This window comes from Phasianus colchicus, chromosome 1 (genome assembly GCF_987193195.1).
Source record: "Phasianus colchicus chromosome 1, bPhaCol1.hap1.1, whole genome shotgun sequence".
NCBI classification, from domain to species: Eukaryota; Metazoa; Chordata; class Aves; order Galliformes; family Phasianidae; genus Phasianus; species Phasianus colchicus.
The window spans coordinates 90163194-90235282 of record NC_143436.1 but is presented as its reverse complement, the minus strand read 5'-3'; the positions used below and the strand labels follow the sequence as shown (position 1 = coordinate 90235282).

The 72089-nt window shown below is 35.5% G+C and overlaps 2 long non-coding RNA genes across 3 annotated transcripts; one reads left to right on the top strand and one right to left on the bottom strand.

The window, feature by feature from the left end:
• The first annotated feature begins 20964 nt into the window (after window positions 1-20964).
• LOC149919840 (uncharacterized) lies at window positions 20965-44728 on the top strand. 2 transcript variants are annotated; one of them, XR_016463713.1, is made up of 5 exons: window positions 20965-21218; window positions 21599-21706; window positions 28525-28585; window positions 34881-34942; window positions 44525-44728. It is a non-coding gene; the product is annotated as an uncharacterized LOC149919840 (long non-coding RNA). The 2 variants fall into 2 exon arrangements; XR_016463712.1 differs by lacking the exon at window positions 44525-44728 and adding an exon at window positions 40817-41831.
• A 10559-nt stretch (window positions 44729-55287) lies between these two features.
• On the bottom strand, window positions 55288-57568 carry LOC149919839 (uncharacterized). The gene is made up of 3 exons (XR_016463711.1): window positions 57488-57568; window positions 55877-55977; window positions 55288-55722 (listed from the first exon to the last, which is right to left on the bottom strand). It is a non-coding gene; the product is annotated as an uncharacterized LOC149919839 (long non-coding RNA).
• Between the last annotated feature and the right edge of the window lie 14521 nt (window positions 57569-72089).

The following is a 72089-nucleotide window of genomic DNA, read 5'->3' as shown; positions in this document are numbered from 1 at the left end:
TTCTATCTGTTGTCTGATGTTCTGAGAAATACCATTCATGTGAAGCATTTAAGCAGCTGCCTTTGCCAGTTTATAGGCTAGGTTGCAAAATTGTCAGTGCATTTCAGAAGCAGGTTAGCAACTGTTATGCTATCTTGCTACTGAGCATTAATGTTGGACCTGTGTCTTGATTTAGTCTGACAATTTTAATAGCAACATAGATTTTATCTTGTCATGCCTCTTGGTGGGAATATAATACTGGCTTACAGAAAGTAATTCTCAAAGAAGGTGGCTAATGATATAAGAACAGCACCAATTAATGTCTTCATGTTTCTATCCTAGTATACTACTGAGCTTGTTGTGTATGTGTTAATGAGATGCTGACTGACAAAATCCCAGCTTAAAAATGTTACATGGTTAAACAAGAAAACTCTTTCCTAACTGGCAAATACAAAGCTCTTATAAGCAAAAGACACCACTTCACAACTACAGGAACAGGTTTTTAGATTAAAGAAATGAGAAATCATACAGAGTCTAATATAAAACAAGTGCAGCTAGAACAGCCTGGGGAATAATTCATGCATGTTCACCTCTCTATTTCTGAAAGTTCTAGGTGATTACTTTCAAGTCATCTTTGCAATCTACAATCACAAACTCTTTTGTAACGTAGCAGTGACTGATTTTCCTCTCTGCAGAACTTTCTGTGAATAGTTTCAAAACTCAAGTTAGTGTGCAATTTTTTTTTTTAAATTTTGTTTATGAATGAGAAAGTACTAGAATTTTAAGGAAGCCTTGAGACTATTGCAGCTATTGTTTTCAAGTTGCAATGACATTTTTACTGGAGAAAATACATTAAAAGATAACTCATATTACTCTAACAAAGATTGCACTTAGAATAAACCAGAGAATATAAAAGCACATTGTCATGAACAAGCATTATAATAAAAGGGAAAAATACACCATATAATGTACAATGCATAATTTTTCATTGTATTGTGTTTCAATCAGCTGTCTCTATTTAATTTCCATGGAGAAAAAAAAAAAAAGAGGGAACACATCAATCCTTTAAATCAAAAAATAATTATCCTGTGGTAAAAACAAGTCTTTGGCATTTGCAGCATAATGTATTAGAAAATGAATTGAAGATTTTGGAAGTTGTTTTTTTTTTTTTTTTTTTTTTTTTAATACTTCAATCAGGAACTCTTGGAAGAAGAATCACATCCATGGAGGGAGGGAAAATCCAACCTGATTTTTTCTTTTTTTTAATGAAGTTTGTGAAAGGCTCAGAATTGCTATGTTTTGCACTCACTTATTGAACAAGAAAAGAATGCACTATTCAGGTAAAGCTAAGTATTACATCCAGGCTTAAAGAAAGTTATGTAAATACAGTGGTATACTAAAAGGCTGCTACTGTCAGCATCATGTAGGAGCAGGTGATACTAACCTCAGCATGAAATGAGGAAAAGATGTATCATTAACAATATATCTGCTCAACAGATAAATGAGGAAAGAGATTCAGTTTGATGAAGATTCACCAAGAGAAGCCAAGTATCCACCTCCTGTACCGCAATCACTTGTCCCAGACTTTATGCCCCATAATGCACAACAAAATGAGTACAGCAGATAAAAATATATAGTGCATACATTTAGTATCTCTACAAGGAAATAAAGGACACTTAGAAATTATAGAATTGTCCATGGCAAGGAAGTTGCTGAAGTGCTTTCCTTCTCAATGTTGTTCATTGATAAACAAGTAAAAGAAAAACAGCTACGATCTTTGTTCTCACCTTGTATTTTTATGGTTTTTGTGTTCAGTTATGACTACTGTTAGAAAATGAATACTAGCTTGTATGGATCCTTCATACTGAATTACTGAAGAACCCACGATTGTTTCTTATGCCCTCTTCACTTATCTGTGTTGACTCAGCTCTGACGGATTCTGTAGAGACTTTACACACATCTTTGTGAAAGCTGTGTACCTCTTCACATAGGTTCACCTATGTTATTGGAAAGATTAAAGACAATGTCTTCAATGTTTTAGACTTGAGTGTATATGTAAAATTTATGTAGGGATTCACATTTCACTGTTTATCCTGTATCATGTCCTTGAGTAGCTTTGTTTAGACTTGGATTTCTCTATGATTACCATTTTTATTCTTGTCTGAAGAAACAGATCTGCTGAATAGAGATTATCTGTGAGACGTGGAGACCACAGTAAGTTTTCTATGGTACGTGATTTTTCTTAGGCACACTCCTAAGTGTGACCAGTGTGACATTTAGCTGTATGTAAAATCTGGGATGTAAGCCTCTAAATATGGCTTCAGTTTTGTTTTTTTCCTATGAAGATTTTTGTACAAGCTGACATTGCTTCAAGTGGAAGAATTTCTGGATTGGTGGGCGAATGGATAGCAATGTGCCAACTAATGTGGACCAGGCATTTTTAATCTTCATCGTGAGAAAGCTTGCAGCAGGCAACCTTATATCCATGCAACAGAATAAGAGTGCAAAATATCCTTGTGTCTGACTGGACATAAATAATACCCAGAAACAAAAAATTCATTAACTTGCATGTGTTTTTCCAAAGAAAACTTGATTTAAGAATTCACTCTTGAACAGCAAAAAAATTACTGATTTGAGAAGTATATGTAAAAACAAAGGCTTTTCAAAAGTAGATTTCAAATATGAGTTGTAGTCAATTCGTAAGGTAGCTGAAAGATAGTTAGGTTTCCCCTCTTGTTCAGTTACGTAGGATAAGCATCACTTCTTGTTATGTTTGGCACTAGAATGACTTTTTTGGGGCAGCAAGGGTAACGATACTACAGTCTTCCCAGCCTATGGACATTACAGCAGGGGGAAGCCAACTTCCTTCTCCCATAGGTGCAACACATTTTCTCAGGAATGACATCTTACAAACATTTATCAAAAAGGCATTATATCATCACATCTATTGGAGCTCCTGGAGTGAACATGGGTATAACTCGTCTAGTCACCCAGTCCTTGTGCTGCTCAGAGCACAATTTCAGCCTGTGACATGAAAGAAGATGATGCTCCTTGGGTAGCTGCCAGGGTTATATTCTCTGAGAGATGGGTTTTCATGGCACTGCAGATTTCCTCGCTAAGAGCCAGCTGTAACAGCAAGGTGCTGATGTCCATTTACTGTTCTGGGGGAGTGTCTCAGAACAGCTTGCTAATGCACCAGCTCTACAGGATGGTTTAAGTAATTTTTCTCAGAGACAGTTTCAAACTCCCGGTGCTTTTGTTTGCAGTCAGTCCCCAAGATGTTTGCTACAGGTCTGATGTTTTCAGCTTGTGATGGGAAATATTCTTTTAGTTGCACAGTTCCTTCTTCTCTCTGAATCTGGACAGGATCAAGATTTAAATTATTTATTTTCAAACACTGTCCATATGAAGTGTCTCTACTGGAAGGTATTATCAAGAAATATATATGCAAGTAAGGCTGTTTTTTCCCTGTGTAAGACTGTTGCTGACAAGTTCCTGAAGCAAATATCAAGAATTAGAAATAGGGATGGAAAATTTATTCTGTAAGTTATTCTTATACTGAAGATTGTTTGTTGAAACTTGAAGAGGTGGATCCTTTATGTAACGCATCACATTTTTTCTAAGCAGTAGAATGAACAGGAAAAAATAATCAGCTCTGCTGCCACTTGATGTGAGTCCTTTGATAAGAGGTGTTCTTAGCTGGCTGCTCAGACTTGTTCCCAAGTGGCAAGACCACAGATCAAAAATATTATGCAGAAAATGAATTAGGAAGCCCTTAGGACCAGAGTAAATACTGTCTCACTAGAAAGTGAATACTAATAGGTCCCTATCAGCTTTAATTACTTTGAGTTTAACACTGTTATCCATATAACAAGCTTCCCTGGCATTTCTTAGGAACAGATATATTTAATAAATAAATAATATAGTAAAAACTATTTCCTAATTATACCTATTAGAAAATTTAAGCTACAAAAAAGCATAAAAGCTTTGGCTGTATCTCACATATACAGTAATTTATGAACAGTTCTGATAAGTATGAATTAGCAAGCACCCTTTTCTTTCTTGAATATGATAGCTCAGATGTTTTTTTCATTGAGGGAAAATGTCTTTTACACAGAGCATATTCTCATGTTAGTTCTCAGTCTGCCATTTGAAATTCATGTGGCCGCTAATTAAAGATAATATGTCAGAAAAACAGATATGAAAATGAACATATTGAAATCATACATGTACCAAAAGAGAGGCAAAAGACAAGGTACAGAAATACTAGTTTGTATTAATTATTTGGTAAACTCCACAAATGAAATAGTTCAAAAACTCACTTGCTATCACACCACTTGCTACACTGATAGGTGTGTGGTAAAAATAAAGTATTTTTTTCTGCTTTTTTGCATCTTCTTAATCATCATTCTGATCTGAGTTTTTGTAAATGCAATTGTAATCTCTATTGAAGATGGCACATTGAGGGAATGTTTCTGTTGGATGTAAAAGCAGTAAAGACTTCAATATTTTTATTTTATTTATTTACTTAAATTCTGTCTTCTTCAAAAATGGTCAGGATGCTGTACCAATCAAAAGTTAAGATAGGCAGGATTTTAGTGCTAAAATATATTTGAAGTGCTGTCATTAGATGCCAAAAGTGATTTTATTTGTAATCAAATATTGGCTACACAAATAAAAACTCTTAACAAATTAAACACTCTACATTGTAAACATAAAGTTAAGTACTTGAGCTGATCAAAGGTGCCTTAAGTAAACTGTGGAGACAATCTAGTGCTAAGCATCATTTGAACCAATTACATGTGTTTTGTTTCAAACCTAAGAGTAAATAAAGCCTCACTTTTTGGTTTGATAACCTTTCTCTTTCTCAACAAAAGGTCATTTAAGGTTGCTGCTTTCCTCCAGTTTGGTCCCACTTGGAGGCAGAACAGACTTCAACTCTCATTTTTGGAGGTTATCTGAGACTGATGCAGGAAAGGGATGAAAAGGTCATTCTAACCTTTTCATCCCTCTGCATTGCCTTGAAGAGTGATATTTTGTCACTGTGCTCTGTAATTAGGACCTCCCTCACTTCATTAGTTCTGAGGCACCCTGATGGGATAACAACAAACTGGACTATGTTTCCAAGGAAAGCTTTCTCTCTGGTGGGTAATGTCTTAATTAAAAAATGAAGTCATTCCGGATCTTAAAACTTGGACACTTTTGATTTTGAATACAAAGAAGGATTCAAAAATAATTCCTTTCTTTTGTAGGAAAAGTCCCCACAGACACTGGGAAAGTGTATTAATCTATCTCTCTGAAGGAAGGCCCTTGAACGCTGAAAGATCTAGTTTGTTTAAGAACTACTGTACATCTTCAACAGGTATTGTAGTAACTCTGAAAAATGGTGAAAAGTAGTGCTCTGCTTCTACAATTGCATTCTTGGAAACTACTAATTACAAGACATTAGAGAACAAAGGGGGCAATCGGCTTTAATCAAGGTGCTTGGTGTCAGATATGGCCCTTTCTGGGTCATTAATGAACGATTTTCTAGAGGAATGGGAATAACAGTTTCCTGTTCTTTACCAAAGCACATGTCAGAGTAAACTGTTCATGAGCATTACTGCTAATCAGTGCTTAAAGGCATTTTTCTGGTTATATGGTCAACAAAATGCAAACCTTGTGCCACAAAACCTGAAAACATTCTTTGGGAGTTCTTTAGGAAGCATTATGGCTTCTATTGTTTGCTTCACCCTTCGGGATGGAATTTGTCCTTCAGGTCACATTATGCCAAGGATACTCATAAGGAAAGCAGATACAATAGTTACAGTCAGCTAGAGACTTACAAAGGCTTATATGCTTATTTTTTAGCGTAGTCTGAGTTCCATGGATGTAAAATAACATAATATTCAGTAGAAAAGCATAATGTAAATAGAAGAAAATATCCAGTTGGAGGGATACTTTGCCAAAGCATTATACTCCAATCTCCAAAAAGGTTGGAGGGTTCTATGCAGAGTGAAGTAAAAGTTTATGTACTATATTTCTTAACCTATATCTGCTGCTTGAAATAATACTATAATGTACTTAAACTAGTTATGTACAAGTGTTCTAAAACATATACTGTATTAAGTTACAAGTCTGTGCTAAAGAACAAAAAAGCATCTGTCTAGATCCTGGTCTACTTTTAGACAGGACCCGATGTGGAAGAACCTGCTGACATGCTCATTTTCAGTGGTAGTTGATGGATATTTACAGCTTGTGTCCTTGGCATGCGTGCATAGTTTGTGCTCTCCATGAGTAGCAAGTAAGCTGTCATAGGCATTGGGTCTACTCTACAGTTTTTGGTCCTACCAGCACCTGCAAATTTGCAAGGGTGAGCTCAAAATTAATAATACATCATGTGGGACAGTGGAAGCAAGAGTAATTATCTAAATTAATTGTGGCAAGAATAGCACAGAAATAATAAAAAAAGATAGTCTGCGCCAAACACCTGCAGTTTGGGAAATTGCTACTCAGTGGAGAAAAGGTCATGGAGATTTTGAAACAAATACTGCTGCAATCCAAGTTTAGCTTGCCCCAGAAGATAAACATGATTTTTCAGCTGTGGAAATACAGCATTTACAGTTCTAGAAATTGATCCTGTGTTAACCTAAACGTGATTGATGTTTGGATGAATATTTCTTTCTTTTCTTAACTGTTCATCATCATTCAGCAGCTAGATTTTAGAACTTATTCTCTCATGATTTAATAGTATTTGTATTATTTTTTAATGCGATGTATTCTTTCTAAACAGGTAAGAGAAGGTAGAGGAGATAAAGGCATGTCAGTTGCAGTCATCTGAATAAGTGTATCAGCTGAAATGGCTTAAGCTCCTCTGACACAATACACACAAAAGGACTGAAATTTGGTGTCATCAGTATGACAGAATTCAAGTCTTGAAATATGTTTCTATATTTTAGGTAAAAATAGCAGAAACAGAATGGTTTAGTAAGATATATCACGTCTTTGTGACTAGGATGTTTTAAGTACTAGTACTGATTCAGTTTCTGATTATGACAAGAATTAAATTATTTTCCATCATTTTTCTCAGTACAAATGAACAAGATACATGCAAGTATGTACCATATGTATAAAAGTAATTGCATCTCAGAAAAATACTTGCTAGAATATCAGTATCAACATAACTGAGTTGGTTAGCCCTCATGTTTAATGCATCTCCCATCTAAACACAAGAAGATGGAAGGTAAAATAAAACAAGCAAAACTTGGGAAAGGGTGGAAACAAGTTTAGAAAGGCAGATTATAGAATTAACTTTTGTATCTACTGATTGTGCACATGGAGGCTGCTTCTGGATCTCCTGAAATTATTTAAGAAATTAGATATGATCAGAGAGTCAAGGGGTCATATATCAGGAAAGTGTTTAAATTTACCCAGTTACAGTTATCACAGCTCAGTTTAAAAGTTAATGGATCCTCTTTAGGTCTTCATGAATGTATTAAAATGTATGAATTAGACTGCTGCGATATGAGGCAGTAGTTGCACTGATAACTGTGCTACTCATTATGGTTCTATTTTTGGTTGAACTTTTTGTAAGCTGCCAATGTTCTGTTTCACAGACAGATATATTAAACAATCACACAAGGGCTCTTATTAAGATGGAAGGAAAGAATATGGGTAGATCTGGGCACTGAGGAGCTCTTATAGTATTTAAATGGGGGAATGAAGGATCTCATTATGAACTTTGTTTTACCACTGGTTTACCTGAAAATGTGGTGTGCTGAAATAAAGCGTAAATGGAATGGCAGAAGGTTATATTGTTTCTGCTGTGGGTTTTAAATGACTCAGGCAGTTGGCCTTATTGCTGAGGTTCAAAGGCTGTGAACCCAAGAGCTTATATATCTTATGTGAAAATACTGGAGGAGAAAAGCTCCCTTTAGTCACAATAGTGAGGCAGAGTGACAGGTGCTCATTCCCCCAGATCCTTCCTGAAATGAATGCCTGATTCAGTTTCCTACCAATGGGATTTTCAGAAGGGGAGCTGGGAGTCTCTGACAAAGCCTTATCACTAAGATAACAAAAGACAGTCCTCAGATGTGTTGAAATTGTTGCAAATACTAAACGTGGAAATAAGCTTTCTTGGTTTAAAAACCATGTCTCCATATGAGACATATCAACCCCTAGGCTTTCAAAATCCGTTTGAATTCAGTAAAAGAAGCTCTCACTGCCTCCAGAAATTGACTCTCAGCTGAAGATTTCCAAGTTCTCACAGCAAAAGCCGTGTTAGTATTTAATGAGGGTCCCTTGTAGACCCACCAAGCCAACTGCGCAAGCAAACTCTACATTTGTGGGCTTTTTACTCAGGTACTCTAGGGAAGAGACCGCATTTGATCAGTAAGTGATAAATAGCTGCAGAAACTGGTTCAGTCTAGGGAAACTGAAAAATATATTCTAGTTGGGACTGTTGTGACATCTACTATAAAGACGTGCTACTAAACTACCTTTGAGCATCTGGCTTTTCCCACAGTACAATTTGTTTGGGAATGTGATCTCTACAAACTGTTTCTTATTTCATGGCTGAAGAGCAGTAACTGAACATGTTCAGGCAAATTTACCATGAAAGTATTGTATCCCTTTTATCTTTGGACAGAGGAAATTCTTCAGGCAAAGTTTCTTTTGATCAGTAAATGCCAACCCAGCAGCGCGCTGCTGGCAGTGATGAAGCTGTAGGTATCTGTCTGTTCTGAGTTGACAGAATGGCCTGAAACAAAAACAAAAACAAAAAAAAATCAAAAAAAAAAAAAAAAAAAAAGCATGAAATTCATTCTCCAAATTCCTTGACAATGCCAGCCAGGGAGAAAACGGTGGTGACAGTGAAACTAATTGTAGCAATAGGGTCCTCCTCCTACACTTCAGGAAAGGTGGGAGGAGTGCTCATAGCATACAGGCTGTGGTATAGCCAAGGAACTGTGGCAAGAATCCTGTTAACAAGAGGAAGAAAACTTTCTGCCACAGGGTACAGCTCACTTGCTTTTATCTGTTTTCTGAAAGGGCTTCAAGAGTAACAGCATTTCTGCCACACAGCTAAGATTGTTGCTGTCAGAATAAAAGTAACATAAAGCATATGTAAAAGTATAAATGGTAAATGTTCATTCACCTCTTTGTATACGGCAGTAACAGGAATACAGAATTCATAGTCTCGGTTCAAGGAAATTTAGTTCCTCTTCTCCAAGCTCCACTCCAAAGAGTGAATCTATCTGTGGCAAACTCTTTATCTTTCATGTATGATTATCCAAGGTAAATGACTTAATCTGGCTGCACAAATTCTTAATTATTTCTGTGCTTATGCTAAAGGAAAGGCATTAACAAGGTGGGATAACCTACTGATGGGTAGGGAAAATACTACATTAGTGTATCTGGGTAATTCATATGCTAAAACAGACTGGTTATTGTTTTCTCTGGTGCCAAGCAATTGCCAATACTGCTCAGACAATCTGACTGAGAATTTTATCCCTCTGAGTCTTCAAAATGAGAACTTAGTCACAGTTCTTAGTTTACAGTCTCTGTAAATTTAAAATGTTTGAAAATGTAAGGAAAAGGAGAAGAACAAGATATATACATATCATGCACTGTTAAATCATAGAATCATAGAATTAAAGAATCATAGAATCATAGAGTGGCCTGGGTTGAAAAGGACCACAATGATCATCTAGTTTCAACCCCCCAGCTATGCGCATGGTCGCCAACCACCAGACCAGGCTGCCCAGAGCCACATCCAGCCTGGCCTTGAATGCCTCCAGGAATGGCGCATCCACAGCCTCCTTGGGCAACCTGTTCCAGTGTCTCACCATGCTCTGAGTGAAAAACTTCCTCCTATAGGAAATCTCCCATCTTCGTTTAAAACCATTCCCCCTTGTCCTATCATGATCCACCCATGTAAGCAGTTGTTAACCTATATTAATTTTTAACCTATATTTAACCTATATAAATAAAGGGTGTATAGTATATGCTGAATTTTGCTGGTAACATTTTGAATTTGAGAAATAATTTCTAATAAAGAAGAAAAATCATAATGGTCTTCTGAACAACATTTTCCAGGAATAAAACAGAAAAATGCTGCCGAACCTTATAGAATCTAGATGATATTTTCCATCTGGAGGAGTAGAACTGACAATATCACTAGAAAACAGATCTTTCAGAGGACTGGTGGCTGAGCTGGGTAGAAAAGTCTTTTCTTGAACACAAAATTGCATTAAGTGAATAACTGTTCATCTGCTTTTTTTCAGTATCATATACCTGTTTCTTGTGTATCCGTAGCTAAAGCTGAAGTGAAGTATGAAAATCCTAGACATAAAAAACGGCAAGAATCAACTGTACAACAAACTGATTTTGCAGATAAAAATCTGAGTTCTGAACAGATGGTGTAATGTCCTGTTATCCATATTAACATTGGCTGTCAGAAATGTATCAAAATCTGGTACCCAAAAAAATGGAATAAGCAATGGGCATACTGCCATTCAACTGCTAAGAGATGGCATGGATATTAATTATACTGCAGAAAAAGCAGACCACTTAATAGCAAAAAGACACTAGCTCTTTTCAGGATGAGCCACAGAACCACCTCAGACGTGTTCTGACTTAGAATTGCATGTGAAATACTGTTCTTCTGTCCTGGAGCTAGTGAAAACATTCTTTGCAGCATGCAATGGAAAGGACTCTGTTCCTCCAGTGGATGCACTTGAAACTTGCAGCAGAATTGAGTACTGGACAACACATGTGCTCAATCATTATCTCACACTGTCTGGGCATTTTAAAATATGATTTGTGCTGCTGGGTTTTTGTTTTTTTTTCCCCTCAGTTTTCCTTCATTTTTATTTCTGTACCATATAATATCTGATAAATATTTTAGTTTGATCAATAGAACACCATATGCACGTTATTTTAGGATTTAAAGACCATCTCAGATAGGAAATCACATCAGATAACAGAGTTGTCACAGTTCAGACGCCTTTGTGAAACTAGAGAAAGTTTCCTTTGGTTAAGATCCTGTGTGCTATAAATATAAAACCTGAAAAACTGAATTTATCTGACTGTGAACAGAGACTAATAAAGAGCTTTATATTAATCTGGACTTCTCTTTCAGGTTTTAGGAACGTGGCCTATTTTCATGGACCTTGGCAAAGCCTGCTTTTTTGTTGCTGAGATATCTATAGCAGACAAATAGTACATGGCACTTTCATTTGTGATTCTATTTCCATTTCAAAATCGCATAGAGAGCACTTGATCACTACTTTCATGATTTTCTTGTACTGTCATAGCCTGAAATCATACTTAATGTCTATAATGCTAGATATTACACATTCCTCTTACCTCATGAAGATGCCCTATATGCACATAACTACGTGTTACAGACCCTCTCTTACTTCAACTAGCTAAATATATCATCTTTAATAGCAGAAAAATAGAGGGTGACACATCCTGTGTTCACTAGATGGCTCTTGAATATTGATGATGAAAACACAGGTGGAAATGAAAGTTCCATCAAGTTATTGTAGGCATAAGACAGAAATGATTTTTCATAGTAACATACTTGAAAGTTCTTTCTGAAATCTGTGATAGTCATTCAATTTAGTAATTTCCAGCAGCCAAGAATGCAAAACTGGAGAGATACACACTGGCTCACAGATTTCCAAAAAGGAATTTCAGCTCAAGCTCAAAAATTGAAAGAATGAGCCCTTGTCAGTAAATTCATGAAAATGTACTTGTCTGCAGTAGGACTATAGGTTTTGAATTTTGTGATTTTAAACATGATACTTCAATGCAGAGGGGACATTGAATGAAGCACCCAGGCAATAACTTCACTCAGAGTTTCCAATAGCATCATGAAGCTGTGTCCCACGTCCGTGGCAGAGAATAGATTAAGGATTTCATAGTAGACAAATTTATTGTTGATTGCTTACAGCAGAGGTGTTTGTGCAGGCTCAGATGAGATAGAATAAAGCAGTGCACTGAGTTTATTTGCCAAACAACCACTTTGTTGGAATTTAATACTATAGCTTTTGATCAAAACAGTTAATATAATCACTGAACTTGATCACTGAATTACGGATAATTTCTTAGAACAATGAAATAAATATAATTATTCCTTAAGCACCAGTTTGGAGGCTGAGAGGCAGAACTGAAATGAGCAGCCTGAAATTACATTACTTTAATGCTACCATAGGGAAAATGTCTTTACATGATATGCATCCTTGGCAAAAGAGTAGAAGCAAGTTTCTACATTTAAGAAATCACAACATAAATTTATGAAGAATCATTGCACCTTGAAATAAAGAGCTGGTTAATCCAAAGAAAACTGAAAGAGAGTTGTTAAAACGTAATTTCCAAAAAATGTTTCTGTGATTGAATGTCTATCTACAGATTTGATGAATCAGAAAGCAAGAAAGAAAAAGGAGTCAACTGCTGTGTCTTCATTTGCACCTTTTGTGTTTATGCTCCAAGTTCTGTGACTGCCTGGATTGTGCCAAATTGTGAATGATTTCTGTCTGAGGATGATGCATTACAAAAGGTTGGACTACTGCAAGAATATAAATTTCTGCTGGCATTGACAAACACAGGACACAAAAGGAAAAGAATACATTAACTAGAGCGCAGTTGGAATGCGCTAAACGGGAATGGAGCTGTGCATGATTGTTCTATCAGGAGGAACCTCCTTGTGATTATAAGATAACTTTAAGGATAACCTCACACACTGTGCTGTCAAGTCTGAAGGAAACATAAGAACACATTTTTCTATTTGATGGACCATGGTGGGAATGAGGAATGAAAATGAAGAGTGAAATTAGATTCAATCATCAGTACTTTGGAGATAACGAAGTAAATATTGAAAGGGTGCTAGCTCTCCTTTGAAAAGAGGTGTCTTCAGTAATTCAGACCATCATTTGTATTACATGAAGTATCTCCACTTAGGTGATTCTACCTTTTTCTCTGACATGCTCATTCATGCTTATAGTACTTTGAGATGCAAACTCTCTTTGTAGTTTACAGGTCCTTGCAAACATAACAGCAGCAAAATAATAAAGTAACAATTCAACAACAGATAATATACAGGAAAAGCAAGTCACATTTTTGAAAAATGAAAAGATGATACAATTATCAATTTTGTGAAAGTGACAATGCTTTTACTGATATGTAATGGCAAATTAGAATAGCATCAATATGTGACTTCAAATAAATATTCTGAACAGCTGCTCAGTGAAATCTTTTTGTTTGTTTGTTTGTGGTTTTGTTGTTCTTGTGTTCCTTTATTTTTTTAGTCATTAGAAAGTTTGCTGTAAATATCCTGTCTGAAATGAAAATAATCTACATTCCTGTGCAGTTTAATTGAAGATGATCTCTTCACCATTGCCCAAATCTATAGGAAGTAAACATTTGCTTTACTGTATTTGTATTGTTGCACTGAGGATCCTTCTCTCCAGTTAAGGCCCTATTTTAGCACTGACAAGCACCATGACAAAAAAAAAAAAAAGTTTACGAGAATTAATATGTCCATGAATTCTGTTATTTTGTATATTGTCTGCAGTTTTGTGTTTGTACTTGGAACATTAGATAATGGATGGCTGCTGGAAACTGGTTAAGACTTGGAAAGGATAACTGAGGAGTACTTTGTTTTCAATAGATCAGATCAGTTTTTTGTTGTTCAAAGCTGAGAAATAGGAAGTGGTAACCTGTTTTTCTGCATTTACTCTCTGCTTTGTCAGTAAAAGTTGCTTCTGAGAAAGACTGAACAAATCACAACCATCTTGTTGGACAGCATTCCAAAATACGTGGGTATCCATCCTCCCTCAGGTCTTACATGGTTTAAGTGATAACTTCAGTCAAACTATTTCAGTAGACGACCTATTTAAATGAATATATAGCTGAGAGTAGGAAAAGGAAAATGAAAACTGTTAACCCTAAGTGTGCACATCTGAAGATTGGTTTCTTTAATCTTTATCATACCCCAGAGCTTACCTTGTATTCCAGTGGTTTCGTATTCATATCTGCTAGACTTCCTGACTGCTTCTCATCAACTGCAAAAGCAATTACAAGTAAAATAACTGAGCTTTGACATGGGAAACAACAACCTTGAATTTGGAAACTGAACAAGGAGAGACTGAACTGACAGCAGAAACCAAGCAAGAAGTTTACTTCATTGTGGACAATAAAATGGTCAATTGGCTGTGTCCATTTCTTAACTGGTGAATGCTCTATGTGGCTATTTAGGCTTTACCCTGGCTCCTGGAGGAAGGATTAGGAATTAAAACAGAATTCATTTCAGTGCTAGTAGCAGCTGGAACAGAGCTTAGGGGAAACTGTTCGGTACTTTTAGTTCTGTTTACATACATTTTATTTTCACACCAGAAGTTAATCAAGTACCTCCACTTTTAAGCTTGCCTAAGTATGATGCTACTCTTGGTTAAAGTCTCCAAATTCACTGAGATATTCAGATTATAATGAAAGCGAGTAGCTCAGCTTTTGGCAAGCAACTCGACAGTGTGTACCAAAACTGGAAGAAAAGTAGCAAAAGCCTTTTGCATTTTAGGGTATAATAATGCTCATGTGAAATGCAATGTTAAATGAAATTTATCTTTCATTTCTAAAACACTAGACTCCAACAAATTTGTTTTGCAAAGAATAGATACTTCAAGGTTCAATGAGGAATATCTACCATTAGAATCTACTTCGAACTTATTGCCTTATAATGATATTCATGAGACTACCAAAGTCTAATCTTTTTCTATGCAGTGCTGTGTCTATCAAGAAATTCATTAAGTTACAAAATTCTATTTCACTGCATAGTACCATACTTACAGCTAGTAGCAGCCAATAGCTAAAATTTTATTTTTATTTATTTATAAGAAAAAGGAGGATTTACTGTGCAATCTAGTAATTACTGTACTTATCTAGTACTACCTGGACTATCTAAGTTCTGTAACTGAGGAAAATGTGTTATTAGTATCTCAGAAATGAAATTTCCTGAGCAATTTTTGCAAAGACCTTGACTACCATCTAGCTCTCTAAAAATGGGAGCAGATAAAAAAATCTTGCAGGAACAAATATTAATTTTTTTTTATGTGAACCAATGGTGAATTCATTTTTAATGCTTTTTATGGTAGAGTACACTTAAGCAAAAAAGAGAAAAGCTGTAACAAGCAATTTTTAAGATCTCAATTATGAGTGTTACAGAAAACTGCTTTAAATATAGAGATATTTAAATCAAGGTTCAGTTATTTTGAAGAATGTAGTAATTGAAGAACACCACTTAAGACAACCTACACAAATATTTGTTGTTCAGGTGGGTTTTTTTTTGTTGTTTTTTATTTTTTTGTAGCTTTTGGGCTCTGATTCAATTACAAATTGTGATGAAAAGAATAATGTCAGTCCTTTGTCACCTTTGCATAAATCTCTCCATAAACTACAAACTTCTAGATTTAAATGATTTTATAAAAAGACATTACTATGTTGCCAGTGTAGACAACAGTATGGCAAGCTTCCCCTTGCAGTTGCAGAAGATCACTTTTCATAACTAGGATGTTTCTAAAACAGCACACCTAGTCAGTTCTCAGGTCCTTCATGCTGGAGGGAACACAAGGATAATAGTTACTCAAGAACACTTCTTAGTTTATATTAATCCCAGAGTCGAAGTTTGGCCAGTCTTGCTTGCTTCGAGCATGGGCTATAAGCAGAAGAAAAGTAATTACTAGATTGCACAGTAAATCCTCCTTTTTCTTATAAATAAATATAAATAAAATTTTAGCTATTGGCTACTACTAGCTGTAAGTATGGTACTATGCAGTGAAATAGAATTTCATAACTTAATGAAATGTTTGTGATTCCTTTTCAGCTTGAGGGTATGTCGTCTGAAGCAGCCCTTCCTATCTGTTCTAGAATCAGAAAGGAAATCCACCTGGAAAGCAAATGGAAAGAAAAATAGTTAATTTTCAGGATTGCTGCAAATCATGAGGTGAGATCCTAAGACAGCAAAAAGCTACAGAACTAGTGAAACAAGGCATATCGCACAGGGGGAACCTCAGTCTCCTTCCTAGCCCAGTTCAGATCTTGTAGACAAGTCATCTCACTTTAATCTCTGATCAACTTTAAAAAAGGAAGGAGTCTGTTTACATCATTAAGGATGATCTCTCTCAGTTGGAACTAGGAATGTATTAATAGTCCTTTAGCCCAGGACTGTTCAGACAAATGGACGCAGTTTTAGTAAGATGGCTCCTGTATGTGCAAGCCATAATCACATAAATACATCAGTGGGCAAGGGAAAAGCCGTTGATGTCACCTATCTGGACTTCGGTACAGTCGTTGACACTGTCAAACATAACATCCTTCTCTCCAAATTGGAAAGATAGGAATTTGATGGCTTCACCATTTGAGGAACAGCCTGCAAGATTCCACCCATCTCCTAGTGATCAAAGACTCAACGCCTAGATGGAGATCAGTGACGGGTAGTGTCTGTGATCTGTACCAGTGCCAATGCTCTTCAACATCTTCATCAATGACATCAACAGTGGAATCGAGTGCAACCTCAGCAAGACTGTGGATGACACCAAGCCACATGGTGCAGTTGACATGCCTGAGGGGTCAGATTGCCATCCAGAAAGACCTAGACAAGTTCAAGAAGTGTGCCTAGGAGAACCTCATGAGGTTCAACAAAACCAAATGCAAGATCGTTCACCTGGGTCACAGGTTAATACAAGCTGGGGCAGGAAAGGAATATGCACAGTCCTGCCAAAAGGACTTGGAAATACTAGTGGATGGCAAACAGGACATGAGTCAGCAGTTTGCCTCACGGACCAGAAAGTCAACCATATTCTGGGCTGCATCAAGAGCAGTGTGGCCAGCAGGTCAAGGGAACAGATCCTGCTCTTCTACTCTTCCCTGGTGAGACCTCACCTGGAGTATTGTGTCCAAACGTGGAGTCCTCTGTAGAGAAGAGACATAGGCCTGTTGGTGTGTGTCCAGAAGACGACCAAAAAAAGTGATCCAAGGGATGGAACACTTCCCCTATGAGAACAGGCTGAGAGAGTTGGGGCTGTTCAGGTGCAAGAGGGCTCTAGGGAAACCTGACAGCAAAATTTAAATATGTAAAGGGAGGCTATAACATAGAAGTGTGAGTACTCTTTATCAGGGTCTGCTGAGATAGGAAAAGGGGAAATGATTTCACACTAAAAGAGAAAAAAATTAGATTGGATAGAAGAAAAAAGACTGTGAAGCACTGGAAGAGAGGTGATAGATGCCCCATTCCTGGATACGTTTCAGGTCAGGCTGAAACAGGCTCTGAGCAACCTGATCTATCTGTAGATGTCCCTGCTCATTGCAGAGGAGTTGGACTAGACAGTCCATTCCAACTCAAATGAATCCACGATTCTAAGTCCCTTGAATAGGGATAAGAAAGTGGGCACTCAATAACAATGTAAACAATAAAAATAAGTAAATTTCTATTGTTGTGAGATAATAACATAATGAACAAACAAATAGGAATAAAAAATACAAGCTAAGGCAGAAAAGAAAATGATCTTACTTTGGATTGCTGTGTTTTTTTCTTTTACTCATAGAAAAGCAGTAACTTTTGAAGAAGGAAAAAACTTCAGCTGCTGCTGACATTTCAAAGTTATTTGTCAGTAAGAAGGTACTTGGAGGCTGATCTTTAACTATTCTGTAAGTAGCAAGTAATTTCCATTTGTAATATTTCAGCTTACTGAGTGTGCATTGATCTCATTTTTTATGACATGCTGCAAAATGATTAACCTCTACCTCACAGATACAAATATATAATGATATGTAAAATGCCTAAAGGCAACACAGTTAAGGGGATATGTCCTGGAAATCTTAAACTGTGGCCTTTTCTAGGTAAGAAAGCCTACTATTCAACACATACCTTTTGCCTCACTAATACAATAAACTTAAAATTTCTTAAACATATAACTCCCTTATGGAAAACTATGGATAATAAACATCCACTGAAAACACTATGCTGACTAAGCAAACACAATGATAACAATAAACATATTGCAATCAAAACCTAAATATTTCTTAGCAAAATCTTCTATAAACCCAGGTACCATAAATATCCATAGAAGGTTTATCAAGTGACAATTAATTAACAGGTGAACTTGGCAAATGTAAACAACAGGGATTACAGCCTGTTAGGCTGAGCTTCTCTAGTTGCTACTAGTAGATATGATTGATCTGCTGTACTTATGGTCTCCCTACTTTGCAGTAAAACAAAACATGTTTACAATGGGTGAAATAGTTTAATCCTGCTCTCTTTCAAATAAAATAACAAGAATTGCTAATTTGCCCATATCATTACATCTCTCCTGCATCTTTGAATTGACACAGTTCACTGAATGTGCTGCATTTTGTCTACATTGCAGGTGTTTTCAACTCCACAATATGATGGGCAAGTTATTCTACTCTCTTTAGAGATAGTTCAGCACAGATAGCACAATCAAGTTGCCTACTACTGTCTCGGAATTTGTGAGAAAATTATAGAAGTGTTTGATCTTTGACTTAAAAAATTGTTATTTCAGTGTACTATTTCATTTCTAATGAAAGGGAAGGAAAATTATGAACTCAATCATGTTATCTTATTAATCTATATGCATGCAAAAAATAATAGGTATAAAAATTACTTATTAAATGAACAGTTTGTATCTTTAGGTAAAAGTTTCAGACTACAGGATAATAAAGCTTTTTTTCAGCCATTTGCTCTGCCATGCTGTGTTTGAGCTACACTGAAGAAATGACTCATATGTTTTGACATGATTCAGTCAGATTTTTTATTTTCAAATTTTTTGTTTAAGAACTGAATCAGTTTAATTCTGCTAAAATATTAATGGCTTTATGAGACCTGGATAATCTCTGTTCACAATATAACTGAGGAATGAATGACTAGATAAACCTTGACATCTGAAAACCTTAAAATCTCAAGAAACATTCAGGGAAGGAAAACTGTAATTTCATTGAATAAGCAGAAACATCAGATGTAGTTTCAACAATAATTTTAGAGCTAATCCTGAAGAAACTTTGTTCATTTATTGCATATAAAGAGCTAGATAGACTGTGCTTATGTAACTGTGTTCTTTGAACTGGGTCAGTTTACTACCTTGATCAAATTACTGTACTTTTTAACTCATAAATTAGAAAAAGAAACATACTACTGGTATTAAAAGGAGTTATTGAGAAACACTTCAAACTTCCTTATTCTTAAAAAAATCTTCTAAATCTGATACTTACAGCTACTATCGTGTTTAAATTGTTGTGCAGACTGTCCTACTATCTGCATTTGATAGCTCCTATCACAGTAGGTAGACCATACTGCCTAGAAAAAGCATTTATAGCTTATGATTTGAGACCTTTTAGATATCATGCATGAAATTTAATCTACATTTTGTCATTGAAATTTCACAGCCACGGAGAGTTTAAAGAGACAGAATGAATGGGAGAGGAACAAATCTGGACCCAAGCAAAACACAGTCCACAGATGAGGCATGAAAGATGTGTATTTTTAGTTGGAACTATGGGGTGAAGTTTTACCATTTTGTACACTTAATATTATGTAAAGTAATTAAATTGCAGCAGAAAACCTATCTGTAAGTAACAAATGCTGATAAAAGGCACTTACTTCATGAACTTCTGTTGACATTGGTACACATGGTGGTATGAGACCACCAGCATCTAGGTCTGTAGGATTCTGATAAAGCTCCTAGTAAACAATTATCACCCAAGAGACTAAAATTAAAGGTCAGTGAAGACTGCAGGTACAAGTCTAGACTACTATGGCAGAGACAGCTTTCAAAGACTTGCTTCTTATTGATACTTTTGATTTGTCTGGCAGAAGCATCACTTTCTCTCTCATTTTGATGGCAGTGGGGAGTTTTGGCAACAAGGACTGAAAACGAGGGACCAGGTGAGAGCGCACAAGTACTGGGTGTGAGTTTACATCCAAAAACTCAGGGACTACAGAGGTAGTTAGATCTGTTCTATCCCTTCTCAGGACCTCACACTTCCCTCTCATTGTGGCTTATTATAGATATCACAAATTACAGTCACTAAATTGTAATCAGTACTATTTCTGTAGCTTGAAAATCTATAAATGAAAATGAATTTTAGGCTAATTTATTAATAGATTTTGTCTTTTTGATTTCCACTATTTTTACAAGATTTTTCTCTATATATAGTAAGAGTGAACAAAAGGAGGAAAGCTGGGATTAATACATAATACATATAGAAACAGTGGTGATTTACTTTCGAGTAAAACCAGGTAGAAAAAAAATCTGCATCCTTACATAGCACTATAATAGGTGAGCTACTGAGAACATGTGTGTTTGAACTGTGGGATATTCCTCTACTCCCAGTGCTTTACTAACTCCTTTAATGCTATTTTAACTGTGAATACTTTAATAACTGTGTCAAGTGCACTGATAGACTTAATTGCCCTGGCAAGCCTCATCTGGGATTACCATTCCACTCTGCTGACCCAAGAGCACCATTTCAGCTCTGGTTTAGTAATCATATGGTGGTTTGAGGTGGGCTGGGATTGTTAGTGCTTTGGCACAGTGCAGAGATAGGCCTCTTTCCGTGGTGGAAATACCCATGTTGCTGATGGCCTATTGTGCTATGGCTCTGGGCTCACCTGAAGAGGAGAGGCATGTGGCTGTGCTCACTGTTACACACTGTCTGTGTCTGGCTGATGTCTTGTGAATTAGGCCATGGGAAAGACTAAAATACCATTTTCTCTTGAGACAAAGCAAGTCTTAGACTATCTGGACTTCCTGGACTGGATGCTTAGCTTGCTGTGTCCTTAGCCTGCTATGTTTGTTGTTACTGTCTCTGTTGGAAAAGGCTTTCTGAAATACCTCCACAAGCAGCTTTAAAAATATGTTCACCTTCAAGTTGTTTCTTCTGCAGTTGAACCGTGATGTAACAACCTCAAAACACAATCTTCGCATTCACAAGAAGGTAGATCTGTTTGCCAAAGGGTCCTCCAGAATTGCTAGGCCACAGCCTGAGCCAATGGTTGAGCACCAGGTGAGAAGGCATGGTTAACTCAGGGAGCTCAGGTGCAAGCAATGAAGCTAAGTGACCAGAAGGGTCAGAGCCTTGATCCACCCCTGCTCACCCTCTGTTAAGGTTTGGCAGCAAAGAGGGCAGCATCTCTCTGGATGGAGATTGTACTCCTCTTGAATTATCACTGAATGTTGAAAAGGGTGAGTTAATTTTTCTTCTTTGTTATTTACTATTGCTTTGTAGTCTGCTAGGAGGCACAGTTGTCATCTCCTTTCATTTTTACTTGTGAGGAAGTGATTATGAGACATTTGTTTCTTAGCCATTTGTAAGGTTACTGAAGGGGAATGAGTATTTACATCTTAGTCTGACTGTTTTTGTCCTGTGGCCCCTTCTAGGAAAGTCACCTGTTCAGCAGGATTTCTAATAATGGCCTTAAGGAAGACTTCAGCCCAATTCTGTATTCCTTTCTGAGGAAATCTCTGGGAAGAGTACTACTACTTGATTTCCCTTCTAGAAACCTTTATTTTAAACACTAAGAAATCTCTTCATTTGTCTGTTTTTTTTTTTCTTTTTCTTATAGGTTGTTACAAAGCTGAGCTGCAAATATAGAAATGGAATACTTGTGAGTACAATGTATTTTAATACTTAGAGCCTCAGTCACAAAACTAGATCCACAGAGTTCTTTCAGGTATGTGATTTAGAGTACTAGCAGAAGTTCAGCTGCTTTTAGATCTGTAGGGAGCTTTTGTGAACATACGGCTTCTTCGGGCTGAATATGCTGCCTAATCATGTGTTGCATAACAGCATTGATCTGCAAAGATTTGAAGTGAGCTTTTACTTACTTGCGTGATGGCTTGAAAAAAGAAAAAAAAAAAATTGGATGATCGTTATAAGGGATATTTGAAGTAATTCCAAAGGCTCTCTAGAAGAAAGGAAAGAAAGGATGGCTCATCAACCTTCTGCTGTTTGAAATCAATCTAAAAACGTATTTATCTAAATATAGGTGACTAATATGAACTGTAGCATGAAGAACAAGTTGTGAGAGCCAGTGCCCATAAGATGAGAAGTCTTTTACTTATATAAACCCAGGGTGTTACCTCTTAAATTATTCTTTGCCTTTGAAATTACATAATTTCTGCTTAATTAGCATATTAATCCAACTTCCAAAAAAAGGTTGTGATGCCTGCATGCTGATTTGAACATCTGATTAAAAATAAAAAATTACAAGTATGCTAAAACCTATTGAATCTTCAAATTAAGTGATGTTCATGTATTTCCATATTATAGGAAGAAACGTTAGGAGAATGTTTAAGGAAATGGAAAAGCAATACACTTAATTTTGTATTTAAATAAGCTAAAATATCTAGGAGAGCTACATAAATAAGTTGGTGAAAGTTATATGGTGTATGTATTTTGCAGTTCTTTACATAGGACATTGAATTTTTAGGTCTTATAACCCTTCGGTACGTAAAATCACAGAGGGCTGAAAATCCTTTTCCATTCTGCATACTGTAGGCATGCATGAGTGTTTAAAATAGCTGCTTCAAGCCTGTGGGAAAGTATATGCCATTCAAGAAATATTTCAGTTGCATATAACACTATGAAAATAACTTTTTTAGCTTCTCTTCAGTCGTGAGTATTCTTATTAATTTAAGATATTACTTACTGATTGGTATTTTTCTGAGCAGCATGTTTTTCCATAAGTCTTTGTTTCTTGTATGGCAAAAAAAAAAAAAAAGCAGTCAGTTCATAGTGATCTTATCCTGTGGTATTCTCTACTAACTGCCTTAATACACAACAGTCATTATTCTATCTATAGACCATTTATAGATTTATATTAGATAGAAATTAGTGATACGGTAATTTCAAACTGTTCTTTTTCATTTGTTAAGCTGAAAAAAGCTTTCTATTTAATGCTTGTTAAGGTCAAAGTATGTTCCAAACCTTTACATGATAGCACTTATTGATATATTCAAACTCACAGGAATATCAATGCAAATGATGAGATGAACATCTGGAACCAATACAGTAGTTGTAAAATATGTCTACTTCATGAAAGTAAAAGCAGCCATGTGAAAAAATTATTGAGGGTTAATAACATCTAACAGTTGCCTGTTTCTAAAACTTTGTTTTAGAAAATTTAAACACCTTCTGATTACAAGCAGATATGTTTATTTATCAGTGTTGGAGGTAACTGCTAAATAACTTATCTAGGAGGTAAAACCCATGGCAGCTTCACCTCTATTTAGGTCCATCTGTGACTTCCTAGGCTGTGAGCAAATGAATAATTATGTCATTTCAATCCTTATAATATTTTTTTCTCAACCAAATTACTCAATGCGAATATCTCCTCTCTCCTTATTTGTGCCCCTCCCTCCCAATTCCACCCACTTTAGGTTTCTGTATACCAGAACTTTCCCTGCCTACTATAAGAGAAATTCTAAATACTGCTACTACTAGTTCTACAGCTATTTTTATGGGTTCCCTGTAAGCAGTGATTGTGAAGAATAAGATCATTAACGTGCAACTGGCTGCACAATTGTTAATGATTGCAGGCTGCAAAATCACTTGCCTGTAATTTTCTTAAGTGTTCTCTAAGAATGTCAGAAAAGTAGTGTATTTTCTAAATCTGAATTTGATCAGTTATACTCACAACAGAAATACAGTCTTTGAGAATTCATGTTCATGGGGAAAATTAGAATGCAGCTGAAAGCTTCTGCTAGTGTAGTACTGACCTGTGAATACTGAGAGAGGCATTCGAGTGTGCTATGAAAGGAACAAACAAATAGAAAATTTTCTTTGAAATGCCAGCAGAGAGTGTATCTTCACTCCAAGTGAACCTGTTTCTCCATGCTATTTTGCTTCTTAAAACTTGAATTTTCCTTTTGTTTTTGGAGCCTCTGTATCAAAATTTTAAACAGTAATACTTACTGCTAAAGCTTACAGATAATTGTAACCACCTAATGCCAAGTGACAAAACAAAGATAATCATGTGACAGAGATGTCTAACAGATTCATTTCTAAATGTTTACATGAAGATTGTTGTAGGAATATTAGACCTTTCCCTACCATTTGGTACTGATAGCCAGCATGGTATCTGAGGTTGTCAGCACGTTTGTTTAATGGTTTTGGTAGCAGGTGGGAGAGAAGATTATTGAGGGCTGAATCAGCTAGAATTGTCTGTGATGTTCTCCCATAGAATCCATTATTAGCAGTATGGAGTACACAACAATTCATAAGTCTTTTTTAGTCAAAATTCTCAACTAGTTGGCTTTCAGGTGCTCTCTCAGATTGTAGATGAATTTTGTTTGCATAGAAGTAGTAGGTCATAAGAGGTTGATGCATCCATGCATCATAGTAGAAGGAAATGCCCAAAGATTGGTTGCTCCAACAGATTCAGTATGATTAGAGGAGATGTGCAGGAACTTCTAATGTAGACTAACTTTCTTTGTGCATAGTTTATTACTTGGCTTCAGTGACAATGGATTTCTCTGTGAGGGTTTTTCCTTATGACCAGTTAATGTGTGCCACTGATCTAATAGCATTATATTACAAAAGAGAAGAAAAAGTGGTGGTATTGAGCTTTCAGTATTAGAAAATCTGCTCTCCCTCTGATATCCTAACATAAAATTGCACCGAGATTCTATGCAAACTTTGATAAATATGCAATATTTATGATGCATTATGATGATATAAGTGCATTGCATAGACACCTTACCTCATAAGTAATCTAATACAGACTAAAAGTTTTACCTAGTGGTGATCCTTAAGTAGGTCTATTTCCTATCAAGAGTAGCTGCTATAGACAAAATTCAATAGTCAAGCAGTGTAAGAAGCAGGAAGTTGAATTCAGATGTGCAGGTACCAAGGTGATGACACACTGGGTCCTTTTGTTTTGTGGCTTTCTGTTTTCCATGTTAAATGTTTACCTAACAGTGAAGCTTTGAGTTACCATCCATTATTTTAATTTTTTGTTACTTAATTCCTTGATACACACCCTAAGCACGTACTCGTGGCCCAGAATTTATTACCATCATATGAATTCAATGCGCTGAAGGCTACTTGGATAATTTCCAGCTTGCATGTGCACACTGTGTGGCATTCTTCTGAAAAGAACAGACAACATGTGATATGTGTAGAATGAATGTAGTTTTTGAGAAGAGAAACTGAAAGCTTGACACACAATCTTGCTACTTCAGGTGAATTTTCAAACCTTCTATCCTTCTAGGTGAACTGCTGAAGATAGTAGCTTCCTATATTTGTCCAGTATAGTGGTGTTTGTATTTGTGTTAGATCCTATAAACAAAGTGGGAAAGCACTGTAACAATGTTTTAGATCTACCTGGTGCTGTTTCAGTTCATTGGGTGGACTTTGTGCCTCCAATAGAAAGAACTGGCTCAGCCTGCCTTGAGTTTTCATGATAACCAGATAAACAGCATGGTATTCTGAAATCCCATCCTGGGCTGGATGTTTGGAATGAACTAACTCTTGTCTGACAGAATTGTTGTAACAAACTAAGCTATTCTGGTTGAAAGCCAGAAATCCAGCTGCCTATCAAGGGCTAAGTCTGCAGTTGCTGTCTTGTTTGATGTTTTATGCGAACGCAAAATCTTATCAATTCAGTAAATGTTTTTTAATAGATTTTTGTCTAATAGCTTTTGACATTGTTTCCTTTTTTTTCCCCCACATAACCAATTAAAATAATTGTATGCTCATTCATTTGATTTTTTTTTTTGTCAAGATGTTGATAATAGGATTAGTGTGCGTTACTGCTGGGTTTTAGTGAGCTACCATAATTTTCTTCAGTTCAGTGTAGCCTGTAGCTTACACATCTAGCGACTAATTAGAGCAGTACATTGTTTGTAGCTGTAGTTTGTGGGGTATGAAGCTGGACATGCTTGCCATGAACAGACCAGTTATAGGAAAAATTCTAGATTGTAATATAATGCTGGAAAATGAACTTGTACTATACTTCATGCTAGCTTCTATTAACATGAATGAGTTTTTTCTTTCTTGAGCTCTTGAAACACAATTAACTTATTCCTATATAATTTCTTTAGGACAGAATAATCTGGAACAGCTGGGAGGGAATACATGGGACCACTGGGTGACTTTTTACCAAGTGGACAGGACCAGATGGTACCATAGTATGACACTGTAAAATCTGCATAGTAAGCAGTATCATGCATAAATATTTTTTATTCCAGATAAAAAAAAAAAATTAAGAAACATGTTTTTTCTGAATGTATTCCAGATCAAAATAACTATGGAATTGAGGCTGATCTGTGGATGGGACTAAGAATGAAAGAATAAAGAAAATGAATAGATGTGGATATACACAATATATGTATATCCACATATACATAGGGGGAGTTCTGTAAAGAAAGCTCATCCTCTGATAGAGGGATTCTCTGAAGAACTTGAATTGTGTTGTCATATCATGACTTATCAAATGTGGTGGAGGGGTTCAAGGTCAGCTGGAGAGTGCTCTGAAGAGAAAGGAGTAGGCCAAAGGAAGCAGTTGGAATTAAACATGCAGAAATGGATTCATTTCTGTTTTGAGAAGTCTTGGTTGTTACCATGTGTTCCTCAGGAATGTGAGTACCTTCTTAGTAAGAAAAGAAACAGAGTATTAGAACTGATAGGAAGTGGATAAAGTTGTTTACTACTTAAGTTGCTGAGCATATTATTTGTCTATGTCTTAGAAACTGTATAGTTTGAGCCTTCACTCCTCCCTCTTCCCAAATAATACAGATCTTGAAAAGGTACAAAGAAAAGTGGCTATCACGGTATGAAGTGGAAGCCAAAAATGTAATCAATTTAAAATATTGTTCATTTCCCTCATGGAGTTTATGTCCATAGCTGTAGGCAGATGCTTTAGATATACCTTTACCCAGGCTTGGAAGTAGAAATGATTCCACCAGAACTCCTTCTTTGTACCTGTGTGTTTCCCATGTGTGTGCACTCTACAAATAATCTTTTGGGCTTTTTATTTTGCTTAATAATTTGTTGATAGTTGCTGTTGACGAGATACTTAATTTGACTCAATACAAAAGTTGCTAGGGCTTACAATGAGCAAGTGGGCTGCAGCTCATTTACTTGATTTAGATGAGTAAACAGTGCTTGAATTTTCACAAAAGATATTTTTATTCTTTGTGCCAGCTGTCTGATAGCAATGTGGAAACTCTTCAAATACTAACTTCTTGTTAATCTGGGCTTGACTAATGAGAAGGAAGCAGAGCAACTTTCACATTGCTGTAATTTGAATGAGTCACTGTAGTTTATTTGTTTGGTGCAGCCTATACACAGGAGTCTTGCACTGGAAATGCAGACGCTGATGTTAAACGTCTTTGCTCTTGGATGGTTTCACAGTCAGATAACACTGAATCTTGGTTTGACAGTTAAATTGTTGCTTTTTTTTTTACCCATGTCTTAGGCAGTACAGTCTGTAGCTAATCAAGACTATTGCAAATTGCTGAGAACTAAAAGGTGTCAGGAACTCTGATTTTTAGTTGTAAAAGCACAATTTGTAGATATTTGTATGTTAAGTTTTCCTTTTCTTTCCTTTTACTAATTAAATAAAAACTGATATATGGAAATGCATTTATTTTACAGAATGTTGGCTCATAATGCTGGAATTCTAAATCTTGTGTGCATGATAGCTAGTATAATTGATACAGGGCATGGAAGTTCTGTACTGTGATGCACTGTCTGAATTTATTCAGAGAGCAAATTGTAACTATAGTATTTGAAAACGGTTTCTAGCTGGTAAGAGTTACATGAAATGTAAAATGGAGATTGAGCCCACGCTTGTTCCAGATGATTATAACAACTTGAAAGTTAACCTAGCCTTATACTCATGAATGTCCCTTTTATAGTTTTTTAAAACATGAAATAGTTCCATGCAGTAGGGGACTGACTGGAATGATACTTGTGAGCTAATAATGCGCAGCCTGGCATTTGTCTTGTAATGCTGTCGTGTTTTGTTGCTATGTGAGAGAAAGTAACAACTTGCTAATTTAAGTCTAATATTCAGATACCATTCTTCTTTTGTTCTTAACATAGGTCCTTGACTAATCAGGCACAGTCAGATCATTTGACTTGGCTGAAATTTCCTTTAATTTACTTGCTGCTTATTATAGTTCTGTAATAGTATATATTACCAACACTTGCCTTACAAACGTCTAGTCTATTGTAATTCATAATTAATATATTTGATCAAAATATGCGAAATCTTTTTCAACTTTCCACTGAAGGGAATGTAAGAAGCAAAAACACATCCGGGGGTAGAAAAAGATGTTATATTCAAGACCGTCATTCTGCTTGCTGTTGGAGTTACATAGCACTTATGGATTAATATAATCAATGGTGTCAATATTGAGCCAAAGCTTTGAAAGTGACTTTTTAATAGTAACTGGTCTGTTTCTGTATTCAGCTCATTTGGTTGTATGTTGCTATTTGAATTGAGTGTGGTATGACATGGGTGTGTTCATTCCTGTTGTCTAGGTTCCTATCTGTGCTCATTCATGATGAGTGAGGAAATAAACACCAGATATCTGATGGCCAGGTAACTTCTTGTTTGGAGGATCTCACACCTCAATTGGCTATAATTAAGTAATTCCAAGTTTGCTTATGAAACTAAATATTGTCCCTCAACTTGATCACCTTCTGATTAGTCTGTATGTGAAAGAACACCTTACCAGTAATTGTAATGGCAATTAGAATAAAGCAGTTAACTGTATGGTTCTAATTTCTCATCCGGACCAAGCTGTATAGAGTTGTGTTTGTACCTTGAAAAATTTATAATCAAATAATAAACAGATATACTTTTCTGGTGTAAGTCATTAGAAGACAAAGCATACAAGTGAATTCACTTGTATATACTTACCTACTTGCCTTGCGAAGGCAATTTATATTTTAACTACTGTAATCAGGAATAGTATTTACATACATGGAAAGGAGGAGTGAGAAGCTTTCAGTGCTGTTGCAGGTAACTAGAAGCCAAGCTACAAAGTAATGAGCAGTTTTTGAGTTTGTATGGACAGTGCAGCCCCATGTCCTCTTACCATTGATGTAAGTATACATGCATTCTCCTGAGTTGTGAACAGCTGAATTGAATTTGTCCCACGTTTCTCCCCTCAATTGGGCATAATTTATATAATATTCAATAGACATCTAGGTTTTTAAAAGTTGATATATCCCTAAGAGTGGTCAGGAATTTTAATCCTATCCTCTTTTTAAATAGTAGAATAATCTAACAGCACTTAAAGCTTGCAGGAAGCTTACAGTCTCCCTCCCTTGTCCCATTCCCTGCCAGTTACTAGACCTCAGCCTATCGTTCTTTGGTCAGGAAGATCAATGTGGTAAATAGAGAAATAATCTGGGTTGGTCTTGTGATTTATTTTTCTCCTTGTGACCATGTTTGTGTGGAAGTTGTAATTCTATGTGAATAACTTTAAGTTCAATTTGCTGCAGTGCTGTGAAGTCAGCTGCATTAATACAGGGGAAGCAGCAATGGTATGGGGATGAGTGACTGGGAACAGAAAGGGAAAGAGCCCATTCAAAAGGTCATTTTCATTTATGACCCTAAATATTTGTACTGCCCACACAGTGTTTAGCTTTGTTTCCATGTCCTGTGACAGTAGTGGTTAGTTTCATGCTGTCTCACCTTCACTACAGTCTATCAATCAACAATGATTTGAATAGAGTATTTCATATTCTATGATCAGATGATTCCAATATAGGTTAACAACTGCTTCTCTTCCTGCAGACCTTTCAACTAGGATACAATTGTGTTTGCTTTACACAGATGTCAGTCTGAGGCTGTCATTATGGTTATGTTACTACTACTGTGTAAAAAAAAAAAAAAAAAAAGTTGCAGTGAGGTACCAGTGTATGTGAAGTGACAGCACATATATGCAAATAAGTGTGTAGTAATGTGTGTATGTTTTCTGTTAAGGATGATGCTTACAACAGACAAATAGGTGCTTTAGTGACAGAAATGGTACAAAGTATCTTGAAACCAGATAGGGAGATTGAAACAGCTGTCAAGCTATTTCTTAAAATGCAGCCTTACCACTATGGAAGAAATGCAAGACACATGGTGGGACTGCAGCCACTATTTATACACAGTCTCTCAATCCCAAGAGAAATTTTCATTTATGAATATTGAAGCTTTAAAAATAAGCCAACATATTTTACAAGTTACATCTGTGTATTCTGTTGCAAATGCATACTATCATTGTGCAGTAGATGTTAATTCTAGATTTTTGAAACTTGATTTCCTTCTCAGGCTGGAAACATTTTATTCACATCTGGAGATTACTAGAAAGGGGCATTGAAAGTTGTTTGGCAACTTGTAAACATAATTATTTCAGTACTGGAAGCGTGTGCCCCTTCTACGAGAGTCTCATTAAAAGTACAGAACATGAGTCTTTGTGGAAATATCTTTTAAATCTTGTTTTGGTGCAGAAGCTTGCAGTGAGTATGAATAGTATAGTTGATGTTGTTTCTAAGCATGTAAAGTAATATAAAATTGCTCTGCACTGGAATAAAATGAAGCTTTAACTTGTCCAAGTTAAGACAAAGTGGTCAGAACATTAGTTAGATACATTTTCCTGAAATAATAGACTGCTTTAGGTATGTTTGTTAAATACTGTCTCCTTAAAAGATGAAGGTATCTCAGATATAGCAAGACCATTCAGAATCTTGTTTAAAAAGCTGAATATGGATATGCTCAAGAGCAAAAAAATGGAACTGCTGGTGATGGTTTGGACCATCCAATAGCACAGGACTCGTTTAGGACATTTCTATCTGAAAGGACAACAAAATGCTGGAGAGTAAATTGTTCTCCTCCAGATCTGTTAATTCCTATTGTAAAATTGATCAGAACTATCTGTTAAAACGTAGCTATTATTCTAGACTGTTTCTCCAAGTACATCAAAGTGAACTTGTGTTTTCTAGATTTCCATTCTGATATGTCTGTTAATTCTTCAGGTGAGCCATCTAGGCTTCTTAAAATGTTGCCATAGCATTTTATTGACATATATTGTTATAATGACATAAATAGTTATTTATTTTCTCATTGTTAGCATTACAAGTCTAACACTTAAAACCTGGTCTCCTTGGTAACAAGTACTATAGACAAATTGAGGACTCTGCATTCTGCCTACAAAAAGGAGAAAACTCTCCAGGAAGTGTATTTTCTGCTATAAATAAGTCATTCCCCAAATAAGAGCAATAATCTATGCTCCTTGGTATTTTTGGCCTTGGTTTTGAAGGACATGTCTGTGAATCTCTCCTGATTTCCTTTTTCAGGAAAGTAGTTTATCAGGAAGGCTTAGGAAAGCAGATACACATCTGCTAGTTTTAAATAAACTTTGAATAACTCCAAGTAAACCTCCTAGCTTTGTCAAGTTTCTGTGTTTGTAGTATCTACTGTGGTCTCTGAAGAGAGAAGGCTACAGGGTCACACCTGTTCCTTGAAATAAAACATATGATTTATGCTCAAGGGGCTTTGGGGTCACACTACAGAGATGCAAAATTCCCAAAGGAGAAAATAGATTCTTTCATCTGCAGGATCTAAACAGGTGTTGCCACCTTTTATGCCAGCTGCCAGATCTTGGCAGAAAGTAGTGCTGATGAATAGCAGGAAAAAAAACCCTGAAACCTAGCTTTTACTACTTGTCTTCCATTCTATATATGATTCTATTCCTTGTGTATTGTAACAGAATATTTCCTTCCTGTTTTTTCACGCTTATACAATTCTGACACTTATTTGCTCTGAGCTAGTTAACTTCCTCTAAATTGAAAGAAGGTGGGTTGAAAAACTTGTGCATTTTCAAAATATGATGTTTAAATTAGATCTGGGAAGTGTTTCACATGGAATTGAGCTGCAAGACTTTACCTACCTTGTGTGTTTTGTTCTGTTGTTTCGACTTTTTTAAATTCAAATGTACACTTACATGAGAGAATCTGGCAGAGAGCCTAAAATTCTATGAACTGGAGAGTTCTGAAATGTCTTGTTGTATTAAGACGTTCTTTACTCCAGAGAAAGCACTTCTTGAATCAGCTATTTGTCAGGAGATCTAAAGGAAGGTACGTAGCAAAATGTCTTGCTTTGAGGAATCAAGAATTCTTTATTATTGAACACTGAAACAGCACCAGCAGTTCAACTGAGAAATAAGCAGAAACGGTATTTAATTTATATCTTGTCCACAGTATTTTTAAATGAAGGGAAAAATAACTTACTACTTACTGAGCAATTCTATGATTATGGTTTCTTGTGGATTAAGACAGAATGACAGCTGTAGCTAAATGCTTAAAGAGGGTGGGTAGGAGGCAGTCCAGAACAGACTGACCAAGGCTGATGTCTGTATCAAGCTGCTTGGAGAATGGACTAAATGTCAGGTTGATTGTTGGAAGGGAATATGTCTACCTAAATGTGTGATGCAATGGTGTGCTTTGAGCATTTGAATGTTTCTCCTAGGCTTGTGAATATGGTTGCCCTTTTCTCTCTACACCAAAAGAAAACAGTGTCACATTTAAGAAGCACGAAGTTAAATGATCACTTGGGTCAGTAATTTTCAGTGTATGATGATAGTGTGTCCATGTTTTGTCTTATTAACACCAATGTGTAATTTCCCCATGGCAAGCCCACTGGCAACACAGAATCTTCAGGGTTGGAAAATACCTCCAAGATAATCCATTCCAACCATCCACCTACCAACAATATTTTCCTGCTAAACCACATCCCTTAGTACCACATCTAAATATTCTTTGAAAACCTGTAGGGATGGTGTCTCAACCATCTCTCTGGGCAGCCCTTTCCTGAGTCTGACGCTCTTTCAGAGAAGGAATCTTTCCTAACATCCAACCTAAGTCTCTTCCACATGCGACTTGAGGCTATTCCCACTAGTCCTGTTGATAGATAAGTGTGAGAAGGGGCCAACCCCCACCTCATCACAGCATCCTTTCAGACAGCTGTAGAGAGCTGTAAGGTCTCCTGAGAGCCTTCTCTTCTCCAGACTGAGCAACCTCAGATCTCTCAACTGTTCCTCATAAGATCTGTGCACCAGACCCAAAACTGAAGGGTCCAGAACTGAACACAGTTCTGGAGGTGCAGCCTCACCAGAGCTGGGTATGCTGTGAGGATGAGCAGAGTGTTGAATTGAGGTGAAGGGAGTGAAATTACTCTACCACGTTGTTCCCTTAGAAACTAGATGTCATGTGTGATTTTTCTAGTTGTAAGTCAGCCAGCTTTGATTCTGTGAAACACAGTGTGCATTTTGAAGCTTATGGCAAAATTGTACTTGGGGAGAGGTAAATACTTTGAGTTAATACAGGGAAACTGTCCTGCATGACTCAAGAAACAAACGTGTGCCTTTCTAAGAACTGAGTTTCCACTTTTGCATAGTATTTTCTGCATGAGCAGACTAACTTAATTATAGGTCTGTATTTGAAGGCAGTGCTAAAATACTATTTGATTCCATATAGGTGGTGAAGTAAGATGTCACTGGGTACTGATTTTGTGACTTCAGTCAAGATAAAGTACTTAGATTATCCTTAAATACGCACTTAGAAAAACTTATTGATGACAGCATAACTAGTCTGGGTGAGACAAGGAAAAAGATTTATGCATATGTTTTGGTTTGATCTACCTCTGATATGGACTCAAAACTTTTTTCTTTGTCTATAACTAGTTACCTTATTGAAGTGTTGAAAACACATCTGCAGAAGCATTTAAATTTGTATTCAGAGCATGCAGACAGAACTCTTCTGCCGCCTCCTTTTTTTCTAACTTTTTTTTCAGAAATGATTCTGAGGAATATGAATTTAACATTATATGTTGTCCTTCTGCAACAGTTCTTGTAGAAAGAAAACAACCTTTGAAATACTGTAGTTATGTAAACCTTAAACTTTGAGTGACACGCAACACTTCTACTTGTTGATGTTGCCACTTGTAATATAATCAAAAAAGGCAGAACTTGTAGCTATGGTACAAGTGTGCTAGTTGTGGTTTTGAAAACTGTTCATGAAATCTCTCCAAAAAAGTCATTGTTTTCTCCTTGAAAAAATCCACTTCTAATTTTCTTTCTCTCTGTTCCCCAAAATATGTACGTATATTAAAATTACTACTGTTTGCCAAAGAACTGTTCCAGAATGAAAGATTCAACTCTTATTGCAGTTGAGTTAGAAGAGATTATCACATGATACTTGGATGCTTCAGAAGTTTAACCTAAGTACAATCTGTTAGCCCAAGCTACAATTCCAGTACTTGAAAACAATACATTGGTCTTCAAGGTGCATGAATGGAAACGGATTTGTGTGCTGGGGTGGGGGGGAACATGTTTTGTAGGGGCAGATGGTAAGATCATCTTATGGAGAAAATAGGCTTTGATCAGTCAAAAAATTATTTTTGAGGAAGTGTCTAATCTAAGCACTAAATCTGAGACCATAAAAACTTGGTGCTGTATGATTGGTTCCCAAACTTGTAAAACTTCAATACTAGCTGTTCCAAATCTTGACACTAGACAAAAGCTTTTTTAAAAATGTCATATCACTGTCTTGATACATGGAGTTCAGTTAATTACTAGTACATGTGAAGAGCTGTTATTTCAACCTCTAAGCCTCCCCAAGCAGAGGAAAAATGAACTGCAGCTTTATACCAGCAGATTTCTATCTTTATAATTTTTTGGTTGAAAAACAGTGTCAAATCATAAGGGTTTACTTCAGGAAATTTGTATGATATTAAAAATCTTAAAGTTCAGTCACAGTACTGACCAGGAGTGAGCAAATTTTGTCACTTTTTTTTTCTTTTAATAATATAACACTTATTCTCAAGATGATACTTTATTTTTTAGGTATAGAGTTGTATAGACCTGAAAAACTCAATTTGCTCTGAAATGTTTGCTACCAAAGGGAGGTAAGAGTTGCATGTTAATGAGTGACTTTCAGACTAACACCTCTTACTGCCAGCCTGACTATTTTTCAGTCACTTTTCAATTTTCAAAGACTAAGAACTAGCAACTATTTGTATCAGTCTGACACCACGATGTGCTGGTCATTTAGCAAGCTTTAAACAAGCAAGAAAAAGAAATGGAAATTTTAGAGTGCGTATATACGCACAACTGCATGCATGCATTTTTAAAGTAAGCAAGTCCCCTCTTACTCTGTATAATTGAATGCTTTTCCTCCTGCCTGTTTCTCCAAGAAATCTCGGAGGGTCATGTTTGTTGAGCTGGGTAAGAATTCAGGTGTCTTTAAATTTAAAAACTAATTGGATTCCCGTTCTTTCTCTAGCTGCTTCCAGCTCTATAATGTAGTAACTATTTAATTTTTCTGAATGCTCTGACTGAAAATTCATTCAAATATTGTTCAGTATGAATTAAATATTTAGCTGATGCCTGCATTCAAGCTTCTAATAATTTTTCACCTTAAGTTCTTTATCATTTCATTAGACTTCCATTAGAATTGGAACTGACCATAGATTTAAAAGCTAAATAAGAAAAAAGTCCCCTAATATTCATCCTCTTATTAAAAATCTATATATAGAGAATGCCATGAGAATGGCATAACTTGACCTGCATAACAAGGTCCTCTGAAAAATGTCAGACTCCTAACCATGTACCAACTGTGTTGAGGTAGGATAGAATTAATTACTGAGGAATCAGAGGAAAACACTATAGGATTATTACTTAAGAGTAAAATATTATCGTGGAAGTTTGTATGTTACAATGAGGACTTGTTATGTTAGAATCAAGAGAAATCTGCTTTCCCTGTGTGCTTCATTAATGAGTTTTTATGGATTTTTCTATTGCTTGTATTCTGCTGTCAGGCAGAATTTTTGGTGTTTTAAGTCTTTGAATTTTCTAGATATTTGTTATAACCAGGTTCTTAGTTTCCATTACAAAAAATTCTTAATGCTTTATAAAACAAGGTTTGACCAATATATTCTTAGGGAATGTTTTAGGAAAAACAAACAGGGAAGAGGTTTTGAACTGTTACATCACTTAATATTTTTGGAATGACAATAAGAAGTTATGGTTGGTTCTGGAAGAAGAGCTACTGCAAAATTACATGAACCAAAACATGAATTTTCTTCTGATGTGGAGTTCTTCTCCAACGTAGAAAATAAACTTTTTAGCTGATTCCTCATTTAAAAGTGACTGGTAATAATGAAGACTAAATTTTATGTTATTCTCAATGTCCCTTAAATACCGTGTGATAGAGAAAATTGTTAGATTTTGAATTTATTTGTAGAATTTAGAGATGTTAAACAATGACAACTACTGCCTGAATATCAATTATATATATTTTAAAGATGCTTTAATGTAAATATTAGTATAGCAGTGTGGTAACAGGATAAGAACTCGGTGCTTCTTATCTAAGTAATTACTGTGGAGTTCAAGAAATGAATGCTCACTTCAATGAGAACTATTTCTAGCTTTTCAGATAGTTCAGAGGGTGTGGACAGTAATAGTTACAGGTGCCACTGCGATCCCTTATCAGCTATACTCCATGCTCAACTGTGTGAGTAGAGGTTTCTGAGAACAGAAGTGTGGAGGAAACTCATATTTTTAAGGAAATAAAGCAGTGTAGAACAAGATTCAAAGGTCTCTTGTGTAGCTGCCTGTATCTAGTCATAATGTATGATACAATGCTTAACCTGTTAGGGACAAAAATCTCCCTGACAGTGTTATGTGGTCCCTTGTGTCATAAGTTCTAAAGGCAAAGGTGCAATTTTATAGCTAGAACTGCCAACAAGCACATGAAAGTTGCATAATTACTCTTCTGACAAGAGCTAACACTGCTATAGTTTGCAGTCTTTAGCCTATAGAGGTAAACAAATTACAAAAGATATACCTATTAAATTTCAGTTTATCATAAATACTGTCCTTTTTTTTTTTTTTAAACAAAAAGTATATTGAACCTTTTTCTGCATAAGTACCTGGGCATCTGTGTGCATCCTTTCTATCTCTGAAAATAGATGGATTATCATTTTCAGTGACTTTGGGACAAGAAGCTCTATAACTGATTTTCAGTTTTCTCTGATCTCAATGTTTTACATAGTGGTGGAAAGAATTTTTAGAAACATAAACAATTGGAAGTCTCTTAATCATAAACATTTCACTTTAGAAGTCTCAAGTGATGTAAATTATTATCATGTGTAGGAATAACTGCTACGTTTTATCCTGTAAGTGAGAAATTATGTACCAACTGATGCTTTTGTGTTTTGAAGTGGACAGATGGCATGTTAAAACATCTTACTGTAACTGGGGTGTGCGGATTGTTTTTCTTGATGTTTTTCCTTCAGTGCTAAGTTAATGCTTTCTCCTCTTTGCTATATCTTTTCTGAAGCTAGAGTGGAGGAGTCTTGGTGTTAGACTTTCTTTATATCATTATCAGTCACTGCTTGTATGCTTTTGTCTATATAGCTGTAAAGGTGTATAAAGGCTTTAACAAAATGAAACCAGTGCTATAAGGAAATATGTGGTAATTTTTCCACATGGTGATATTTTACATTAGTTATTAGTTTATTTTTTGCAATATGCCTAGAGACTGAGATTTATACATTTCCTCTAAAACCATGGCATGCTGTGCTTATCATAAAGCTTCATACTGGCTGGCTTTTAAGAGCATCTTCCCTCTGATTTCAGAAGACCATGGAGTAGTATATATCAGTGGGTACTAGAAACCTATTGAATAGAAGAAAGTAATGTATTCAATTTTATTTTCTCCCCTGCTCGTTAGTGACTTTGAAGGTATGCAAAGATGAATAGAGTCAAGGAAAGAATTGAAAGAGGACACTTCCTAAAACATGTTAGTGAGGATGTGAAACAGATCAGTGGTCTTAGGCTTTCAAAATTAATTGAGGATATCTTAAGTGATAATGTCATAAGCACGTACATGTTATGATCTTATGGCAGTTCTTTTGACAGGTAGCAGGGGATTTAATTTTGCTGTAAACTGGGAGAATAATATGTCTAGCAGGACAGCTTGAAACAGCCTTGGTTCTGAGTTATTCGACCTGATGGAGCTTAAAGAACATTAAGTAGTTTAGTCCCCCTTATTGTTGGAGACTCTTTTTTTTGCATCAATATACTGCACTGATCTATTCCCCAAAATTGTAGAGATGTATGAAAATATCACATGACATTGCCCATTTGGCTGACATATCTTCACAAATTTGTGCTCTACATAGTCATCTCTTGCTCTAGAAGATACAGATATTATTTCTAACTTAAAGATGCAAGAATTTAGGGCTGTCAAATAAGAAATTCAGTAACTGTCAACATAATATATTTCCAAAGGCTGTGAAGTCACTCTTCTTCATAGGTCCTGTAATGTCCCCTCTGCTGGGGAACAACTCTATAGGAGACAGATGGGTTGCAACAATAGAAAGGTTATTAACTAGGCTCAGGTGATCTGTGCTGGTTTACAGAAACAATTAAAAAGCAGCTCCCTGTTCACACTTTCCACCGTGCAATCTGGAAAAATAACCAGTACAGCTTGCTACTACTGTTAATTCTTGACCATTTGCCAAATAAGTAATAATATGGAGTGCTCAAACAGTTCTGCCCTGTCTTGATTACATAGTTGTGAAAAGTTAACTGGCTACATAAATAGCAAACAAGTGTTTTATCCCTTGTTGTTAAGCATAATTCTTTTAAAAGTTATAATAATTGTTCAAAGATGAATCCCTGATCAACCAGGGAACAATATAAATTATGGAGTAACGTCTATACAAGGGAGCCACTTCATTTCTCTAAGATAACTGGTGTGTAATAGACTATGAAATCCTGGATGCAATGTACAGATGGGATATGGATTTCTGACACAAGAAATATAGGTACTCTCAAATGGATGTACTATCAAAACTTGTTGAAAATTGGTCTAAAGGCTCAAAATTGAAAGACTACAGGTGATTGCCTTAAAAATGTATGGTGTTAGTCTCACTGAAATTGAAAAGAAAAAATGGAGTGAAAAAGAGTAGCTGTTCATGCTTGTACTGGTCTTAGGATTCTTGAAAGGCTCAACTGTCTGTATGTAACCCCCTTATACTCCAAATATCCACCAGTTGAAGCTATTGTCCAGTTTGGATTTTCCCCTTTACAGGACCTGACAAACTGCTACTGAATCTTTTGTTATTTGTGTCTTGGGCTTTTTGTATATGGACTATTTGACCTTCTTCAGTTTAGGGATGTAGAATATTTTAATGAGCGTTAGTAAGTGATCTTATTGATTAGTCTTGAGGAAAAGACCAGAAGAAAAATGTCATGGAGTTAACTAGATCAATCTATACCCGTGACAGAGATGTATGCCTGTGACAGGAGGCAGTAGGCCCCTGCCGCCCCACCCCCTGGCCCCACGAAATGGGAAGGAAGGGAGGAAAAAAACAGTGGCAACATTCTATGGAGGAAAACTTATTTTACTAACTATTATATCAGAGTGCAAGATAACACAATATAATACAATCTAATTGAAATTGAGACTAATAAATCAAATAAGATAGGAGAGAGAGTTCCCGAGACCGAGTCAAACCTGAAAAGCTTGGAACAGCTAGGAAAGCACCCTCCAGCACCCACTGCCAGGCAGTAAGAGACCGCCCCTCCTGGAAGGGTCAGATCCCATAACTTCAGTAATGTATAGGGATAGGTACCTGGAACTGGAGCATTAACACTTCAGTGCCAGTACATGATGTTTTGATGTGGAATACTGAAAACCAAAAAACATAAAACCGTGACAGAAAACAATGCTGTTTGTTTTTGTGAAGCAAGTAACAAAAGACTTCATTTAAATTTGTGAATGATTTAGTTGAAACTGCTTGTTCACTCTGGAAAACCTCACCTGATGCATGTTCCATGGAGCAAGAAGGCATGGGCACTCATGTCTGAACAGATCTTGGTGTATTGAAAGGCTGACCTCAGCTTCTTTAAAAAGCTTGTTTACTTTAAAAAACAGTAATTTCCAAGTAGCAAGTACAGTGCAGCAAGACTCTGAAGGCTGCACTTCAAGGAGGCTGATAGAGGAGGTACAACAATGCAGTTTGGATGCCAGTCCTGCATTTTTATCTATTTCAAGTATAGGCTACTAGTTCTTGCCTGTTTTGTGTAGTGTACTTACTAGAGTAAGAAATATGAGCTAACAGGAGCCAACAACATATGAAAATAAGGAAATGGGAGTAACTGTGTTGTTTTGAAGTCAGAGATTTTCAAACATCAGAAATACTTTGTGTTACAGTGCCCCAAAAAGAACCTTAGCTTTTGAAAAATCTAGCATTGTATTTACCATGATTAATGCTTACTGGTAATTAGCAGGCACTTGTTTATCAAGATTGGGAACAATGTGGTCCTATGACAGGTTTGTGATATGTAGAACAAATAAAAATAACTATAATTCTTTTTTTAGCCTTAAAAATAGATTTAATAGTTCAATTGTCAGGCAGAGGTAATTATGTTGTTACTTAATTTAAAAACTGAAGGTGTTAGCTACACAGGCATCCACTGGAAAGAATTGCTTGGAGGCAGAACTGTCTAGAATTTAATGTAAAACATGATAGTAAGCTGAAATTGACTTAAATGCATATTTGTGTTATTACCTTGCTAAAAACTTTTTGAAATCCATATCAGCATCAACAATTCTTCTTGGTTAAGTGTGTACTTCATAAATTATAAGATATTAGGCAACTAGATTTTGCTGTAGCTCAGGTGTGTAGAATGCTTCCTGTGAATCACTCAACAGCAAGAAGCACATGCACATACAGCACCTTTTACTTAATTTTGTCTGTCCTACACAGAACAAGAAAGGCATTGGTGCTAGCAAGTCGTACAGGAGGCTTTTGGGATTAACTATCAAAACTTCTGTGATGGTCAGCATAATGTGATAAGCATTTCTTCAAGATTACCACCTGCTCTGAGAGAAAAATACCATGGATGAAAAGCTTCAATGCCCCTATTCCTTTCCTAATGTTCTTCTGTTTTTTGTAGTGTGGTTCAAGTAGAAAAAGAATAAAATGTCACATAATGGGAAAACTGAGAAAATACCTAGACTTCATGCAAAAGTAATGTTGATTTGAATGGTTACATGAGCTGTAAGGTGCTCTAGTTTGAGAAAGTTTACACTGATAAGGGAGAAAGGAGATGAAACTTGTATAGGCTTAAGGATGGAGAAGCTACAATAAAGAAAGTCTTAAGCAATCACTATAGAAATCCATGTATGAGATAGATGTTGTCAGTTTTGGGCTACTCCTCCCTTTCTATTTACCATAAAAATCTTGATGTCAACTTCTCAAATTATGATCATCCTTTTGATTCTTAATTAGTCAATAATAGTCTTTTTTATTATCTTTCTCAGTCAAGACTTTAAGGCCTCTCATCAGCAATATTTTGTTTTGTCCTTAGTTCTACTCCAACAAGTGGAGTCTTTACTGATATAACTATGAAGTGTTTTAAGGCTGCTGTCTGCCCATCACATTAAGAAAATATTTGGGTCTCTAGAGGGAAATATCTCCCTAGGTGAGACAAGTGAAATAATTTCTCTTACTGGAGGTAAAATTGAAATTGAAATTAACATCTTCAGAATGATGTAAGATCAAAGTACATTTTAAGGTTTTCACTGTCTCAACAGTGTTAAACCAAAAAGTATCCTAACACAACATATTTATATTGAAGGAAATAAACTATTATGAAAAGCCAAATATTGTGAATGCTAGTAAAAACTGTAAGATAGTTATCCTTCTTGTGCTTGATGAATAAAATAAAAATGTCATGTTGTGGTACTTGCCTGATACTTTGTTATCATCTAAAAAAACAAAAGCCAGTAATGCTTTAGGGTAATTCTGTCTAAAAATCTGTATACTTAAGAAAAAGATTAATTGCAGACAAATAGAAAAATGCAAACAGTAATGTAATGAAAGTTCTAATCTTTTCCTTTCACTAAACTTGAAAGAAGTTTAGGATCCATAGACATGAGAAAAGTGAAAATTCCAATATTCTTCTGGCTTAAAACACCCCATCCATGAAGGGAAAAACAAAACAATTAATAAAGATGACATGATATTTGAAAATAATTACTTTATCCAAGACTGGGACAGCTACAGACTGGTCATCCATGTCTAGTGCTGTCATCTGTCAAGTAAGACCATAAATTAGTCATTTTCATGTGTGGAAGATGAAGGGATAAGAATGAGCAGTAGGAATATTAAAATACAAGCATTGAGATTTCTGTTGGTTATTACATGAAAGATCCTAGAAAACGTAATTTCCTGCATTTCTTCATTATTTGTTCAATGCTCATAAGTATAAAATACCTTTGACCTGTTTAGCAATTATTAGTTTCATTTTTGTAATACTTATAAAAGCTTTTCTAATTATTTTTAATTCCACGATGAAGAAGTCCATCTGGATAGTAAAGTGAAGTAGAAGGTTGCTTAGGTCACTTGTAAGACTGGTACATTGCAACAAAAATAGTTCCAAAAAAAAAAACACCAACCCTAACACTACAGGTAGTTAATATTCAAGTGGTTATTTACAGGCTGTTCGATAGTCAGCCAGTGCAATCTAAAGTCTTTACGTGCAGATTAAGTCTAATTAAAACAAAACCAAAACGTCCATAAAAATTCCTAAAATCACCATCCTTGTAAAATATGGAAAAAAACAAAAAGTTTATCTTTATATAAACAATAATCTTTAGTTGGTATAATTACACATCAATGTGACTACAATCATGTAGTCGCCTGCCAGCACTTCATTGTCAAGTTAGGGAGCTGGTGAATATTGCAACCGTTTATACAGATACATTTGATTATTGTCAAACTTTGGTTCAGTTGTCTTTTAGTCTGAATATGCTGTCAGTTCTCTCAGTTTCAGCTTTAACTCAGGAGTGTGGGTGAGAGTATACAATAAGAAAATCTTTTGGCTTTGTTGGCTAATGCAGATCGGACTGAATGTACAGCTTCAAGTTTTTCTGAAGCTACGTTGTTGGTTTAAATTAACAAAAATCATCAGATCATCTTACAAGTGCTCCTGGAGTACAGAATGATCTTGATAAAAATTCCAACACAGACGCTTAATTAAGGAATATGAAAAACTGACTCTCAGAATTAAGCCTCTACTGGAGAGAACTTCAAAAATGCTTTGCATGTATGTTAATTGTATCCTGATTTTGAAGATTGAGCTTCTTGTAAGCAGCACTGCATGTCATATAGGCATCCCTGTTCTTAAAGGAAGACCTAACAGAATAAGAACTATTAGCAAACAGAACATTGTACAGGCCGTGGAATCTTACAGAACAATTTCTTCTTAAAGAGTATACTTAAATTTACCAGAGGGAAATAGTACAAGTGCAAATACACTCCAAGCCTGAAACTTACAACTTATTTCCCCCCCTCTCTTCTTCTTTATGTGATGGTAAAGGTAATACTAGTAGTAAAGAATGTATTCATCTTGAAACATTGTGAGAGATTTATATTTCCTGGTTTAGATGTCTGGTTTTACTTGGGATATGTATGTTAAAATGCACTTTGAATTTAAGATTGTCAGAATACAAAACAAAAGCAAAATGGAAAGTCTGATGTGGTTAAAAGGCAATTCATTGCGTATCTTTCATTGAGGTCATAAAACAAGTGTTTATTATTAGCAAGTGGTATACTTAACCCATTTTTTTCTGCATTTTTTTTCCTCCGAATTATATTGTATATATCCTTTATTTAGCTAAATTATGGAAGAAAACTTTTTTGAAAAAATATTGTGTAAAACAGCAGGACAGGGACAGAACTGCACAAAATTCATAGCTAGATAGTTATGAAACAAGGGAGAAATGACAAACACTCTCAATGTGTTAGGTCCAAAAGGAAGATGAAATAAAAATTCAACCACTATTTTTGAATAGTATGTTTGATTAACTGTTAAATATCTTTCATATCTCAGGAGCCTGAAATAAAACTTAAGAATACAGCCCAACATGATTATGTATTCCTATTTCCACATGAAATATTCTAAGTGACTTTATTATTTTGCAATTGCTCATCTGCAATTGAACTGCTTTTCAGAGTTTGAAATCAACAACGTGCTATGAGACTTATGAAAGTTTTAAACTTTATTCTCTTGCATGAAGAAAAAGCCTTGAACAAACTGAATTATACATCCCTTAACTTTATTTCTTTGCTGAAATTGACAATTATGAACTTGCACGTGGCCTATTTTTTGCCTTATTAAAACTTAACAGGATATGTAGGTTGCTCCAAAAGTAATGCTTTCCAGTTTTTTTTCCATGGAAACTACAACAGATATAAAGAACAATAACAACACTGTTTGATAGAGTAAATTCTCAGCCACAAAATGCTTTTTTTGTCAGCAATCACCATCATTAGCCTATTTGCATGGATGACTGAGATGCTTTTTTCATGGTGCAGCTGCTGGGAATGGCTATCCCAAGTGTAGCTTGGCTTATACTTAGCTGTTGCCACTGCCTCACTATGCTCACATCCACTATTTGGTCTCAACAGATGTTCAGCAAGCACTGATGAATGTCAAGGGATGCCACTTTCTCCACAAGGATGAATTCAATGACACATCTTTGCTTCATATGAACTTCATTATTGTATGCTGTTTTGTCAGACTGCCCCTTTGCTACCATCTGTCACCCAGTAACAATACTGACAGGAAGGTTCAGCCTCTCCTACCATACTGCCTCTACTACCATACTACTGACATCATGGGCCATCATAATAAAACAGGAAGCACTAGTTCTGGAGCAGCCCTTTTACAAAATCTGAAACCAGGTATACACTGGTATTTGATGAATGTCCATTCCTTCACTCGAAATAGTAGTACTGGATTCTGAAAGAAAACAATACTCAATGGCTTATACAAGACTAGAGGAAATATTAACAGATGAATTAAGACTTCAGGCTGTCAACATTTTATTGATTTTAATGAGCATAGATCATACTTTGTGTGGTTTCTCGTATTTTTAAACAGTTGGCTACAAGACAATGGCTTTTACAGAAAGTGGGAAGTGAAAATAAAGATGATGCAGAAATGCAAAATGATAAATTTTGATCTCTAAAAAGAACTGATTGCTTTAATTTTAATTAAACTATTTCCAGTTACTATATAAAAGTCATCATTAACAAAATCCCAAATAACTTGCAATTATAAAAACAGTGAATGAGAGTCTATATGAAGAGATACGCACTTCTCAAAGTGTGGGAGCGTAGAACTGCTGATCCAATACATCTGCAGATTAAACTTACAGTAAACCTATAAATGTAACCTAGTTATCCTTTTGGTGAAAGTAAACTTAATTAGTAGTTATGAGTGTTTTTTGGGCATGGTTGCAAAGGGTATTCAAAGGGCTACTGTCTTGTGCACTTAGTCACTTGGAGTGGCTACTTGATTTAAATTGGATGTCCCATTCAGAAAATCTGCTATTGTGAGGTCAGCATGTTAGTGTCTCTAGACCTGAAAACAGTTAGTATAGTTTATTTCCTACTGCATAAGTATTAGTACAGCTGACTTGCTTCCTTATTTGTAAAGCATTTAAGTGCAGGAAAATGATGTAGAAATAAAGTTAGTAACTTGGATGAGAGCATTCTCTTCTCTTGATTTGTCTAGTGGAAATTAAAGACATTAACTGCCTTTACTTTTCACTGAAAGTAGGTATGCAACTAAGCCACTAGCAGTATTGGACAGGAAGAAGAAATTCAGGCCAGGCTTTGCTCCGCAACGTTAATATACTGTACTTGACATTCCTAGAATACGTTCACCTGTGTGAATCACTTTTTCAACCATTCCTACAGTTTACTCCTTGACCTAAAACTTTTAAAAAGTACACAGTAAGAGGAAATCATGACATTATCATAAAAGTAAAAAGAGGTAGAACTTCTATTTCTAGCAGGTAAACTTCAGATGCAGTTATGAAAGGTATTTGAAACACAAGTTGCTAATAACCTATGGAGGCATTTTGTGGCAAATTACTGAAAGACCTATTGTATATCTATGCTGCAAAAAATATTCTCACCCCAATAATAGAGCATTTGTGGTGACTAGAAGTTATTTGAATTAGTTGCCATTCCTAAATATGAGTAATAAAGCTGTATGATAATGACAAGTAACTAAAGATAACAATAAGTTTTCTTTTATTAAGAAAATTGTAAGTAGCTGATTGTGTGCTTCTGCCTATCTTCTTAACTTTAACACTATTTCCACGCTTCATCTGTTCTAATGACTGTTAAAATAGAGGACAATATCTTCAAGATTAAGTATGGAGAGAGAGTGCATTTTTAGTTGTGATGGGATCTAAATCTTAGATATCATTATTCCCTTGATACACTTCGAAGTAGCATGTCTCAGTAAGCTTTGTTTACCCTGCACAGAATCCCTAAGTTTCATTCTGAAATGCACTGGGCCCTTCTGACAAACACTAATGCTTGTAATGGGAAAGAAAAGAGGAAACAATTTAGCCATTTAAACCTTCCAGAAAAAGATAAATGCTGCAAGAAATTAGAAATGAAGGGTAATCTAAGGTGTAAGGAAGCCTTTATCAGAAGGCTAAAAGAGGAAGATGAAGTATCCCATCTATCAGATGGATGTCTTCAAAATGTTTGAGAGTCTTGGCTCTTATTTTAACCCTAATGAAGATGGTTTGTACAGCTAAATAGTAATGAAGATCTTGCAGAGGTATATTACATGTTGATGAATGCTAGATGAAGATAAAATGGGAGCACTTGAAGATATGTAGATTAGTTTCAGCTTATGGTAGTAAAATTATATTATGGACTCAATTAAGGTCAGCTTGCATTTACTCCATGGCATCAAAATTAAAAATAAACAAGTGAAATTAGCAGAAGTGTAGCCATATGCAGTATTTGAAATATCAGCAACTTAAAAGGAACAGCATTAAATAGCCTTGTAAATGCCTCAGAATATATTGTGATTTAAAGCCTGGGTGACTTATCCTTGCAACAAAGATGACTGTCCTTGCTATTGCTCTAGTTAGCTACTAAGAGACAAGCAGTAACTGTGGCAAATAAAAGCTTTTTAATGTAGTTAACTTGTATTTTTCTGGAGGTAGTTGTGGACATCTGATAGAAGTACCTACAAATTTTTCAAAACAGAAAATGAAACTTTCCATAGTGCCAACAGCTACAGTAAAAAAAAAAGTTTTAACTATGAAACACTTCAAAATTATTTGGATGGATTTATTTGTGGGTTCCACAAATGTTTAATTTTGTTATACTTCTAAGATTAAAGTGAATTTAACTTGAGTGAAGTGATACTCTTGGTGAGTGAGAGTACAAAATTCTCTAATAGTACACTTCCCAGTCTGACCTTAGCTATTTAATTTTGAGGAAAAAGTACACGGAGAAAACAGGTCACTTTCCAACTAGTGAAAGTTTCTTACCTTCATGAACACATAATAAACTCAGTGACAGAGGAGCTATCTAGAAATAATTGGAAGGAGATACTGTGTGCTTTTAGGTGGAATCTTAGGTTTGGATAAATTGTAGTGAGAAGCTATCTTATGTGCAAAGTATCTTCACTAGCTAAGTGATATTCTTACAAGCGAGTCACTCCATTACTGTAAAAGATGCATGCTGAAAGCTCTTTTTTTTTTTGTAACGAGTAATATTTACACATTTGAAAACCAATGCCAAATTCAGCATGTATTCAACAGGTATTCAGCTGTAAGTATTGTACTGGATGTAAAGCTTCAAGACAATGATGTCGTTATCCTTGATTGGTCGGACAGCCACTAAAAACTGTAGCAGCAAGGTCACAGAATGTTACAGAGGTCCAAGACAACAGTATCAGCAGTTTAACCCATTAGTGTTTACTATAGTGCTGTAAGATATTAATGATTGTGTAGCTTGAACACTTATGATTAGAGACGGGAGCTGAATACCATGTTTGTGGCCATGTGAAACTAACTAAAAATGTAATGCTATATTGATGCTTATCTGGCTGAAACATCTGATGGGAAGTATCCATGAGAAATGAATGGCAGTCTGATCAGTAATTTTACCTCTAGTGTGCAGCATGTTTTCAAAAGAAAGGCTAAAAGAGAAAGTAAGAAAACTAACAATTGCATTATATGTTTTGACATATAATGTTATTAGTTCCAGTAAAAATTTTTACTCCAGAGAATACAAATGACATCAAGATAAATATCCTGTTAAGCACTTCTTTTTGCCTAAGAATTTTACTGTGTACATAACACTCCCTTCTATGTTATGAAGAAGTGTCTTGGGGAAGCTGCAGGATCAGGGACAGCCACGAGGCACTCCTCCTGCCTGACAAGTGCCCTTGTCCCTCCCTTTGTCACATCCAAAATACCAACTTAACTCATCTTGAAAACTTTGGAAACTGTTTTTAGAACATTAGAGATTTCCTCTCTCTCTGTATGTGTACGTGGATACACACACACTTGCATTTTAAATGAGCCTGCAAGATGTTCAGGATGATGTTTACAGTGTTTCAGATAAGTGATAAAAAAGGAAGCATTCTTTGCTATATTTTTCCTTTACTTCCCACCCTCCTTTTACAGGACTATTCATTAACGCATGTAATTTTTATCTGACTACATTAGCTCTAATTGATCTTGAGATTGTTTCAAACTGTAAATGCTTCATCGTTATACTGAAACTGTTCACCATTATCTAAGTTTTTGTCTTGCTTCAGGAACAATCAGTGTTGGGGGAAAAAAGGAGGGAGAAGTAATTCTTCCATTATTATTTTGGGAATGTCTTTCTTCCTAGAATCAATGGTTTCCCCACATTCCTCAAGAGGGGCAGGAGGTGCAACTAGGTGATCTTTAAAGGTCTTTTCCAACCAAACTGTTCTGTGATTAAATGTCAGTGACACACCATGTACTGAAATGTTTACCCCTGCTGCATTAAAGAACAGCCAAACAGCAAGTGAGCTGGTTAATTGCAGCAGATAGTTATCAATACCATTGAAATGGTGTATCATTTGAGGTACTTAATAGCAGTATTAATAATAATAGCAGTAGCTGCATGTAGGCATGCAGTTGTAACAATTGCTGTAACTTGTGCTTGCAACACTTTTGAAAGGGATAAAGGAGGGAGGAAAGAAGAGCTCACAAGAAGAAAGAAAAAAGTATTAGCTAAAAGCACGGGCTAGGATAGTTCTGTACTTGCATGCATCTTGTAAATTCATAAGCTTTCCTGCTCTATTAATGAAGCATGAAATGAACTGTGACTGCACATTCTAAGCAGGATGTATTAAGATACCTAGCAGCAGAATAAAGGTGAAATTCAAATCCTTTTGAGCAGAAGAATGGTGATGATTTCCTCAGTAACCACTGGGTAGTTTTACAGTGAGAAAACACTGAACAGATCAGAATCCAAAAGCAGTAACCAAAGTACAGTTCTAACAACATGTTAGACAATGGAAATAAAACACCAGTAACTCTGAATTTTCTCCAACTTCCGAAAACTCAAGCATTTTGAATTGATTGAAACATATTTCTACTCTTATGTTCAAACTGAATTAATGACTTGAGTGCAGGTTAGAGCCAGATACAGAAGCCTCAACGGGAAACTTCTCCATTATCATTTGCCCCTGTAAAATCTCAACATTTAAACTTTAAGTCAGGGTTTAGAATCTGAATGGCCAGATAGGAAAAACACATTATGTATTTTGTAAGGACAGCATTGTGAAATGTCAGATCTTTTAATGTGGCTTAGAATATTAGGATGTTAATGACAAGTATATTTACTAGATAACGATGTCTGCATTGCATCTGTGCAAACACTTCTTCAGACCAAACAGTGACAAAGTGGTAGCCCTTACATTTCTATATGTGGACCCTGCAGAACACCCTTAATCCTTAAGAAAAGGGATGAGGCAAACGTGCTATTAACTGAACTCATCTAGCTTCTCTTCACTACAAAAAAAAAAAAAAAACAAAAAACAAACCTGTTGAAACAAATCAGGAGAGCATTATCTAGTTACTGTCTTGCCTTTTGAGTAGTGATGGTATCACTTCAAATGTCAAACTATCAGTAAGCATGATCATATCTGAAGTCAACAGGAAAAAAATATAATTACTATAGAAAATTAGTGCAGTTAGAATTTCTAGTCTTTTTTAAAAACTAGCCACCTGAGAGAGTTCTAAGTATTTAAGCTTAATTTATTGACTGATTACTATTAAGGAATTTCCATTCTTGTCAATATTCAGTAGGTTACTTGGACACAGTACTGGTTAACTGGCTCTAGGTGGCTCTGCTTTAAGGAGGGGAAGGTTGGACTAGATTACTTCTAGATGTACCTTCCAACATCAACCATTCTGTAATGGGATTAATAAAATAATCAAGCAGTTAAGCAAATATTTGTCCTCCTGAATGTTTCTAACTGAAAGTTCTCTCTGCTTGTCTTACTGCTTCCTGTGATCTGTTGATACTATCAACTAAGTTAAAAGGTTGCAAGATACATAAGAGTAGAGTCATTACATAAATGTGACAAATCAAGTATGCATGACTGTTGTCCTTCTGACAACAAGAAGCAATGGATCTGGACTATCTTTCATGTGTCGCCTAGATTGCTATGGAAAACATTTTGTGATTCTGATTTAGAACATTCACAACTAATCTTGGATGGTTACCTAGTAGTATAGACATGAAGAGTGGGAAAAGACAATGTGATGAAAACATCATCTAGTAATAAGAAACAAATTTGCATGATGTACAGCAAGAGAATGCAATTAAAGCATCTTCTAATGGGATACAAGCACCACAGAGCAATAGCAGGTAACTAAGAAGGAAAATTAACTCACCTTTTCCAGCAAGGACTCAAGAGAAACATAACTGCTATCAAGACAGGTACTGCTCCTTTGGCTGCTAACTCTTAAATGAAGGTGGACTGAATGAAGGAGGAGGGGCAGACAGGCTCTGCCCCTTCTAGTCACTCATCTGCATTGTTTGCACCTGAGCTCCCTGGCTAGCCATATCTTCTCACCTGGTGCTCAAAGATTGATTTAGGCTGTAACCTGGCAATTCTGCTGCAGATGGCTTTAACATCAAAATCAGAATTGTAGAATTGTGTAGAAGTGTTCAAATAAAGGCTATGCTTTGTGTACTGAAGGTGCTCACTGACGTAAACTTACAAGTTACTTGGAATACTATGTGTGTTTGGGAGGAGGATGGTGCTGAGTAGTTCAGTGGATAGCAAGTGAGTAACACTGATGTTTTTCTAATAATATGGAAGAGAATTAACTAAACATCACAGCAGTGTTCCTCTGCTTTGGTTGACTGTGCTTGTGCTTAAGTGACGTGAAGTTATGCTTCTAGTGTAATTTTCATTATGATTTCTGATGTTTTGTGAAACCAACCATATGTTGGTTACTAAAGCACTCCTCTTTGGGAAACGCTTCAAGCAGAAAAAAAAAACAAGTCAGCTTGCTTTAGAAGGTACTGAATGATGCTGCTTAGACTAAAGCTTTTGATTTTATTTTCAAGAAGGTACACTATTAGGATTATGAAGCTCATTTGGCACCCCTTTCCAAGCAAAAACAATGACATACAGCTGCTTATTTACAGATTATATAAGCAATTATGGTGTGTCCCTCTTCTTTCTGGAAGGTAGGTGGCCTTCTGTGATGGTGTAGTTGCATCAATGGACACAGGAAAAACCACTGATGTCATCTATTTGGGCTTCAGTAAAGACTTTGACACCATCAAACACAACATACTTGTCTCCAAATTTGAAAGATATGAACTCGATGGGTAGACTGTTGGATGAGGAACTTGTAAGATTGTACACAGAGAGAAACAGTCAGTGACTCAGTGTCTGGATATAGATCAGTAATAAGAAATGTCCTTCAGGGGTCTGTACTGGCAGTGATGCTCTTCAACATTTTCATCAATGACATTGACAGTAGGATTGAGTGCATCCTCAGCAAGTTCATGTATGACATCAAGATGTGTGGTGCAGTCAACACATATGAAGGAAAGGGGTGTTGGACTAGATGACCTTTAATGGTCCCTTCCAATCAAACTATTCTATGAAAATAGAAGTGCTAAGTGACAGTTGCAAAATGGATTTGGTTGTGTACAATGCAACAAATAAGAAAGAAACAACTGGGGCTTCAGGGAAGTATAAAAAAAAAATTAGAAGTAAAATGGCTATTACCTTTTGTACAAGAGTCTGTCAGTTATTGCTGAAAGCTAAATTCTTTTCTTTTACATCTTTCTATTTTCATTTTAACTTCCAGTTATATTGAAGCAGAAATACTTGACAAATATCTTACATGTTTACAAAATGGTGAATTATGAAGGTACTCAACGTTCTGTATTTTGAGGTTTTCAGTGAATACCAATAGTTGATTTTCTGTGTTATTCTTATGCAACATGAGAATTTATTTTTTTAAAGTCCAAGTGTAGTATGTAAGAACTAGGAGTAATCCACCACTGTTTTTTGATTGATTTATGATAAGAGTGAATGAAGTGAGGGGTATTCAGTGAAAATGGAAGGTGAGAATAGGCTGTAAGAGAAAGCAAAATTCAAGATGTGTTATTTCTTTATTATTCCATGGTACATTAAGGTCTCTACCAGTTCCCTTTCTCTGTAAGTATAGTGCTACTTAATACAGAGTCAGTGGAAAGACAAAAAAATATTCCTTTAAATAACACTTCATTCTGGCAGTTTAAACTCTTAATGAAACTCGATGGGTAAATGGCTTATTGCCCATCCGCTTAAATTCCTCCAATTACCAAAACGATGCCCTACATACCTTCCTATTTCATTTTGTACTAAAAATTCTTCTTCCTCTAAGATTTTTCTACAGCTTCATATTGGATTGAAAAGTAAACCATAGATTTATAACTTGTAATAGGTAAGACTTTATTTGTCTGACAGGTTTCTGGCATAAACTGTGGTAGTAAAAATCATTGTACTTGAAAAGGAAGGAGAAAGGCAGGGAGGAACGGTCTTTGAGGAAAACAGAGATGTGTTTACTGATGGACAACTTAAATTGGTTGCTCTTTGTTACTTGCAGAACCTACGTGCTTGTGTATACGTACAAAAATATACACTGATGTGATACTAGCCTGACTCTAATTGCATTAGAATGGTTAAAAATGTTATTTAGATAAGTGAGTGATGGGATAGCAATTACACTCTTGCATCTCTAAATCTGACTGTCATTCAAGTTTATCTAAAGTTGGAAGTGGGAATTAAAAGGGCTATTCAGATCTCATTGTGATTTTTAAGTATTATCACTCACTTGTGATGGATATAAATAAAGGTAGTTTTAAGTATGTACCCATATCTTTGGGCAGATTTTGTGTAACAGGGATTAAATCCTGGCTTGTAAGTAACAGGAATCTACACTCTTCCTCATTTAATAACTACAAATTCTCCCTTTTCCTGTGATAAATGTGACAACCTGTCAAGTAAATGATAAAGTCCATTGGAACCATGGAATTGCATTTATCCATAAATACATTTGAATTAATTAATTAAACATTAATATCAGCTACTGTTCTTTCATTGGGATTCTTCACTGCATTTATCTTTTTATTTTTATCTGACCCCATAAGCTTTTGTTTTCATTCAGCAGTAAGCTGGTGGCTACTGCTTTCCTCTGTAGTAGATAAAAAGATTTTTGAATTTTTCTAAGCTCTCTGACCTTCAGATACCTATGGAAACTGGTATAGTATGTTGTAAAATGGAGTAAATCAAAGTGTATTATCATTTGAAACATTTTTTGTTTTGTTTCTGTTAGGCTCTAAAAATGGTTAAGTGGATGTAAATGTAAAATGAAGGGGTTAAAAACAACAAAGACTAATGCTGGTACGAGGCTGAAAGGTAAATTTTATGTTCAGACTCCATGCATCTGAAATGTGATAGATATTATGAAAGTGCCAGTGCAGCATTAACTTCAAGGAATACAGTGAGAATGACTAAAACATTTCTTTTAGCAATTTACTGACACAATGAAATTATCCAAATTAAATGACTGTTTAAAGAGTAAATCTATCAAAAGGATCAGTTATGAGCAGTCGTCCTGCAGGTGACCAAGCAACCTGGCAAGTTACCTTATATCACACTATACAATAAAGACAGAAGCTAGAAATGAAACTATTGTTAGCTGAAGTGCAGATGCCTGATCAAGGTCCCTTTTTGCTATATTCTTTTAAGAAAACTTGGCATTGGCTTTCTCTCATGAATGCCTCTAATTTAGTAGCGAAACACACCGGGTAAGACATCTTCATGTAATTTAATGGAATTAGGAATGATTTATAATAAGGAGTCATTTATCAGGCTCTATTCTTTCATGGCAAAGTATTCTCTGTGCCTGTAGACTAAATTCAGCAAATTCAGCACTGTCTTTTCAAAAAGTACTGTATGATAAGGACTCCAGAAATACAGTCTCAAAACTGCATTCTCAAATGACAATGTTTCTGACTGGATCTATTATCCTATTTTTGTGATGGATACCTCACTATCTTGGACAAGAGAAGCCTTGTTTGAGTAGAGAACCAAATTAACCAGATACTATGTTGGTGGATTTGTCCATAATGAAATCTTTATGCACATCTTTAAGATTATTTATACCAGTGCCAGTCCAGATTCACACCTATTTAAAATCCTATGATGAAATCTACTTTAAAGAAGGCAGAGCCACTTTTGTAAGTATTTTCAAGGCCAAAAACAGTTTGCCACTATTAGTTTTTGCATTAAAGTAATATACAATGAAAACATTTGATACTTTAAGGGTTTAGATATGGTAACTAAATGTTATTGTACTGTGTACATTCAAAAAAGGAGGATGAGTTCCACAGTACACTGTACCCCTCTAAAATCATATCATATTTTTATTATCTCCCTCTCCTTCTCCTTTACTAAGCCCTATCTCCCCACCCCTGCCAAGTAGGACCTTAAGAATGAGAGAATAAAGTGAGATGTTTACACACTCTTCATAATGTCTTAAGAACGGGTTTCCTGATGTGTCTCAGGAAATGAGATGTGTTAACTTATACTTCAATATTATTTTTATTTTAGGAGGAAATATTGCATTAAGTTTCACTTCTTCTCATAGTTACTGTTTCCCTTCAAATGCAGGGGACAATACTAATATAGTCAAGAACAGATAAATTTATGCTTTGAAGTTAGATTAGTTATCTGTTATCATGTTTCTTTAGGTTAACATGAAACTGAGTTTCTACCACCAACTGTAAAGGCTGAAGTTGAAGGTTTTTTATTGCTTTAACATTACTACTAGTTGAACTGACCTGTAAATTATGCCACATATAATGTAATACACTCTCTTAATTTAATGGCTGTAGTTTCTAAGTGTTCATGAAATGATGAATAGGTGCCTCTGAGAGACTAAAACCTTCATAGTTTTGTTTGAAGATAGTTTACTTCAGAACAAACATTTCAAAACTTGATTAAGGTAATTCTTGAGTTGACTACATTAGGTTGTTTGATGTATTGGCTTTTTATTTTCCTTTCTATCTTAACTGGAAAATATTTAACTACATCAGCATAATTGTTCTTTGTAATGCCTTTGCCAGCTGCAAAGTTTTCTTCTGTTGTTTGCAGCTTGAGTCAGAGAAGCACATGGCAGTAATTGCCACAGACTTTTTTTTTGCTGCATTTGGTCTTCTCTTCTTGCTTATGGCAATTTAATCCATCAAGGAAGGACTGGGACTTCTGGCATATCTTCTGACTCTATCTTTAGAAAACAGAAGTGGTTTTGTTTTGGTGTGGATTTTTTTGGTTGGTTGGTTTCTTTTGAGGTGCATATATGTTTTGTTTTGCTTTTTTTTTTTTTTTTTAATTAACTGAAGGAAGCCCATTTGATTTGGTTCTGTTTCCAAACATACTACCTGAAGACGACACTCCAACTCTAGTTGCTCTTCAGTGGAAGTATTATTCAATTAGTGAGCAGCTTTTCTTGCTTTTTCTTAATCTTTGTACATCTGTAACACTAGAGGAGAAAAAAAATGTTATTCTTCATTTTGAGATTTATTTTTTTGTCTGACACTAAGCAACAGACTTTTATCTGCTGCAGTGACAAGATAAAGATAAGAAGCTGATATACAGAGAATTGATAAAGTGTACGCATAAGTCTGGAAAGTAAGTTGGTTCCAAGTTATAAGTGCTGGCGGTAGTTAAAGATGTAAATATATAAATAAATGCTATCTTCACATAAGAAAAGTTGATAGGTGGTTGATATACCATGTTAACCAAATGATAGAGTGTATGCAGCTTGTAGATGTGTGCAATAAACAAAAATATGATTCTGTCCATTTTTTTTCCAATTTAATAACTGATAGAACAGTTGGCATTTTAAAGAAGGTGAGCAATTAAGAAAGAGGAGTAATTTACACCCACTGCAGTATTATTGGCAGCAGTAGACTTATTGGCATTTTTGCTGAATTTTTCCTTAAATGTCCTTAAATTTCATAAGCACTAATCTTAAATAGACAAAAAGAACAAAATAAGATGTTTAAGAATCCAGTAATTTACCTGACACAGAAAACAGTGCAAGAAGAAAGAGCTACGAAGCCATATAACTCTTCTGTGATGCTGTTTCTAGATGTTCAAGGTCTGTATGTTTCACATAGCATTTGAACAACTTATTTTGATGGCCTAATGCTGTAAAGTATTCAAAAAAATCTTTGCTGTGCAAACTAAGACATTTTAAAGAAAATTGCAACTGTAAAGAAAACCTCAGAAAGCGGCAAAACAGATTTCAAATATGGAAATGAGAAATTTTTTTTGTTGTTCCTTCCATGTAATGGTCTTTTGAATATTAACATGGAAACTTTTCATTTCAACTATTCCAAAATTTCTTGCTGAGAAGAGAAATTGAGTTAGAACATGCAGCCACTTAGCCTGAACTACCAAGGCTTGCTCCCTGCATGTTCTGTTTGTTGCTTGAAAGTTAGGATAATCTTGTCACAGAGTGTGCTGTACTTGTGGAGTTGCAGGCATATTTACTTGAGATGAAGACCAGTATACATGTTAAAACACTGGGGCAAAACAAGACTTATGTCACCTGTCACCTTTTGAAGTCATTCTGGAAATTAGACTATAAAGGAAATGAAATCTGATTATAAGAAAGAAAGACGAAACAGTTTTGTATTGATATCTTTTCCCCGCTATGAGACGTAGCATCAAGGAGTTTCCTCTAAAATCTATCATTAAAGAACAAGTTAAGAGTGATTAGAGACAAAACTAAAACCTGAGAGAACACGTGTTTAAATAATTCACCTTTTTTCCCCAAATATCCCTGGGAGGATGCCTATTGAAGGAAAAAAGGCTTTTAATAAATAAACATATTGTACTTCAGTTTTTTCCAAATCCTTAATTTCCACATAGACAATATCTTTTAGTTTGTTTTGTGCATGCATTCTCTCTGAAAGATGTGAAGAGCAGAACCATTAAGTGTAGTAATCCAATCAGGTCATTTCTGAAAGAGAAAACTTACACACCCATCTCTGCTTTTGTTGTGTAAGCTGGAAGTTGCCAGTTCAGCAAGACTTGAAATTGCATTTAATCCCTGCAAGCAATAGTATGACCTGTAGAAAAAACAGTAAGGAATGAGGAATAAGAGGGAGGCAAATTTCCTGACCATTGTGAATTAAGGTAAACAATAAGAGAAGTTAGTTTTATGTTAGATGCTATGACTGATAAGATTCAAGCTTTCTCATTGTGGAGACATTACTCCATGACAGCTCCTTGTTGATTTGAAGCAACTTACCATCTGCTCAAAAATGCCAACAGATTCATAACAGTTTTACTAATGTTTATAATACTTCCATCACTTATGGAAGAAGCTGTGTTAATTCCTAGAGTAACAACAGTAATGCACAATTTAACAGAGACCTCACAAGAAGACAAAATATATTGATTCTACTTAAGCTGGTGACTGCATTCTGACTTTCAGTATAGCAGCTCTTAATTAGAAACTGGACAGTAGACAGTACAATATTTGAACAGAACAGACAAATCATATAGCTTTGTTAAGTGAAATAAAATGTTGTAAAGTTTGTCATTAAACAATCTGAAACATGGGCTTTTTCTAATGAGCCAAGATATTAAATGTAAATGTAACAAATGTCTTGAGAATATACAGCCCCCTAACCTAATTCCAATCAGTACAAGGCATGTGGTCCTGCCACAAAGCCCTACATCTTTCATTAAATGTAGTAGGCTGATGAAGTTGTCCTGTCTCACAATCACAAACATGATGTGTGGTCCTGGCAAAGTGTTCCTTTTTCTAAGTATTGTGTTTAAAAATGTGTGTTTACAGGGTAAGTACATAAACTGTAATGTTCACAAGGAGAAAGAGCTTGAAAGTTCCTAAAAATATCTGTAGTCCTAATTGGTGGGAAGGAAAAAGCCAGCAGAACATATTGCATTGAGTGTTTACTGAAAAAAATATTCTTGGTAACTTTGATATCATACAAAAAAATGAATATTGATAAAGATGGACAGCATGGAATCTAGACAACATGGTCAGAAACGTACTGTGGATATTCCTTCCTTTAAACTGGCACAGCATTTTTTTTTAGTATGTGCTCAGGTGAAGTAAGAAGTAGACATATTTTTGGAATGCAGAATGAACACTGAGGACAAGGAAGGAAAGAGATGAAGATCATTAATCCTGACGGGTAGTATTTATTTAATTCTAAAGGTTTTCACAATAGCTCATGACATCTGATCAGCCTTTCTGAGATTAGAAATAATTCACCCTTCCTCCAGAATCTTTCACATTGTTCAATTCTTTTATGTAAGTTATGCTTTAAGAGCAAAACAAGTCAAGGAACAGAAAATCTTAACTCCAATTCTTTCACAATATTTCATTCTGCTGTTTATTAGTGACTGAAAACTGTGAGAAACTCAAATAGGTTTTCATTAGTTTAGATTAAGATCATATAAAGTCTAAGCTGTTACTGAGGATACAAGCTTGCCAATAAGCTAGCTGAAGGTCTGTCTGAGTAGCTAAGTTCTATGCAGTGAAGAAATCCACAAAAAATTTGATTGAAACCAGAAGCAGGCTCTGCACAATAACTTACATTCTGTGGGGAACAACACTGAAAATCCATAATTTGTGGTGTGAATTCATGTTTATCTACTGTCAATTTTCTGTATAACTGCAATCCTTACTACAGAATAAGTATACAGACATTGTTTAAGAGCTTCCCTTTCAGAAAGAGGCAGAATACTTTTGTTATTTTATAATATTGTAGCGGCATTTGCTACATATTCTGATCCAAAATTGCACACTAATATAAGTACACAATATCTTGCCACTTCTATAGAAGAAAACATTAGGCTGGAATGCATTAAAGAAGTGGGCAATATTGCATTTTACCAGATATATATTAGACTTCAATTTGACCTTCCATTCTGATTCCTAGCACGTCAAGAGGTGTGCTCCAGTTACTGTTGGCATGGTTTTATGATTTTTGGTTATCAGTATTCCACATCATAACATCATGTAATGCACTGGGGGTTTGACTGTTGATGCTCAAGTTCTGGGTGCCTGTCCAGAGGAGAAGAACTACATACCCCAGGGGGCTTTGCAGTCAGCGAAGAGATGTAACTCCTGGCAAGGTCACCTGATGTTCTCTTCTTTGCCTGCGATTCTCCATCTGCTTTTCTTCATCAGTTCAACTGGACTGCACTTCTCACCTCAGCGTTGTGGTGACGCCTATCCACCTTTCACACACTCTCTCTCTCATATTTTGCTGATGCTATATTTAGTAAATTAGCTTGTTTCACCTCAGATCATTGCCACTGTTTTCAATTATTTGGGGTCACCTGTTTCCATCTTCCAGAGGTGCAGATCCATGGATCCCTCTGCCTTGCTAGTCACAGAACCAGGCTGAACCAGCCTGTAAACCGTTGACAACTGTCCAGATAGCAGCTATGAGAAAATGCTGCAAAAACAAGGAAAAGACTGAGGTGTAAGACTTCAAATAAGTATAATACGTTGCTGAGAGGGATCAAAGCAGCAACCTCTTCCATGCTTTTAAGACAAGAAGTAGCAAACTAGAAATACAGTAAAGGAGATCTGAGTTAGAATCCAGCTAAACTTCCTGGTGGCAACACTAATAAAAAAAATGCAGTTCTACAGAGGCCTTCTACAGAGCAGGTTCAATTTTCAATAATAACAGGGAGGAAACCAATTATGCTTCCATTTGTGGAAATAATTTGGATGTATATGGCCCTGCCTGGGGCAAGAGATTATTTGGATGATCTCCGAAGCCTGTGCGCCTTTGGTCTTGAAAATGTCAGTATACTGAGTAGGATCGTGGCCTCTGCCTTGGGTAGTCTGAAGGATGTTTGTACTAAGATTACCTTTTTACCTCATGTTAAATAACATCACCACGTATGAGATTCATGATACTCTATTTAACTTTTTTTTTCCTCTGAAGATATCAAGATTATGAAATTAAACATTCCTTGTTCAAACCTTTGCTTATTGACCTGAGTTTTATTCCATGGTTTTTTGTGACCTCATAAGGAAAGTAGAATATCTAGAAAGGACAAGAATGATTGAAATAATGACAAGTTTTATAAACTATTCTCTGTACTACAGAAAAGATAATCAGAGAAAAAGAAAATGTAGCTGTACTTCAATGCCTTAGAATATCAGAAAGCTCTGTTTGTTAGCTTGTCTCCCTAAAATTTAAATTGCCAAATTACATAGAAGAATATTTTGTGCTGGCAGTCTAGCTGAAAGTAATGCTGTCTGTATTTGATCAAATTTCATTAGTACTGTTAATAAATTTGATTGCTGAGTTTCATTACCAGTCTCTCATATGCAACTATAAATTAGGGAAAACCTTCATGTTCGGTTGGTAGCTCCAGGGAGCTACAGGCTGATGAGCCTCACGTTCATGTCTGAAAAGGCCATGGAGCAGGTCCTCCAAGAAGCTATGTTAAGGCACATACAAGACAAAGAGGTGACTCAAAACAGCCAGCATGGCTTCACCAAAGGCAGATCGTGCCTGACCAATCTGTTGGCCACCTATGATTGAGTGATGGCTTTGGTGACCAGGGGAAGGGCGTTGTGTCATCTACCCAGACTTCTGCAAAGCCTTTGACATAGTCCCTCACCACATTCTTCTCTCTAAATTGGAGTATGGATTTAAAGGATGGACTGTTTGATGGATTAGGAATTGGCTGGCTGGACACACCCAAAGGGTTGTGATTAATGGTTCTGTGTCAGTCAAAAATCTTAATTTTTACATTTTTATGAAACTTATTTGATGAAGGCAAAATACGAGAAGCCACTAAGGTAGAATCTGTGGATTTTTATATTCCAAGAACATTCCCTTGGCTGTTTTAGTAACTTATTTTCTTGTATTGTTTTTGATCATGTATGAAATTGGATGTTTGTAACTGCAAGCCAAACAAAGAAAAGTCTGCTTTTCAGAAATGGAGGAGGAAGCTTGTAGCATTGTTTTATGTAATAATATCCATTAATCTTTCAGAATTATATTTGATGCAACTTTACTCCAAACTCAAACAAACTTTCCAGGGTTTTCTGAGTTGTACTAAAAGATTAAATATAGGGATCCAGCAGAATAAAATAAAGAAAAACTTAGAGTTTAATTCTTGAATATTCTTGCACCACTATTTAAATCACTTGAAATTCCTGAATACTACATATTGACAATGAGTATTTCTATGAAATACATTAACCTAAACAGTTGCTTCACACAAAAAATAAACTTATTTCTTCAGGTCCAACCACAACTCTTTTCTTTCACATTAGTTTGCCAAGTCTTTTTAACACTCATTTCTACTTCTCCCCCCCATCAAAGTAACTCATACTGTTTTAACAGTTTAAAGAAAAATGTCTGGGCCTTATTTTCATTGGTTCAATTTGCTGAATGTAGCTGTTTATTGCTTTATATATTTACTCATATGCAAGGTATACAAGTTCAGACTTCAAATATTGATTTGACAACACATATCAGGCAAAGTTTCAGTTATATAGCAATGTTGTTTTTAATAGTAGCATGAACGAGAACATTACTGTTAACAAGTTCAAGGAAATAAGGAGAAAATGTATGGTTCTGATTCTGTTTGCTTGAGACAAGTGAGACCATTAGATAAAATTAAGACTTGTGAGATTTTCTGGAAGACAAAAGTGTATGAACTATGATAGAACTAAACAGTAGAACAGCATACTTCTCAGAATAGCTATAGGGAATTCAGAGCCCATAAGACACAAAGCATTACACTCACCTTGAGTAAATACCTGGATGTTGCTAAGCAAATTTTTCTGCTACTTTTCCAACAGCCAGATTAAGGAAAAGAGGATTGAGCTTTGTCTTTTCTTACAGTGAAACCATTTAGAACTCTTCTGCAATTACAAACATTTCTTTACAGTTTTGTTTCATAGATGGGACATTATTGTAAATGGAGTTTACTTACAGAAGCTTTTACATGTTCAGTAATTACAAATGCTTGAAGTTTTACATGATAGATGGGGCTATATCATAGTGAATGTTTGCAGTAGCTTTTCCACCACAGAGAAGAATGACTGAATAGCAGAGATGCTATTTTCAGTCTCACAAAGGGAAACATTTAGGAGGAGAAAGGTATCTATCCTGGGGGAAGGAGTAAAGGGAGGGGCAGAAATTGAAATGTGTTACTTTCCTGTGACATACAGAATTATTCCATTACGTTACATCCTGGATAATTTTTTATCCTGATTTAATGCAATAGTTTGTGGAGTTCACTGGTAGTCTTTAAATGGGAAAGACTATTTACAGAAGACTTAGCGGAATCTAAGTGACTATGAAGTGGTCAGCAGGTTGAGAGAAGTGATCCTACCCCTCTGCTCCACACTGATGAGACCTCACCAGGAGCACTGCATCCAGATTTGGAGTCCTCAGTAAAGGATCCAGATGTGGACCTGTTAGAGCACATCCAGGGAAGGGCCAATAAAAAATGATCCAAGAGATGGAACAGCTTCCCTATGAGAACAAGCTGGGAGAGCTGGGGCTGCTCAGCCTGGGAAGAGAAGGCTCTGGGGAGACCTAATAGTGACCTTCCAGTATCTACAGGGGGGCCGTAAGACAGAAGGGGACAGATTCTTTAGTGCAGTGTGTTGTGATAGGATAATAGTTTAAACAGAAAGAGGAGAGAGTTTGATTGGATGTAAGGAAGTTTGTGGGTTTTTTTTTATGATAAGAGTGATGAAGCACTGGAGTAAGCAACCCAGAGAGGTGGGGGGGCATCCTGGAGTTGCTCAAGGTCAGACTGGACTGGGCCCTGAGAAACCTGATCTAAGCATAGATGTCCCTGTTCATTTCAGTGGAGTTGGATTAGATAACCCTTATGGGTCTCTTCCAACTCTAATGATCCTATGATTCTATTAATAGAATCGATACTTCTATTTTGAGCAGCATTTAAACATGAAAAATAGATAAAATTCAGCTCTTCCGTGATTTGTGACTTTCATAATCTGAACTGTTAGAATGAAATGCCTCACTTAATTACTGATGTAACTGGAAAATATGATAATAGAAATTAGATTAGATTGGACAAGTTTACAGTTTCTGAGTACAGTGGGGAAAAATGTGCATGTTCTGTCACTACCATCATTTAAGATATAGAATTTCTCCATACATGTAGTTGTTTAACTCCTCAGGTATAATATTTGAAAATTTATATTCTACTAACTTTTCCAAACCTGTGTGAAACCAGCCTTTCCCAACTGTAACAAATCTGGTAAATTTATGATGTAAATGATAACGCTTTCCTGTAAAATCGTAGAGGTCAGCAGGAGCATACTATGTGAACTCTTTGTATAATAACTTTTCAATTTATTGCTAACCATTACAGTAGGAGCAAATAAGCAAGTGGAGTTAGCAAAATGATTGTTTTTTGGGCTCTAGTTTAGTAATTTTTCACTGTGACCAATGTCTTTTATTTCTATGAACTGTTCTAAATTGTTATAACTACATTAAACAAATTCAATGTCAGTGATGATTGAAGAACATGTAGAATTACTTCCTTTAGATATTAATGAGTATTTTATATCCTTCATGTTTTTGAAATACAGATAAGTTAAGAAGCTGGTAGCAACTGTCAAAAATTTACTATTGTTATTAAATTAGTATGCCTTTTGTGGTGCTGAAGTTAAAACTTGAAAATACAGGGGGTTTTTTGTGTGTGTGTTGTTTTTTTTTTTTTTTTTCCACAAGAGGAGAGATGGGTTAAGGATTTTTTTTATTAAACTTTTTTTTTTTTTTTTTTTTTTTTTTTTTTTTGAGACTGCACTATCTGCCACTGGAATTCCTCAAAAGCAATTCTACCTTTTCCAGATCAACAGAAAATACTAGTTTAACAGAGTAGAACAAGCTGTTGATTTCATTCTACAGTATTTACTTCGACTAGGTGTTTTTAATGTCTGCTTTAGAATAATAGTTCCTAAAGCAATGATACATAGTGTATGTAAAGATAGAATATAATAAGATTCAAGTAAAGCATGAGGTACATAAACTAGATTAGATGCTTGGACACCATTCATGCTCAAGAACACAAAGTAGGTCAAAATCAACTCATGAATTTAGTTCCTTCTCCATCAGAGTCTTGCAGTAGAACCTTAATATGAAAGCTAAAATGAAAATCAGTTGTGTCTGTATGACTAAATGTTAGGAAAAAAATATGCTGACTTAAGTGGTAACTCAACCAATGTTCAGAGATCAAGCATTCTATCAATCTGATTATGACATAAAGTGGAGTTCTATGTTGGCATGGTGTAAGAGCAGCTTTTATGTACCCCTGTGATGTTTTCCTAGTTGCTTACCAGCAAGGAAATTGACTTTTTACAAACTTCATGGAAGTATACATTTTTAGGTTGTTTAACTTTTGCTTAATATAAACCAGTGGTTTGGAGGTCCTATCCTCTTTAAACTGGAAGCGTGCCACAAAAAATCTACTTAAAAATAAACATTTAGATAGAGCTCTTACTATTTTATGTATGAATATAATTTACTTCACGTTTTTTTGTTATCCTTAGATACTGAGAACAGTGACAAATCTAATCTCATTTAGATTATAAACTTATTTACAGTTTATATAATAAAATATCTAGGAATATAACAAAATATTAGGATGAACCAAATGATTTTCAAGGACGATTCCATGAGATTTTTTTAAAAAAACTTTTGAAGTTCTAAAATAATTTGAGAGAAATTTCAGAAAAATAAGACTTCCTATAAGATGCAGTTTCTTCCTTCCTATATTTAATTAATAAACCATTTAGGTTTGGCTTCAAATTAAGGAGTGCTACAGAAGATTAGATATCACTATAGCTTCTAGAAGAGCTATAGTGAAGGTCGTTCATGTATAGTTAACAATAGCATTGTAAACTGTCTGAAACACACAATAACTACATTTAAAAGGCAGATGTTAATATTGGGAATTAATACTAGAAATAGCTACTTCAAAAAAAAAAAAAAAAAGTTGAAAATAAACATGTAATGCAATGGAAAGCACAACAACGACAGCAGAATAGTGAGATCCCAGGCTACAGAGAGTGAGGATTTTCTCAAATACAACAACCAGGAGCATAAAAATAAGTGAAAGATACTACTTACTTTCAGAAAGCCTTAGGTATACAAAGATCTCCAAAGGGATACTCCTCTCTTCTGCCAACTCTTAAACGGTATCTGGGAAGGGGTGGATCCTGCCTCCTCCCCTTATGGCCACTCAGCTGCATTGCATGCACCTGAGATCCCCTGGGTTGGCCCTGTCTTCCTACCAGGTGTTCAATCACTGCTTCAAGCTATGACTCAGTATTTCTACTATAAAACTGAACTTGACTCTTCTGTTCCTTTAATAACAGCCATGTTATGAGAATAGCATACATTGATTTGCTCAGAGAATTGTTATTAGATAGGAAAAATAACTTGAAAGGAACATCTTATCTTACCTGACTTGAGATAAAATATGTCTTTGCTCATAAAAATTCTTGTTCTAGTTGAAAAACTCATAATGTGTCTTATGATGGTGTTTCAGTTAGATTTCTTCAGTTAGATTACTTATAGTTTAATTTGAAATTTCCACAAGAAAAATAGTGTTAATTTCAATGTTCTTTGAAGAGTCTGGGGATCTCCTATGAGTAAGACTTTTTAAAAATAAAAGGTTAAGAAAAATAGAATTCTAACTTTTTCTTTTTCTTTTTTTTCCACATTCAAACTGTTACTAGTAAAACATGCTTAAGGAGTTTTGTATGAATACAGTGATAAATGTGTGAAATTTTACTTTATGAGAGGACTTGTCAGTTGATTTCATTCTTGTAAGTGCACGACAAAATTTGATAGCATAAAATCAGTGAAAGCAACACTAAAGAACTAATTGAGAATGAAAAGAAATTGATAAGCATAAAACTAGTCTTAAATCATCAAGTGCACTGTGGTCTAAGTTCACAATATCTTAATTATTCACTGGAATCTAAATTAGCACCTATTTTTATTAAGACAGAATCTGACAAACAGCCCTTAATTTTAAATCACACGTGACATGGTATATTTGTCTTCCTGGAAACTGATATGTTAAAAATGTACATGAGAAACTGTCATCAGCTTAAAATTATTTCAAATTTAGTTATTTACTTTACTTCTCATCTTAGAAATGATGAACACCAAGGGGTGTATATGAGATTATGTTTTGGAAATATAAACTTCAGTTATCCCCATGAAACAACATTTTTAACATTGCAGACTGTAGAAGCCTTTTGAGGACATTGACCCATCATGACTTTAGACTTCTGGATTTGTCATGTGTTCTGGGTTCTGCTGAATCTTAATTACTGTCAGGAGAGAGAGACATACATGCACACTACCCTTGTCTGAGCATGGTAGCAACAGGTACTGATCAGCTGTGTTCACAGATTGAGCAGTGATCTTGTAGGGTAGTCTTAGTGCTGTTGAAGTACAACGATAGCTGAAGGAGCTGCAGAAATACTCTTATGTTTGATATATTGCTACTTCAAGATTAAATTCATCTAGTCTCTCCTAAGTAGATGAGAAGGATGAAAGCCAGCTGTCCATGCTTTTGTTATGTTGAATAAAGAATACTCAAGATTAACAAGTGTTACTACATTTATGTCTTACATGACTTTTCTACTAAATTCATCTGCCTCTTGAAAATTTCAAACCATTCCCTGGAAGGAGCTAGTAAATTGTGGAAGATTAAGCTGAAATCAAGACAATATGTATCCTGGGAAGATAATGGATGTGGGGGGTGGAGGGGGCGGGGGGGGGGGGTTAAAAGGTGGAACATAAACTGCTTTCCTACACTAAGAGTAAAAAGGTTTGCTGTATTTTAACTTACTGTTTTAAGATTCTGTAGGCATGACAATTAGAAAAATTAAGTTCAATATTAATTTTACTACTATAAAATTCTGCTTGCTGGTGAAATCTTCTAAATGATTATTATCCCTTTGAATAATGTGTGTGAATTTGGCATGGTCTTTCAGGCTAAGTTTCTTAGGCTACTGAAGAGTAGTTACAGTTCATTTATTAAGTAACACTTTTAATGTTACTGTTCAGAGAATCACATCTGTTACTGATGGCCAGAACTATAGCATTATTTAAATATTTTCTAGTAACCTCTTAAAACTGACATACTGCATATTTTTTATTCAGGTGCACCTCTATGATAATGTCAGCACAAGTAGCTTTGTATGAAAATGAGAAAGATTTGAGCTGTAAAAAGCATAATCTCAAATTTCCCAGAAACTGAAGTTTTAATGAAAAAAAATATTAACTCAGCTGTGTGGAAACTCAGTAGAGGTTTTAAGACATGAAAATAAGAAATTATAATGCCTTTGAAACTGCCTTTCTAGACTAACCTGAACTGAAACATTTTTAAGAAGTATGATGATGTACAAAGAAGGTGGCCTGGGTTCAGGCTTGCTTGGATAATTCTTCTGAAGTTGAAACTTTTCTAAATCAAATGAGTGCCCTTCAAGGAGTTGATCTGAGATACTATACTTTTGACTGTAGAAGTTGATGTAGAAGTCTTTGAACATGTGAAGATGATTCAGCATTAGTGTATGCTTGAGCTGAGGATGTATTGTTAAGTAAACAGACAGATGAGATGATGCTTCAGTCTAAGATGTTTTCCTATGTTACTGCTTCCTCTATTCATTTTTCTGCTTATTTTTTCCTTCTTTTTTTTTTTTTTTTTTAGTAACTAAGTAAAAGGATACAAGTTAACTTCTAGTGGGTTGAACATTTCAGTTAACTTGGTGAAACCAGAAGATTACAATATAAAGGGCACTGAAAAAAAGAACTTGCAGAGTTGTTCTGTTTCAACATTACAATTTCTATAAACTATCTTCTGTTTTAAGTAACATTAGCCATAGCCACAACTCATACTGAATTTGGTGATTTTTGCTAACAATTTTTTCTAAATCTCAGTGTACATACAACAATTCACAGAAGAGAAAAATCTCAGTATATTCTGCTTTGTGTTTGTTTGATTTCTTAATGCATGTTGAGTCTGGAACAATGATTTAAGATTTCTGAGGCTGTGAGTATTGAGATTCGTGCAGTTAGGTGAGTAAATGATAAACTGTGTGCACAGTCAGATTTAAAACTTAATGCCTGAGCTGTTTTGCCAGTTATGAGCATGTCTAAAGTGATGTAACATTGGAACTTGAAGGACAGCATGGCTTTATGTTTTTCTTTTATTTTTTTCTTTCCCTTTTTTTTCAAGTTCAGGTGTATTTTCAGGCTTTACTAAGTTACAGAAAGCATATAATGCTAAAGAATGTGATCATAAGTAGCATTCATCTAAATAATGTCTTGCGTACAATGTTGATGGATGTGCCAAATGTACAGGCAGGGAGCTAGAAGATTAAGTTACATAAATTTTCATTTCAAGATCTGATTGCTTTGTTTGTATATTACTCTCAAGTATTTTGAGTAATACATCTCCTAAGCCAAAGCAATTGGAATTAATTTTCAGCAGCTTAAATCCTTGCTGAATGAAGTACAGTATCAAGCTGAAGAACCTCATCAGGGAAGGAAGGGCTTTGGAAGATCAGTGCAAAAGCTGGGAGGCAGGGAAGTGGGGAAAATAACTAAGGAAATGAGTAAGTGCAAAAAAAAATAATCATTTCTCCTTACAAATAGTTTTTTACTTGCTAATCAGGCAGTAGTAACTTCTATACTGTAACTGTGGAACTTATTTACAGACAAAATGACTAACAATTTGGGGGTTAACATACAAATCAAAACAAACAAGAACCAAGATGTCTTTCTTGACATGTCTTTAGAAGAATGCAAGATGCTTGTGCTACCACAGTAATGATGACAGAAAGGTAGAAGGTGCAAGGAAAGAATTTAAGCGGTGTAAAACTTGGGAAATTTGTCACTGTGATTTTGAACAAGCTGGAAGACAGTTTAAATGAATCCTCCTTGGAGTGGCTTGGGAACAGTGAGGTCAAAGAAGAATTTACAATAACAATAAAAAAAATGACTGTGATTGGGGCAGAGGGCTTGCTCATGAGAACCAGGAAAGGTCAGCTTATAATGTTTCACATGCGTATGTGGTACAGTTTCTAGGAAACAAGGTGACATGAGAGTAGTGAGCTAGCCAGATGCACAAAGGGAATGACCACAGCAGCTATTTTGGGAGTTGTCATTTTGATAAAGACAATTTCATTCCTGAACTTTTTCAAGTTTGGGCAGCTACAGAGTTCAGCCCATCTGTCATTCTACTTAGAAATGATCCCTGATGTCAGCAAGCTCTTCAAAAATCTAAACTCTATCCCCTGTCATAAAAACCATGCAAATCTAGCTTTTGATACATCTTTCATTTTTGACTGCTGTTTGAGTGTTTTGGAATTAAAAAAAAAAAAAATCACAAGGGAAGAAATGAAATATATTGGGTTTTTAATATGCCCAAAGAAAATCTAAACTTAAATAACAGGCTGTGCCAACTGTTTAGTCCAGATTCAGAACTCTTGCCTTATCTCAACTGCTACTTTTTTAATAGTGTTAGTACTTAATTTTATACAGCTGTTTGTTGTTGTTATTTTAAAAGTAAAGTAAAGAAATATACCAAAAATATCTCAAAAGTATATTGGGTAATGATCTAGAAGAAAGCTGTTCTATTCACTCAGGCTCTTCTCAGTACTAAGTAGTGATAATTATCTGTACTAGAAAAAATACTTATAAGCTTTCTTGGGAAAAAGCAGCATGATACGTGTTTTAAAATATTATCAAAGACATTAAACATTTTTGATCCATTTTAAAAAGACATAATAAATGAAAACACAGTAAGTTTTTCTCCTTTTGAAATAACTTTCTTCCTTAAAACATTGTCTATTAACTTACATAGCCTATAGTCAGCTATTGTTGTCAATATAATGTTCTGAACAATATTATGTAATTTCATCTTCACAAGCTGAGTTTAACTGTCAGATCTTTAAACATCCAAGAAATAAAGAGCAGCAGCACAACCTCCTATTTTATTTTCTACTACACAGATATTTTGCCTTACATACTCTGCTATTTCTTTTCAAAATTATTAGATGCAGCATGCAAGTACTCCTTTGGTTCACTATTGAATTAATATTGTTTTATGTGTCAATTTCAAGCTTGTTCTGGTGGCTGGATGCTTTTCATCACTGAACTGATATAGTGTGACTCCATTTCTTTACTGCATAATAGATAGTTTTATGCCTTCCAAGCGTCAGAATGAGTAAGTTATCATATAAAGTTGAAATTCACGTAGCAGTAGATGCCAGCAGAAAACAAAACGATATCAGTTACCTGACAAAACCATTGCAGAAATGGCTACAATACAGAAATTACTAAATACATTGACAGGGAGAGACTTAATGTGTCTGGGCTTAATATACTCTTTTGTGCAGTGATAGCTGGGGGAAAGAGATACTATCCTAAATATTCCCAGCTGGTTGATCTGGCTGCTATGTAAAGAAAAACATGTAACCATTTATATAAACTGCAATAAAATGCCTCTGTCACTTATGAAGTACAAAGAAAGCCTCAAGGAGCTGTGAAAATGCTTGAAATGTCCAGTTCCACACCAGCTTTACAGGCAGTAAAGTCTCTTGCCCAAGTGAAGGATTATAAAGATGAGTGTTGTGAATCTGATAGGATGTTTGAATAGTTTCTGTTACAGTTAGTCTGAGACAGATTTGCATATACCGAGGAAGTAAGCACAGACTTCTTTTGAAGTGTGTATTTAGCAAACTTCTTAATCCCAGGGGAATTTTCTGTGACATGGAGTATAAAAATATTATTTATTTCCTTGCAGCATTAACAAGACACTTGATAGAAAGAGATATAAGAAAATCTGAGTAGTTTACTTTAAAGAAAGAGCACAACTCCTGTCAGCATTCTTCAAGAAAAGTACATAGGTTGCTTGGAAAGTAATGCCTTCTATTTATTTCCATGGAAACTACAACAGACAGAAAGAATGCAATAATATATATTGATAGAGAAACCTCTCAGCTACAAAACACTATTTTTCAACATAGTCACCAACATTAGCTATGAACTTTTTCCAGCAACGAACAATAGCCTTTATGCTGAACTCATAAAAATCTGCAAGGCCCTCTAGCACATGGCTCGTCATTCGTGTTGCTATTGTCACTATTGAAACATATATCCTCTGTTTGATCTCCAATAAACATTCAGCAAGCATTGATGTATGCCAGTGGGTGCAGTATTTTTTGCATGGGAGAATTCAATTACATACCATTTCATCATAATCATTTCCATGTCAGAAGCTATTTTGTCAGGCTGTCCCTCTGCTACCATCTGTCATACAGCAACAAAGAGTAAGGCAATACTAGCAGGAAGGTTCAGTCTTTACTGCTATACCACCAACTGCCTCTGATGTTGTAGGCAAACATAACAAAGTAGGAGATGCTGCTTTTGGAGTAGCCCTTGTATATCTCATTAAACAGATTGTTATTACATAGCTGTTGGTGCTTGTAAAGAATACTTAGCTCACCTGACTTTTCAGTCCATAGAGCATACTACTAAAACTGTGCAAGTGAAGCAATTAAAGATAGTA